The sequence below is a fragment of the Saccostrea echinata genome, unplaced genomic scaffold, assembly GCF_033153115.1.
Source record: "Saccostrea echinata isolate AGI-Se365-2 ecotype Australia unplaced genomic scaffold, CSIRO_AGI_Sech_v1 ptg000029l, whole genome shotgun sequence".
Lineage (NCBI taxonomy): Eukaryota > Metazoa > Mollusca > Bivalvia > Ostreida > Ostreidae > Saccostrea > Saccostrea echinata.
Genome location: NW_026889778.1, coordinates 14,611,021 through 14,683,109, shown reverse-complemented (window position 1 = coordinate 14,683,109; position 72,089 = coordinate 14,611,021). Strand labels below are relative to the sequence as shown.

General features: G+C 32.5%; 5 protein-coding genes across 5 annotated transcripts; 4 read left to right on the top strand and 1 right to left on the bottom strand.

The window, feature by feature from the left end:
- The first annotated feature begins 12,400 nt into the window (after positions 1–12,400).
- Positions 12,401–18,831, top strand: LOC133195636 (universal stress protein in QAH/OAS sulfhydrylase 3'region-like). The gene is made up of 4 exons (XM_061331531.1): positions 12,401–12,528; positions 16,244–16,324; positions 17,176–17,282; positions 18,073–18,831. Exons 1-4 carry the CDS (start codon positions 12,453–12,455, stop codon positions 18,295–18,297), a joined length of 489 nt encoding a protein of 162 aa, XP_061187515.1. The 5' UTR covers positions 12,401–12,452; the 3' UTR covers positions 18,298–18,831.
- A 376-nt stretch (positions 18,832–19,207) lies between these two features.
- Positions 19,208–20,114, top strand: LOC133194542 (colipase-like). The gene is made up of 3 exons (XM_061330489.1): positions 19,208–19,278; positions 19,538–19,735; positions 19,910–20,114. The coding sequence occupies exons 1-3, from the start codon at positions 19,234–19,236 to the stop codon at positions 20,072–20,074; spliced, it is 408 nt and encodes a 135-aa protein (XP_061186473.1). The 5' UTR covers positions 19,208–19,233; the 3' UTR covers positions 20,075–20,114.
- Positions 20,115–21,520: 1,406 nt separating this feature from the next.
- On the bottom strand, positions 21,521–33,178 carry LOC133194231 (proton-coupled folate transporter-like). The gene is made up of 4 exons (XM_061330231.1): positions 32,068–33,178; positions 30,740–30,823; positions 30,096–30,252; positions 21,521–21,638 (listed from the first exon to the last, which is right to left on the bottom strand). The coding sequence occupies exons 1-4, from the start codon at positions 33,176–33,178 to the stop codon at positions 21,521–21,523; spliced, it is 1,470 nt and encodes a 489-aa protein (XP_061186215.1).
- Positions 33,179–36,727: 3,549 nt separating this feature from the next.
- Positions 36,728–37,661, top strand: LOC133194541 (uncharacterized). Its single transcript, XM_061330488.1, has 2 exons — positions 36,728–36,806; positions 37,278–37,661. The coding sequence occupies exons 1-2, from the start codon at positions 36,762–36,764 to the stop codon at positions 37,632–37,634; spliced, it is 402 nt and encodes a 133-aa protein (XP_061186472.1). The 5' UTR covers positions 36,728–36,761; the 3' UTR covers positions 37,635–37,661.
- A 996-nt stretch (positions 37,662–38,657) lies between these two features.
- On the top strand, positions 38,658–56,338 carry LOC133194539 (uncharacterized). The gene is made up of 13 exons (XM_061330487.1): positions 38,658–38,741; positions 40,983–41,198; positions 42,034–42,137; positions 43,575–43,713; positions 44,430–44,533; positions 44,672–44,728; positions 47,313–47,480; positions 47,985–48,115; positions 53,262–53,404; positions 54,655–54,739; positions 55,058–55,116; positions 55,394–55,498; positions 55,828–56,338. Exons 2-13 carry the CDS (start codon positions 40,998–41,000, stop codon positions 55,912–55,914), a joined length of 1,383 nt encoding a protein of 460 aa, XP_061186471.1. The 5' UTR covers positions 38,658–38,741; positions 40,983–40,997; the 3' UTR covers positions 55,915–56,338.
- The last annotated feature ends 15,751 nt before the right edge of the window (positions 56,339–72,089 follow it).

The following is a 72,089-nucleotide window of genomic DNA, read 5'->3' as shown; positions in this document are numbered from 1 at the left end:
GTTACGATCGACACTTTGGTAAAAAAAAAAATCAGACAGTTCTGAAGAGGATCATAAAACTCAAACGTGGATTAACGCAACGGAGATCCTTTGTACAGTTCTAAACAATGATGATTTGTTCTTTGTTATTTTTCTCGTTTTTCGCTAGCAGCTGTAAAATTGAATTTGCAATGGGTCACAATGTTTTTAAAAATGTAGCATATGGAAAGTATGTAACACAGAGCACAACTTATAATCACTATGTTCCGGCGTCTCATGCTGTTAGTGGTGTCTTTAAGGACTATACCCACACAGAAATTGAAAAAAATCCATGGATTAGAATCGATCTTGGGAGCAACTTCACTGTTCACGAAGTAGAAGTATTTAATAGGAAAGGCTGTTGCCGTACGTATATTAGGCTTTCTTTTACCCTTAGCCATAGCAATTAAGATGTACATGTGACCTCTTATACTTTATCGCTTAATTAATCATCTCTCAGGTACATTTATTTTCGATTTCAGGGGACTTTTGAATAAATATGTAATAAGTGTCAATTCATGTACATGTAGTACAGTATATTTTTTAAAATAAAGGAGATGGGTGAACATAGCGTGCAGAAAGCCTATAGCTTCAGATATATAAAAATCATTTCAATTTGTGAATTTAACATTTAGAGTAACGTTCTCATTATTGAAATTTACGAAATTATAATAAACAAAACTTTTCTGAGGAAAATTTTCTCGGCAAAATTTATTCTTCTATTAAAAAAAATAATGTGGTATTCGTGGGGTTCGAACACTAGCAATAAAAATCCCGAGTATCATATTCTTTCGAGACTAGCACGCTAACCACTAGACTACACAAGTCCTGATGATAGTGGCATTTAAATCATGTTTGTGATATGACCCTTGACTTAATGGACTTCAAGTATTTCTGGAAAAGATGCGAATGCTATGTCATAAAAGTATATTTTTAAGGTATAGTGGGTCTTTGCTCCATGTTTTTGGAAACCAAAAAATGTATATTTTTATGCAAACTTTGAGGATTAAGTTTAAACAAAATGAAGCGAAGACCCACTCATAACGAAAAATAGTGTTATAGTGTGAGAAAATAACTCTTTTTGCCCTCTTTAGTGTGTGTATAATATTTCATAAGCAAATAATTTCAATCTTTGTGAGATTTTTGAAAATTGTAGAGAATTCACATAAAGTATATTTTAATGTTAGATGAAATATCAAGAAAAATTTTGATATAATTGAGATTTAATTTTTCACCTTCATGTTTGTCCCACTATAGGCTTTTCGCTCGTTAAGTTCACCCACCTTCTTTGTCAAATATATCATACAAAACTCATGTGCTTAAATAATACATGATTATAAAACAATAGTCATTTGTTAACATTATATATAGTCGAAATGATAAGAGCGCCTGCTTTAGAGTCGCGAAGTACGGAGTTGATCCTTACGTCGCGGGTTCGAATTCCACTGTGGAACGTGGAGATCGGTCCTTTGGATGAGACCGGGGTTCCGTGTCGCAGTACTTGCTGGCACGAAAAAGATCCCTCACTGCTCAAAAGCTCTCGGTGCCGAGCATAGATCAAAATTTGCAGCTCTCCACCATCAACTAGTGACGTCTCCATATGAGTGAAAATTCTCGAGAGGGACGTTAAACAACAAACAAACAAACTTTATATATTATATAAATATTGCATGTACATTGTACTTGAGTGTAACATTAAAAAAATCACCTCAAGAAAACCATTGTCAACCGAGGCGCAGTATTTATTATATTATACTGAATGTTTTATACAAATACACATTACAGTGGACCTTGCGCACATAAATTCTGCGCAGTCAATATTTTTTGAAATAACACCCGTCGTCAAGCAATGTTGACTGTTGCTACGCTGAAGGGTGATAGTGTTTTTTAACAAATGTTTCTCGACGAATCAGATTCAACATAAAAGTATAATATATACTTTTAATAGCTGATTATTTGCCAATACAAGCATAAATAGCTAACTTCTTAACCTTTTTAAGTATCTCTGAATTCTTTATAGATCTTTACCTTGGATTTCAGGTATAAGTTAATCATTTGTTATTACATGTACAAGGAGCAAACGAAGGGGGATGATTACTCCTCCATGGCACCTGATCCCACAGCTGATGTTTTAGGGGTCCGCTTTGGTTCTGCTTCAGAATTGAATTGTTTCAGTTGACTTTTGAGCTTGGTTACTGTTCGTTATTTCCATATTGCATTATGTGAATATCTATTATTTCAGCCGAACGACTTCATGACGTTGATATAAGAGTTGGCAATGATTTACATGCTTTGCATCTATGCGGTCATTTTACTGGACCTTCCACCCGAGATGGGGAGCGGATAGCTGTGTTCTGTCCTTTCAAAATATTTGGTCGATATGTTCAGATACAGATTTTGGAGGGATGGAACAACTATCTCTCTGTGGCAGAGGTTGTTGTCTGGGGGCATTTGTAAATGTAGTCTGAAAAAGAAAAAAATGAAGAGAAACTTGAATACACTTGCCTTTTTATGTTTGATTTTCATCATTCAAAAGTATAATTCATAGCATTTCACGCTTCCAGTTTCAATATGCAAGCTCTTCTTGCTCAGAAAGGAGACGAAAGACCTATTCAAATGACACTCTGAATTACTGTTGGTATGTTTCTATTGAATTTTTTATTTGATAATTGTAGCATTTTATTATGCTGCGATATAGTGAAGATTTTCTTTTATATCGAAAGTGAAAATAAATAAAAAAAGAAGAAGAAGAAATGACTTGCATTCCGATCTTAAGTCAATCAACATACTTTTTCTTTGGCATGCGTGTTTGTTGAAATAAGATTAAGATTTTGCGCTAAAATTAGATCACTTGAAATCTTTTTTTTAAAAAGTGTTAGAATAAAACTCTACCCCAATTTAATTTCTTCTGATTGTATATTTCATCGATGAACACATGGGGTTGAAAAAAACTTCAATGCAAGAAAGAAGAATGACTTCAAAATTTATTTGACACCAGTTTCAATTTAAACAGATATTGCTCATATGTAAAAATTCATCATATACGTTTTGACCCCACGGCTGAAGCACGGAAATAGTACAACCCCATGTTTTGTTTATTACCTAAACCATTATATATTTTCTTGTTTTCTTAAAAAAGAAAAAAACAAGATGTGTTTGTGAAACACTGATGCCCCCGTATGGCAGCTTATGGCGAAGGTTAAAGTTTCTTCAAATGCAAGTCAAATTCCAGGCAAAAAGATAAAAAATGTTGATACCCAAAGAAAGGTCTTGTCTCGAGGAATACACCTGTGAAATTTGAAAGACCTAGATACAACTGTTCAACGCAGGTGAGTTAAGGCTAGGTATAGGTAATTCTATGCAAATAAACTAATTTTAAAATTGTCTTAGGACTATATCTATTATATAGAGAAAGTTAAAACTTATTGTCTAATACCTACTTGGTACCCACGACATGAGATAGCCAGTACACATTATGACGTCATATTATGAGGTCATTGTTCTTTACTACATAAGATTATAATGGACATCAACAAAAATGTTTCGGCGCAAGGGCATGTTCTATTTTATTTAACTGAAATAAGGTATATTTAGAAGCAAAATATTCCAAAGATTGCTGCTATTGCTGCACAAATGTCAACAGCTCAGTTGTATAATTTCTATTTGTAAAGTTTTAAGTTGAATCAGGGTAAAAATGTACAGTCCGGTATACGTTTCAAATGAAAAAATGCCTAGGATTTGTGCAGCAGTTTTATTAGTCTATAGAATATTCTACTTAGCATTATACAGTATTTATGCAAAATTAAATAGGGTAATCCCTTGCGCCGAAGCCATTTTGTTGATGTGTTTTATTACCTCCAGTAGGTAAGAACAATGACGTCAAAATATGACGTCATAATGTGTACTGGCTATAACATACAGTGGGTACTAAGTATGCATTAGAAAATGAATCAAAACCTTCTATGAATAATAAATATACCTATTATGCGTTTTTACTAGCTCATTTGCATAGAAACGCCTATACCTAGCCTTAACTTACATGCTAAAAGTTATGGCCATTGTTAAAGTTTTTTTTTAAATGAAAGTCAAATGTCAAGGTCAAGGTAAAATTGGTTGGTATCCTAAAGAAGATTTTGTCAAAAGAATTACATATCTGAAGTATGAAAGCCCTAGCACCAACCATTCAAAAGTTATGGCCAAGGTTAAAGTTTTTCAAAAGTAGGTCAAACTCCTAGGTCAAGGTCAAAAGGTCAAAGTGGTGGTTGGTATCCAGAGGAAGGTCTTGTCACAAGGATTACATATGTGAAGTATGAAAGCCCTAGCTCCAACCATTCAAAAGTTATGGCCAAGGTTAAAGTTTTTCAAAAGTAGGTCAAACTCCAAGGTCAAGGTCAAAAGGTCAAATATGATGGTACCCAAAGAAAGGTCTTGTCACAAGGAATACACATGTGAAATATGAAAGTCATAGCTCCAACCAATCAAAAGTTATGGGCAAGGTTAAAGTTGACAACAGACAGACAGACAAACAGACAAACAGACAAACGGACAAACAGACATACAGACAAACGGACAAACAGACAAACAGATATACAGACAAACAGACAAACAGACAGACAGGACAAAAACAATATACCCCCGGGATCTTTCGATCCGGGGGCATAAAAATTAAGAAAGAAAATCTCTATTTACAGGAGAGGTACCCAACAGTTTATTAGAATTACAAAAGAAAAAAAATTCGAAGAAAGTTTACATTTTTAAATTAAAGATATTTTGTAAAGATATTTTGGCTAGAGAACTATATACCAACACGTAGAGATAGGGCGTTTAAATAAATTACAGTCTACACCCATTTGTTTCCATAATTGGTATAAAAATAAAAGACTTGTATATGTAGTCTATTCAGCATAAGAATTTAACTATCGTATATGTACATGTATCCCTCAATTTTTACATCATTCGAGGAAACTTTTGTACTTCCTTCCATACTCCACCATACGTGTCACTGTTCATCATTCTGTTGCATGTTTCTCATACAAAAACTAGAATTTTGTTAAGCCATGAAGTATATAAACAGCAAAAATTTATGTCAACAAAATGGCAAACCGAAATTACCCAAATTTATACGTTTATTGTTTATTCCTTACTCTATTGAATATTACCTATAAAATTTAAATGTGCTGAACGTACTAGCCCTTAGTACATCATACACGTTTTAGTAACAGATGTCACACTGTATAGTTTTTAAGTCAATATTCAAAAGCACTGGTAATTTGAACAGTGTCACAATTTATTGTTTATAAATAAATGGGATTGCATGATTGATTGAAACGCAGAATGATGTACTGTTTATTGTTGAAATCAAATATGCCGTAAGTCACAATGACCAGGCCTACAAAATCTGGCATATGTAAAGTCCTCTATCCAAAAGTCACACCCGACATTACTAAGCATCTAACGCTGTCGAAGGTCTGCTTAATGGTTACTCCAACACGAAGTCAGACTTGATTGATCTTCGAAGGAACTCTGAATTCATGAGATTAAAATCTTTCATAAAAATGACTATAATGGTGTGTAATCCTTAATTAAAGTCTAAATTGAAATACATGATTTTTTTTTTCTTTCCATGACATTTTTCTAAATACATGTACTTATTTCACATTTGAAATGGACAAAATCATCCCCTTAAACATTCATCATTACCAATAATAGGCAATTTTAATTTTACATCCCTTTCTACATAGTCATCAAATGTTAGAAATCCATCAAGCTAAAACTTTAATGATCTGTATCAATTATTGATTCAGAAGGTACAAATCTCGCTTGTGTTTATGTTAGATTTCTAGATCAGATCTTCTCCATTTTATCCTTCCTCCTCAGAAAAATTGTATTGTTTTAAAGTCAATGAGATTTTCTTTCGATCATAAAATTAATTATTGCTTAGAATAGAAAAGAAATCATCAAAACTCACCCATTTTCTTCTATAACTACATGTACATTATCTTTGCTAGTAATTATAACTTATAGCTAGCCAACTTAACGATCTTGACATTAAAGTGGGCAAAAGCGTACTCAAGCTCGGCATACGTCTTTGTGGGCATTTCGAGGGGATTTATAAAACTCGGGGGATGATTGCTGTCTGCTTTCCTTCAATCACGGTAGTCAGATACATGTATGTATTGATACTGATCGTCATGGACAAATGCTCTTTCACTATTCTAGCACTCTCTTTCACTTTTCTAACAAAGGTAGTTTTTATCGTACGAGCACATTCGTTATGAACATAAAAATTTTTATATTATTTACATAAAGTGGCTTAGAATGACCATATTCAGATTATCTGTACATGGAAAATTAAAATTAATATTTTTTATATATAGTCAATAAGACGGTATGTATGTGCATATGGTCTTACATGTATATATTGATAGTTAATGTTTTGATACAAACAATTTCAAACGTTTAACAAAATTAATGCTTTAAGGATTTATACTGTGCATATAGCGATGATATTTAATGCTATCTCTTGTGGACCATGATCTTGACTCCAATTTCAACGCTTCATTTTCGAATGATTCTATAAATATTATCGTGCAAAAATAGGAAAGGATTATCTATTAAATGAAAACAATCTACTTTCTATGAAAAAAAAAATCACGTTTAAGCTAGAGTCTAATACTTCTAACATTCCAGACAACCAAGGTGAGCTCGATGTATTCTACCTATTTTGGTTTCCCAGCCTTCATAAAAATCCTTACAAATAAAGATACATTGTCGGGTCCAACAAATGCTGTTTGTTGCTCCTTTCGTGCTCCTTATAAAAATATTAATCACTTTAAAGGAGAAACTTCAGGCGTACTGTGCTACAGGATATTCTAGAAGTGGTATAAATCAAAGCAACTATTTCTTCAATAAAAATGGAACTCGGAATCTTGTATCTTGTATCGGAATCGGTGTGATTGGTCATAAACAAAATTACTTTTTTAAAAAAATACCATGATCGATTCTACAAAGATGTTCTCTGAAGTTGATAGTTAAAGGATTCTGGAGTTCCTCATTCACAACATTTATGTAGTCTTCGGAGACCAGGTCTTCCAACAAACTGTAATTCCGATGGGCTCTATTTGTACTCGTTTATTACCAAAGCTGTTTTTATAATCCTATGAAGCAGAATTTATTCAAAAACTTTTACATCAGAAGAAGAAAACATTTGTTGTGGCCCTCAACTCGACATTCAGAGATATCGATGACGTTCTATTCTTAGTTACCCCCATTCACATTACGACCATATATATTCCAGTGAACTTGAAATAAAAAAACTGTTTCATGTTTGGATGTTTTACAGACTATAGACGATGAGGGCCAATGTCCAAATAAAATTGTATAACAAAAATTAAAGAGATGACTTCTATTAGCTTTTCCATCGTCAATTTTACTTATTTATGAAGTAATATTCTGTTATTACCTGCATATGGTGTTTATGTCTCCAACTTACATTGTATTTGATACTTAGGAGCATGCTGCAGGTATGATCAATTTTCAAACCGAGGCAAGCTACTGACAGATAAGTTTATGTTACAGGGATTTCAACAACCTCGTTTAAAGTGAGCATTTCATAAATTTTATGATGTTATGATGACCTTTTTAACAAATATAATCTACTATTGGGTCGTAGATGTATTTTGGCTGACGAGTGTCAAATTAATTATTAGACCTCTGTAATTAAACTAAATTTGAATACGGAATGTTCCGTCTACCTGATCAATAAATAGGGCTCAAGGCGGGTATGACCGGTCAACAGGGGATGCTTACTCCGCCTAGGCACCTGCTCCCACCTCTAGAACTTCCAGGGTTCGTGTTTTATGCCTTGTTCACAGACTTGTATTGTTTGTATAATTTTGCGATCGATCATATTTTAGATTATTCCTTAGCTCACATCCCATCAAAAAATCATAATTCTATTTAGGGACAGCCTGCCCAAAAGGACCTGTATGCAAAAACTCATGCAAAAATGGCCGCTATAACGGGGAAAATTTGGGGTTTTTTCCCCACTTTTAGAGTTAATTTTAAATTACAAACAATAAATTGTAGGTTCAAAATGCAAATTTGAAGAATGTAGATATATATACATTAGAAAATAGATAACAGACATTGATTTTGAAATAGGACTTGTTCCGGGAAATTGTTTTGTATTATCGGTCAATTCTTTTGAAATTCATAATACATCCTTCCTTTTATTCCAGATTCCTTAATTTTAATTATGTATTGCAGGATAAATGACGGCAAATTGGTTGTATAATCCGAAAAAAATAAGAAAATGTAATCAATTTTTTTTTTTATAATAATAAAGCCTTTATTTTTCAACTATTAAGTATCAGGTTGTGTATATCTTTATCCCCTTTTAAAGATCTGGATGTTAATATTATCTCGTGTCTTTGAAATTGAGATGAATGTTACAATAACTGTGATTGATCTGGGAATCCTGTTCTGTTACCAGTATTTTTTTTTCTCCATCAATAAGCTCCTTTGAAGATATTTTAAATGGAATTATTTTTTCAAACACACTGGTGGGTTCTAAATAAATACATTTTGATAAAATAAAAGAACATATAATGCATAATTATGCTTGGCTAGAAACTAAATATTTTCCTGAATAACTAAAAAGCTAGTTGTTATTGATATTTTGAAATAATTTACATGCTTGAGTTTCTGATTGACAATATCTTTGTGGTTTTTGGAGACCAGGACTTCCAACAATCTATTGGTATTACCATGTGTACCAATTGCGCCCCGTTATTAGCAGACCTATTTTTGTATTCATACATGTATGAAGCAGATTTGTTCAAAATCTTGTATGTGAAAAGAAGAAAACACTTGCTGTGGCCTTCAACTTGACGTTTAGATACATCGACGACGTATTGTCAGTTAACAATGGTTATATGTATTTCCATTCGTACGTCGATACGATATATCCCAGTGAGCTTGAAATAAAAGATATCACAGAGTCTGACACATCTGTTTCATATGACTTGTGGAATCTTTACTAGAAAAAGGTGTTAATGGTAATCAAACAACTAGAAATGAGCGGGGATTATGCAATGACAAACAACCTCCTAATGTTGGGAACATTTCTCTTATTGCTGGGTTTCCCTTGGTTTTACCAGTGAGATACTTGGGTGTACAAACTTTTAGATTGTTCCTAAAAAAAACTCTTGTATCAGCCCATTCATGCAAAGCGCAAAAGATCTTTATCCATAATGAAATGACTGCAACATCTACATGTTACTGCATCCACGTAGTTCTAAGGCAAGATTGTTTTCATCTAACGTGCTAAAGTTGAAAACTGAAAGACTGTCAATCAAGGTAAATTCTTGGCTTTCTGAGTGGAGTGCAGAGTGCCATCCTTCGCTGTTATTTCCAAACTTTATGCTACTGGCGATACTCGGTTTGTAAATGCATGGGGGGTCTCTCTTTTATCTTCGTAAGTTTTTGAAGGTTTGTAGTGCTATAAATTTTGGTTCAATGATGGATAGATCTACATCGGTAGAGGTACTAGTAAGTGCAGCCAAGCAGGGCATACATCACAGAGAGGATGGATAAAGCACAACGTCTCATAATTCTTCGACATCTTCTAAAGTCTGTTGGCGGGGGATCCTGTGCTGATCACCATGTCACGTCAATTTACAACTGCATTTTCGAGATTTGTCATTATATGCCCAGACACGTCTCTGTCTCCTTCCATTGATATTGTTTTGCTGCTCAATAGTTCTCCAGTCTCTCTCATCTAATTCAAAATGACCTCCAGGATCGTACTGAACTACATGTACATGTATTTAATAGTAATATCAGAAGTGATCAGTTAGCGACTCATGGGAGTGGACTTAAAAAGTCTTTGACACAACAAGCTGCAGTCCATTAATGCAGTGTAAATGCAAAATCTATTGATTAACTATCCTGTTTACACAACTGCATTTCTCTTCCCTGCCATTGCTGCAAGCCCACCACTCGCAAAGGATGTCATCTTTTGCAGGGGATTTTCCAGAATGCTTAAATACTAGTATTTTTTCTTGGTTGTTAAGATGGTCTCTGATTCCCAATAAAATTGAAAGTTGTACATCCTGCAGGATGCCAGTTTGAATGCTCCATCTCCAACATATCTGCACATACAATGGCCAAATGTATCTGGCATTAATTGACAGCAGTATACTCGTCCACTATAACGCTGTAGGATTCACTTTTTTTATAGCTTCATTTACTTTTGACTCGGTAACCTCTCCCTGGCAGTCAAGGAATTATTCTGTGGCTTGAAATACTTACATATAAGGCAAAATACAACCTATTTCCACTTCATCTCTTTCTAATCTTTTCGAAAGCCGCAGTGTTAGTTAAATTACAAGTCACTCTACAACCTTTGTTTTTTGTTTTATTTTGTTTTGTTTTGTTTTGTTTTGTTTTGTTTTTTTTTTTCATTGGTATTCTTAAATCATTCAATTTTACACAAATAGGTAAGAAGATGGCTCATTTTTGGCTTAAATTAAGCTGCAATTTTATTTTTTTTTAAGTGTTGTGGAAGACTGAGAATAAATATGCTGATGGTGTGTTACATGTATTATAATTTAGATGAGACATTTTAAGGAATGAATTTAACAGCTACCCATTTTATACGGTATGAACTGGGTTGGGGCAGTTTACGCTTTATACACCGCGAAGCGGTTTATAAAAAAGCGTAAACTGTTCCAACCCAGTTTATACCGTATAAATTGGGTAGCAATTAAATTCATTCCTTATAATTTAATTTTCATTCATTTGGTGTAAGAAAAAAAGATGATTGTCCTTAAAAATTGACTTCAATTTGTACAAAATTTGAATGCAACGTCAGGCGGATCGATACGTTTTTGACGCAAGTCATTGTGACGTAAGCAACCCATTTTATACGATATAAAGTAAATTTTTTATCCGATCAAATACAGCGTTACAACCAGAATTAAATTATTGATATATAAACAACTGTTTACAACAAAATAGAATGTTCGTCTCAAATAAAATATAGTTGTGTAGAGAACAAGGAATCTAAAAACATGCATAAGACGTCAAGAATTCATACAAACAGATGACATTGTGTTTATGTTTGTAAACAGAACTGTAACTCTGAGGAATATAATTACTTGTTAAACTATTGCTGTGGACTACAGTAGATTATTCTACAAAAAATTCGAACTTGTTAAACGATTGGTGTGGACTACAACTGATCTGATGAAATACCTGTAGCTGGGGATTAAAATGTTAATTAGAGAAGCTACACGGTGACAGGACTAGTGCATGTGGCTTTTTAACCTGTCAAACTACGATTGCAGAAAACGTGTTATAAAGTAAATCACAAACCTTTAGATCGCTTTAATCCAACTCACAAAACCGGGGGTATGAAAAATGTTTTTATATACCCCCAGTTTTGTCAGTCGAATAAAAGGGATCTAAAGGCCTGTGAAGTAACTGAGAAACAATAAGTGATATATAGATAAAATATATTGATATATCGAAGTCTGAAACCAGTATGCAAGTATGCATGTGAAAACCACACACGTAAAAAATTATCAACATTTGTCTATCAAATATCACAAATAGATTTCCGCAGGGAATGGACACTTCTATAGATAATGTTTGTATACAATTAATGCCATCGCAGCTGACAAAAATAAAGTCATTCATGCATTCCTTTTTTTTTTTAATTTTAAAAACAAATTGAACTTCAGTGTACAGGAATAGAGGAATAGTTATCTTTCTCTTTTATCACGATAAAAGCACTTAGGTTCTCTAGACTTAAAATCAATTTCTACTCGTATCTCTTATCAAGAAATAAAATCCGTACTTTTAAAAGACATTAATGGTTCTGTAACATTATTCTAAGAAATTAACTGATCGTGACATTATACTCGTCATCTTGTATAAATTCAACAGTGAATTTCAGAATGAAAATGAACAAGTATAATCGTTTGCTCTTTCTTAAATATTATGATATAAAGTAACATTTTTATTTAAACTGAAGTATTTCAAAAATGAATTATCTTTTTCACATTACCCTTTTTTGAGAAAAAAAAATCTATTTGTTTATTATGCATGTTAGGAAAGTAATAAATGCAGTGATTAATTACATTGCTTTGTTAGGCTACATTATTTTTTAAAAAGTCTGGCTGTTAATTTTACAAGCAAACTGTTCTTTGTGAGAACAATTCAGAGGAAAAAAACATAGATCTCTGAAAATGATAATTGTGTTGCCTTGATTTGCTATTTATGAAGTTCGTTACATAGAATGACTGAAGGAAGACAACTCTTGCTAAAATAGCTGATTGCGCCATTTCACGGTTGACCTGATGTAACCTTATTTACCTCCTAGAGAAACAGAAGCACGGCCCGGTGAGGTTGTAAACTCGGATAGAATCATGGATGTAGATTCCACAAAACGTCGTGTGGTCCTGGCAATGGACGGGAGTGAATATGCGGACTATGCTTTTAACTGTAAGTGTGTCATAAAGTTAGTTAATTTAAGGCAAAGCTGAAGGTTTATATTGTCAATCGACTTGTTTACGATTTGCACTCCGCCATGCAGTATGGTGTATATAACATGTATCGTATGTTTTATTTATCTCGTGCTGTTAATTTCATTCATAATTTTAAGTGTGTGTGTTTGTGGGTTTTTTTTCATTTTGGGTTAAAGTTATGTGCAATTTTATGACTTATTTCATATTTGACGTGACCCCCTTGATCGCCTCGGGTCGTCCCTTGGCTAAGTATACACAAATTATGTCACTGCGGTCAGAAGTGTCATGACCGTTGGCCTATGATAATTTTATGAGATACAGAGGAATGCTGCTCGAGAAATGGACTTAGAACGACTAAAACACATTTGAGTTCCTGTACACGTGTTTTGTATACATACGGCATATAGGCCTCAATGCTTTATTGTTGTTCATTTTTCGTCTTCGAATTTTGAGAGTTTCCTTTAATTAACCTAATCTATCTTTCCTTTTTTTTTTTTTTGGTTGTATTTTTTTTTTTCAGCCACTTTTTATAATTAAGTTCATGAGCATATATACTAGTAGAAGTACAATATACTTATAGCTTTGCTTTAAAGTGTCTTTTAAAACTACTTAGTGTAACTTTTTTCTCATTTGACGGAAATTTCATAGGGCTAGAATATATTTTCCATGCTTGTCTTTTTCAATATTGAGATATAATGAATTTTTTTAAAGATAAAATTTTGTCTAATCTATACATGTACTTCTTGGTAAAAATCTAGATTGCAGTAACATGCCGTGTAAGCAAGTGTATTTAAAAGATTACCATATGCATGCATACTAGGCGATAAGATATTTAGATTATGTATGTGACTAATCCTAATTTGCGTACTTGTAGCCTCTATGCAAACATAAAATATGAAAAACAGCATAAAGATACTATGCCAGAGGGACAAACATGCCACAAGGAGTCCACTTATCATGTGTGGGCTCCAGGCTTTCCTGGCCAATTTCCTAATACATTCCACTCTATTTTATTTCGCCAGTGTCTAACACCACTCCTCCCCTCCCCCCCCCCCCCCCCCCCCGCCGGATTTTAATTCTGCAAGTCGCCCAAGTTTGCAAGTTGAACATTTAATTGTTAAAGTTTTGGATTTTAAAAAAAAAATCAAAAGAATGCGACAACAGTCAATCTGTTGTGATTTTCAGGTCAGATAAGATCGGTTTACACAAACCACAGCAAAACAGAACAGACTGAAAGAATGTATATAATGTCAGGTGTGCATTATCAGACTATTTCGTTTTATATTTTCTCATGACAGTTGAAAACGGTATGAGTAAAAGATTTGTCCTTTTATAGATAAAACTTTATTTGAATTTAATGTTGCACAATTTCTTATGTTTAAGAAATATATATATTCATAATAATGCCTGATCCATACAATTTAGAATTCATTGTATTTGGTTATGTACTAAATTTGACTACGGAATGTTCCGTCTACTTGATCAATACTTAGGGCTCACGGCGAATGTGACCGGTCGACAGGGTTGCTTACTCCTCCTAGGCACCTGATCCTACCTCTGGAATTTCCAGCGGTCCGTACGCGTGTTTATGCCCTATTCACAGATTTGTATTGTTTGTAGTTTTTACGAGATCGATCGCTGTTTCGTTATCTTCACCCTTTTTCATTTATTTGTCACAATGAAATTTATAAGTTTGAATTTTTTTGTCGAATATATTAGAATATTTCAAATTTAACCATAAATGTCAGAAAACATATACTTGATGCACTAGAAAAGAAGCGTTTAGTATTTATAAATACCAGTCCTCCCTGCTATAAATCGTACTTACATTTATAAAGGACAATATTCACGTCATTATATATGATAGCAGTGATATGATGCTTGCATGTTGGCCCCTGCAGTTTGAAATGAGTTTTTTTTTTTTTTTTTTTTTTTTTTAACTAAACATGATCGTATCACTGTGAGCTCGTAGGATTTTTTTTCTTCAGAGCAGCAATAATATTCAGTATCATAAATCTGATTTTTTTTTTCACACTTTCAGGTGGGTTTTCCTCTTTTTCCTTTTATATGAATTTTTAAGTGATTTTTTTTCTCCCCTTAATCTCTAACGCTCTACCAAGTACAACAGCTGATTCAGCAAACTTAGCATTTGTACAAGTATGGAAAAAAAGTTATATAATCATATAATGTAAATATACTGTCATCCTTACATAAAACCGACTTTTGAGAGATACCTATATGGTTCAAGTGATGATAAAACAATATCAAATTGACCAGAAATCAAATGAAAAAAAGATGATTGCGCAGATTAAATAAAATTTTAATAGCATTTGAAATGCGTTCGTTATACACATTGTACGTGCTCATGGCCTTAAGAAGAGTGTTAAGAACTTAATAGAAAATACTTCCCAGCTCATAAACAGGGAGTTATGGTCGAGATAATGAAAAATACTTCAATAATATAAGCCGAAAGGTCATAAAATTGTCGTCTGTACATAGGATTACCATATATATCATTGGGAAACTCTCTGAGCCAGGGATTAGACCCGTATATTGAATGGACTATTAAAGTAATGGGCTAAATTTGCTGATATGTAAAATATCTATAAATTATATTATTTTATCTCGATCATTCAAACGATGTAAAACTGTAAAATGTGCAGTAATATGTGTGTATGTATATGTGATATACATGTACACTATGCTTTATTTTATTTCTGTCTATAAAGAGTACAGAAAGTCACATGTAGGTCTTGTGTCTACCTATCAAGACACACATAGGTATTTACCGAAACTTACTGCAGGTGGTTGTGTATATTTTAAATTTTCTCGGGTTACAGTTGACTCTATAATGAATACTGCAGGTCAAGTGAAAAATTCAATGTGCATATTTGCAGAAAAGACATTTTGTGTAACTAAGAACAGCGAACTTGAGGTTATCAATGCTATTCGTCTCTCTCTCTCTCTCTCTCTCTCTCTCTCTCTCTCTCGATCGAGGAAACGATCAGCCGTATATTTCAGAGCTGTTAGTGTAATAGAAAATAGATACTGTAAGTTCTTGCCTTGGATAATGCAGGGTAACATCCTCGGTCGCGAAATGTTTTGTTTTTTTTTAATATAGCTCGGCTCAACATTTTTTTTTTATTTCTTGCATTTTTTTTATCCTGCAACATTCATGAAAACACATAATTTACATGTTTAAATTAATACTACGACTGTCGACAATATACGTTTATTTGTAAAGCAAGTTAAGCTAACGAGGTGTTTGAATGAAATGATGAGAAGGTCGGAATGACGGGCATTAAATATATACTTTTGTATATACTTTTGTACTATTAAGATTGTAAAATCAGTCTTATTTTCGGATGTTAGACCTATGACCCATTGTCGTCTGCTGTCGTCCTTTACCAAATAATACTGAACAATGCATTTTGAGTTTCACCAATTTTAATTGTTAATAAGTGCGATAAGTACTAACTTCCGAAGGTAACTGACATATACGTAATTTGCAAATTAAAAGAAATTCATTTATATTCTACCAGCTGCTAGAATTGTCAGCATTTAATGAAATGTTTATTACACATGCTTATAAAACTTCCTCATATACGGAGATTGCCGCTTTAGTAGTACTCTGTTTATTAAAATTCAACCTGACTGAATTAAATTAATTATGATTTTTTTTTTTTTCACAGGGTATGTGGAGAACTTTAAGATGGATGGAGACATTGTAACGATTGTCCACAGCTTCGAAGCTAAAAGTATTGCGCACGCAGGTAATACTTTATAGGACATATTAACTATTGACAGGCTTTCTTGACAGATTGCTGATATAATGTGATATTCTTCTATCTTCCAGTTTATTTATTCAATTCAATGTAAACCTCACATTTATGAAACGTCTCCCCGCAAACTGTTTATATTCTAAAATTACGGAAAGAACCTTGAAATAGATACGTATATTTGAACATATGGAAGTCGTCAATTCACCTAGATGTAAGAGTTTATTGATTGTATTGTAAATTTAAGATATCGTACAAGTATTGATTATCTACATGTGGTCCTATTATTAATTAAGCTGTACGTTTTTAGGACTAGCTAGCCAGATATACAACAACTCGATGACTTCATTAGATTGCAAAAAGCCATGCTTTGAGATCTCTAATCAATATAACGCGGACGGATAATCATCTCGAAAAATGAGTCAAATTTAGCCATTTAATGAAATTCATATCAAATAAATCAGGATACATGTGTCAAATTATAAAATTATAAGAGGCTTATAACTGGTTAAGAAAGAAGGATGTATAATTTTGTAGTCATAATGGCCATTAGAAGCTCAAAATTTCCATTAGAAAAATCCCTTTCAGTGTTTGAGTTCCCTCTGTTATCATCACTTGTGTGCGTGAAGATATTATTTAATGGTTTGTAAAACCTAGCTAAAAACCACGCGGTTTATCGTAAAATGAAGATAGGATTATCTTACTATCGGTGTAGACATATAGAAAAAAATTAAATGAAGTGATCGTTTATATATTTTTTTTTTATCTTTACGTTGATTTTTTATTTATTGATTTTTTTAAAATTACTTTAATTTGTATGATGATAGTTTCTTTTCTTTAAACAGCTTTAGGGTCAGATGTCAAGGCTTTAGGAAACGTTCTAGAAGAGGAGGCAAAAGAAAGTAAAGCTCTGATGCAAAAGTTACAGGCCAAGTTAGCTTCAGTATCTGGTGTAAGTATGTACAAACAGGCCAAGTTAGCTTCAGTATCTGGTGTAAGTATTAACAACGGTCTGATTTGTGAAAAAGGGAGAGGGTCCAGCGAAAAAAGAAACTGGAGCCATTACACAAAAGTTATTTTCCTCTCAAATATGTATTTACTTCGTTGTCCATTATGTTTCTTAAAAAGGGGGGGAGGGTCAAAACACAAAACTTTAAAACACTCTCAAATCTAATTGTCATTAGAATTTACGAATGTCTCAGGAGACAGTTCAGTTATCACAAACACCTGACGAATGGATGGTGTAACCCCCCCCCCCTTTTCAGAGAATTTTTTTAGACACGAAACTTGTCAAAAATACACGAATTCCTAGCCTATCATACGTATGTTCCGATATCTGATATCCTTTTCCGTTTAATCTTTTGCCAAGTTTTGAATATTGACCGTCCATGGTTTGTAAAAGTACTAAAAGTAAGAAAGGAAATCTTATCCCTGCTTCGAGGGAGATTTATAAACCGAAATACATCATTGTCAGTGGAATTTGTAAGGGGGTCAGAGAGTTGATGTTTTACAAGTCTCTATCCATTCCCAGTTAAAATATATTTTTCTTAAATTCGATATGATAGTCTAGAAAATTTTCATGTTTAATATAAAATCGGGGGGGGGGGGGGGTTAACGCCATCCATTCGTCAGGTACCTGTGTCATTTATCAATTCTATAATAACCCTACTTTGTTGCTTGAATATGTATTTTATCTAAATAAACAGTTTGAAAATACGCTAGTTTTCTTTTATTTTGAATAGTTGAATGGAGAAGTTAAATCCGTCCATGGAAAACCCGGTGAAGCAGTAGTCCATGAAGCGCATGCGCAAGGTGCTGATGTTATAATCTGCGGAACACGTGGCCACGGAAAATTACGAAGAACCTTTATGGGTAGTGTCAGTGATTACATCGTCCATCATTCCCATGTACCCGTTGTCGTCTGCCGCCACAAGGACCATCACCATGGTAAAGGTCACGGTCATTGAGTGACGTCATTTCCTTTTGTCCGAAGAAGTCCACAGAAACTGATTCTTCATTGGCCAAACTACAACAATATACTGGTTGTGTGTTCTACAAGCGAGAGATATTTTTATTTCTATATTTGGGCATATTAATATTTTACTTTGTATGTGATTTGAGTGTTTGTTGAATTAATTTGTTGAAGTTTATAGTTCACAATGTACTTTATACATGTAATAACATCTACATGTACACGTACCTTTAGGCAACGATAAAATTAGAGTTTTTATATTACTGACTGCTAGTTATTAAGGATTACGTTATATAACTATGTAACATGTATAACTCTGGGAATCAAAGTATTCTTTAATTCTGCATGATAATTAATTACGTTAGGTCAGTACGAGATATGTATTCAGCATATAACAACGTATATACATGTCCATTTATGTAGGCTATATTATGTAGACTATATATGTGTGAAACAAATTTAATTTGGTCACTAGCTATAGTATCTAAAATATTAGATTTTGTTTCCAAATAAAGTGCCATTTATTTATTGTTTCATTTGTGCAACACTATTAAAAATGAACTGAGAGAGATATATTTTACAGTCATTATATGTAGGTATTAAAGTCAAAAATGAAAAGATCTGTAAGCAAATAGCGTGGGTCCACATGCATTTTCTCTGACCGTTACGTTAACACGAAAATGTAGTACATGGAATGAAGTTTGAGCGATGTCCAGTATGAAATAAATATATGTACAGTTATAGAATATATGAAAAATAGACTAAATACACCTATATGTATTAATAAACATGAGGATTAATCAACCTGCAATTTGCACTGCGACTTTTTTCCTGATTTTCTATTTCGCCAGAGAAGGTAAATTGTACCGTATTCTGTCCTTATCTTCTGTAGACAGGTGCGCCCTCTCTCATTCACAGTCTAACAGTAAACATGAAGACATTACAAATTCTCCTACTAGTTATAGCACTGGTTGCTGTGAGTATTATTGAACTGTGAAAACATCTATAATTACATTTTTCATTTAAAGTTAATAGTAATATGGTGCAAAGACTACAGACATTGAAGTGTTAAGAAACATGTACTATTCGGAATGATCATCCAAAATTTAGGGGGAGGGTATTTCGGAATGGTAAAAGCTGCAAGATGAGCAATTACGGTGAAAGGTAATAAACGAAATATTTGTTTATACACCATGACTAGTGGAATTAGCACTGAAAAGACAATTTTTATTTAGTCACAATCGCCTGACCCTTCTGTAACCGTTCGCCCATCCGGAAGTGTGACGTTGGGAGGAATTTGTTCCCACCAATCGGATTGCGATGCCTCGCTCTGTTGTGTTCACAGTGGGTTTATGGGAAAGAGAAGAAAGCGCCTCTTCTTTGATGGACTTTTTAATCACGATACCGGAAAATGTCAACCACATAGAAGACTTGTATGTAAAACTAGTATAGAATTATATTGGAAAAAATCACTGTTAAAATTCTTTAAAAAGTACCGAGTTTAATGAAAGGTTCACCAACTGAAGTTTTTTGACTATTTTACTTGCGTCAATATCAATAATAATTTAATGACTGAATTAATAATATCAATTTATCTTATTTTCTAGAACGAGACCTGTATGCCTTTTATGACCCACGACATCTTTAACCATGAGTTGTACGAGAGTTACTGCCCTTGCGAAAAAGGATTGGAGTGTAGAGGACAAACAGTTGATGAGGCGGAGCACTCAGTGGTTCATCACAATCCGCGCTGTCAAGCTCCAGAATCTTAAATAGTCCCTTCTGTGAATGAAATAAATAGACGTGACTTTGTTTTGTTTATTGTCCATGTCTTATGTACAAAAACTATACATACATTACGAACTTCAATTATTGCATATGAACTTACATGTACGCTGCATGAAGTATGAATTATTTTAGATTATTAAGAAGGGAAAAAAAACATTTTACACTTTCATATACTAAGTATAGAATTTTGTCCTCAGAAAAAAGGGGTTAATTTTTGGAATTGCTTTGGAGCAGTAATGTATCTGTAGCAGCCAAAGTTAATCTTTCTTAGATTCCACAAATTTATAGAGCGGGCTTTGATATTGAAACAACTCTAAGCGCCCCCTAGATCCGACAACCAATCTGAAACGTCACATTCACTCTGAGAAAAATAAGCTCATTACATCTTGACATATAAATTTAATATAAAGGTTTTCGTCGTAGGAACCCACGGTTTTTCTGTAACGGAGAGAAAACCTGTGGGTTCCAACGATGAAAGGTTTTATCCTTTCGATCGAATCGATTTAATTACGTTACATGATGTATGTAATTTTCGTTCATCGAATAGATTTCTTTGGAAAGGGAGTGGGGGGGGGGGGGGTCTTGCGATTCAATTGTAATATTATGTTACAATTGAATCGCAAGACCTCCCCCCCCCCCTTAGTCCTCTTCATGCCAGGTGGCACATAAGGCAGCCACATAGTACCCAACCCAGTCCGATCTTTTGCTCCCGTTTCCACTTTTCTCCACGACAACCCTATCTGTTTTAGCTCACCCTCTTCTGTTTTTCGCCATGTTATTTTGACCTGTCCCCTTTTCTTTTGCTATCGGCTGTCCAGAAGATGCTTTCTCTGGTGATATCATGCTGATCTTTCCTGAGCACAAGGCCGACCCACGCGCATTTCCACTTCCTTCTCACAATCTCCGCAACGATGTCTTTCTGTCCTGACATATCTATGAGGGCGTTGTTGGACACGCACTACATTTGTTTCCTTGTGAGGTCTTTCCAGAGCTTCCAGCATTCTGATCCATATACATGTAGTAATACTGATTTTACAGTACTTATGAAGATCCTGAGCTTTGTCCTAATAGTCACATAGGAGGAGGTCCAAAAACTGGTTTCAAGATGGCGAACACATGACGGGCTTTGTTGATTCTTGATGCAATGTCCTTGTCAGTACCTCCTGATGTTGTTACAATGCTGCCCAGGTATGTGAAGGTGTCTAACAGCTTCCGAACGCTTTCCATTTACTTGTGCGGGGTTGTTGTTCCTTGCGTTAATTCTCAGGATTTTGGTCTTCTTTAAGTTGATGTTTAGGCCTAAATGTTTAGATGTTTTATGGAGTTTGGTTGTTTTCTCCTGAATGTGTTGATGGGTGGATGAAATGAGATATAGGTCGTGGGCATAATCCAGGTCATCCAACTTCTTTTACATTCTCCATCTAATGCCGTTATTCTGATCTCTGGTGAATTCCCTCGATGACCCAGTCTATGGCCACTAAAAGAGCAGAGGAGACAATAGACATCCCTGTTTCGGTCCTGATGTTACTGGGAACCACTCTGTTTGGCCTTAAAGTTTATCAACCATCAGACTACATTACAATCCTCCAAGCAGTAGCCTTATGATGTCAATAATCCTCGATGTAGGCCAAACAGTCTTATTAAGCGCTTCTATAAACTTTCCCGGTGTACATTATCGAAGGCCTTTTCAAGGTGTACAAAGTTGAGGTTTAGAGAAAAATGCCAATCTATTGACTGGTTTATGATGTTTTGCAATATAAAAATTTGGTCGCAACATGATTATCCTATAATAGTCTAAACCCTTCCTGCTCCGTTCTCAGTCGTGCATCAACCTGTTGTTTCACTCTCTCCAAATGCACTCTGGTAAATACTTTACTTATTATAGGTAAAAGTGTGATACTACGCCAGTTGTTGCACTCTATTTTATCTCTCTTTTTCTGTAGTTTTATAAGAAGACCACTTTTTTCACTCTTTTGGTACACTATACCACGTTGGTTCTCCAAATGTTTGGAACAGTTTATGTATAACATTTGATGTTGCTTCAATGTCTGGTTTTAGTAATTTTGATTGGATGCCATTTACTCCTGCAGCTTTGTTGTCCTTCATCTTTCAGATGGCCGTCTGTATTTCTTATACACTTATTTCTTCTACATGGATGTCAAGTTCTGCTATGTTGTTATCAATATCCGGTGGTTGAGTTGGATTTCCTCTATTTTGAACTGATCATGATTTAAAATGTTCCGCCCATCTTTCCATGATGTCACTGTCCTTCGAAAGGATGCTACCGTACTGGTCTTTCACAACAGGCGCAGACCCGTTAGTCGGTGTAAAGACGAATAATGACCCTCATAGAAAAATGACTGGGAGTCATTTTTCGTCGTCGAAAAATGACCCCCGGTCATTATTCTACGCGGGTCATTATAATAATTGTTCTTTACACCGGCATAACCCGTTTCCACCTCATATTAAAGGGACGTGGGGCTTAGACCTTGGGAGGCGTAATATAATGGAGAGATTCCATAATTCTGTTGGTTGTCACTTTATCTTTTGTTATACATCCGCTAAATATTCAAAATATTTTAAATGTGAATAATGACACTGAGCTCTTTGAATTATTTAAGAGTCGTACAAGTCTGTCTATAGTTTTCTTAAGAGATAAACCAAATGTTCACAATGTCGACACTTCAATATTAAATACATCTGACAATCCCATTATTGTGTACTGACTTGAAGGTAACTAGTACACTAATAAAACCTTAAAATCTATTAAAGCTTGATTTACGGTAGAAATGCGAAAGGATTCTTTGAATGTTTTAAACATGTGCCTGACTAGTTGTTACAATGACATATAAATTTGAAATCATGGAAATGGCCTGAATCTGATTCCTTTATCAGCAAATATTGAATCCTGAAACTTCAGTTAATTTGTGTCTGATGATTTCAAAGGATGTGGTCAGATTACAAGTGGATGTGGTATCTAATTACAGTGAGTGCAAACATCTCATTGATTAAAATAATCTACATGTAGTAAATTGTATACTAATAGTACAACACAACGTTACTTATTCTAGAATTCATATTAATTTTACTTGTTTGAATAGTTATCTTGTGGCATCACTTGATTTGATTCTTGAGAAAAAGGATACCTAGATTTCAAATAAAGAGAGTTTCGTGTGAAATGTAGAATATACGATGGGATTGTAGTGGAGTTCTCAAAAATTCATTAAATATTTATTTTCAGGGATGCCTTGGCTCAGTAATATTATTGGCCTACTTCCAGGAAAAGTTTCATGTTGTGTTTTGGAAAACGAGCCCTCCGTGTGGGGGTAAGTTCTTGTATGTATAGCGCATATGTACATCTTGCCTTTGTGGTCAGCCTGGGAAGTTGAGAACAAATGAATTTAAATGTTTCACGATAAACTTACACGTATTTCCCAGTAATCCTATTCTTTCTTATTTTAAAAAGACAAATCCATCATTGCCATAAACTTATACTGTGCTAAATTGCATAATCTTTTTTTTTGGGTCAACGTCTTGTTTAGGCCGACCGGTATATTGAGGATATTAAACGGACACGATGAGATTCTGCTTCCAAGGCTGTAAGAAATATTGTTATATGTGATGATTATATTTTCAGATAAAATCAATGGTCAGCCATTTTATTTCGGCAGTACAGACATAGCTTGCATGAGAATGACAAAACTCCGCCAAAAGAGGTCGCTCGACTCAGCCTCTTTGTCATACCGGAAGTTCTGGTCACTCAGTCATAGATGGATTTACTATGATGGCTGGTACTTTGAATTGTTCTACAGACCCCATACCCGCCGAGCGGCGAAGTCAGAAACTTGCCAAATTCGACGGGAACCTTTTCCCGCAGGGTACACACTTTTGGATATTGATTGTGTACGCAGATGCGCCGTTTATTACAATGAACGGTTTGAGAAACGTTACAGTGCCTTCACACAAAATTGCCATCACTATGCCAATAAGCTTGCCGAGATTCTTTGTATGAACAAATCTTGTCCAGACTGGTGTCTCGATGTGAGTCTCTCCAATTCAACTGCTGCTTTACTGCAATAAAAGGACTTTGTCATACCACGTGTCTACTTTTCCCTTTTACATACAATCACGCAGAATTTTCCCTTAAAATATACATGACTTTGTACATGTAGCAACTATACTTCATTCTCTATGTTTTATTCTTTCGAAAGGAAAAAAAAAACCAATATATTCTTCAGTTCTATCAAGTATAATGGGACACAAGATCTTTCTTTTAGTATACGTCTTCGTAGGATTATCACTCTTTTGTATCAATAGTTACATGTAAATTATTTTGTCTATTTGTACATGTATATACATGTGTATAATCAAGTTGTGACGGTATTTCCCTTATAACACAACCATACTTACAAGTAGCTGCAATTTTCATCTTTTTTTTTTCTTTTTTGCATGCATTAATATTTTGGTAGCTCAGTTTCTATGTAATCATGCTATTAAGTTGTTGTTAATAAAACAAACACCATTCAGCTGATCGAATGAGCCTTATTACGTATTCTGGCTTTCTTAGAATTCTTTAAGATATTCCACACACATTTCCTAGTTTATATTCTTTGGATATTTACCAATAAAACATTATTTTCCAAAGTTGTTTTGAATGACTCACTTGTTATGTTTATTATTTAGTTTAACAATGGATTTGAATTCAAATGCCAAACAGCCAAAAAATATAAAATGGATAGATTACGTAAAAAGTAAAATTATTGTATAGAATAAATTAGGCATTACAAGATCAAGGACATCGTATTGAAACTCACAAGAAAATCCCGATTATATCGTTGAACTTCAGAAAATGTCAATCTCTGTTTGATATCGCAATATATTTGATAATTCTAATGCTACAATTCTAGACCAAGTGATAGTACAGCTCGAGAAAAGTGGAATAAAGTTTAAAAAAATGAAAATTATTTCTCCCCGAAAATTATAAATAGAAAAATATCTGTGTATTAAGATGGTACGATTTAGAATACATGTAGTTTCATGTGGATCTACATGATTGTGTTGAAATGTTCAATGAATATAATGATGTATATAAACTGAATATTGCAAAGGGCATATGCATGATTGTCAAAAATCATAATCATATGTTGTTTGTCGTAGCTTTTTGGGGCCTAAATTTGAATTTAAAAAAAGATTCCTCTTTTACCGTTACATACAATATAGAGTACAGGAGCAGAACAAAGTACATAGTACTACTGTTGTTGGTATTTGTGAAATCCCAAATGAATGGTATTTGTAGCTACTGTAAATTAACATTACTGCTGGGATTAATCATCCTGGATTGTAGACTGATATTGTATGGACATGTAGACAATGTATTATCAAAAAATGAGGAATAAAATTTAGAGGGGGAAATATAGGCAAATTAATTATTAATTAACTACGAGTATATTCTATAAGTGAACATGAATAAATACTTACACCGTCAACACGGAATGGTTCATTGAATAAGAATTTCAAATTTCAATAATGTCTTTCTCTTCATATTAAAAAAGTCAATGTTTAACGAATACTTGTATGCGTCATCATTAGAAAGATTCGTGTGTAAATTTCCTTACCAAAATACTTTCAATTCTAATGTAATACTTAATCTAAATTGTTTAAAATACTTAAGGATTTAACTAACAAATTAAAGGGGTTAAAGACACAGTGACCTTTGAACTACATTCAAATTTAATCCGACATTGCAGTCTGAAAGCAATGTATTGTTGTTCGTTTACATTGAGGATCTCTTCTGTACGGTTTACCTTGCACGATGTATTCATAAGGGTTCTTTATGAAATGAACACGACCATGAAGCAATGGTCAGAAAGACATGCGTGTTTTGGACAATTTTGGTAATAATTAATTACTTATTTTACTTATGATATACCTACAGAATTGTAGATGAAATACATGTATCGTTACTAATAGTAATTTTACACTTTTCATTAACCTTTTCAATTGCTGATATGTTCGATGTGAATTTTCATGTATGTTGTAATGGTGGTCTGATTATTGAATTAAATCTCACCCAGTCATTTCAAAACTTTCAAAATATGTACGTATTTGTTTTGATTCTAGGTTCTATTAATTTGCTGGGTAATATTGGCATACTTTCACGAATCATACCAAATTGACCTATGGACAAAGAGTTCAACATGTGGTAGTAAGTAAAACTCTCTCTCTCTCTCTCTCTCTCTCTCTCTCTCTCTCTCTCTCTCTCTCTGTGGGGGTGGGGTTGGTGTTGTGCATTTATTATTCTCTGGTTCTTCTTTTAAATTTGGTAAATTTTACTCTGTAAATTAATCTTTTTATTATCATGCAAAAGAATTAAAGTATAATTTAATTTAGGGTAATGTTTATTATAATAAGTAAACAAGGTTTTAATGGTTGTTATAAATACATGTACATTATTATTTTTCCGATTAGGTAAAAGGAAAGGTCGCCCATTTTATTTCGGCACCACAAATGTTGAATGTATGCAAAGAATACGTCGCCGTCACAAGAGGGCGCTGGTACGTTACCCACTTCCGGAGCGAAAGTACTGGTCTTTGAATCATAGATGGATCTATTATGATGGCTGGTACTTTGAATTATTTTACAAACCCCATACACGACGACCGGCGAAATCCAAATTTTGTCGCATTAAACGAGAGCCGCTTCCGGCGGGGTACAGCACATTAGATATCGACTGCATCCGGAAATGCGCAGTGTACTACAATAAGCGCTTCGTGCAGCGATACAACTCTTTTACGCACAATTGTCATCACTACGCCAATAAGATTGCTGAAGTTTTGTGTACATACTCCATGTGTCCGGGTTGGTGTGAGGAATTATACCTTGAACAAGGGAACAAAAATCTAGTGACAAAGTTTGTAACATTTACCCCATCTAATCACAACGTAACGGCAAGCACTAAAACCTATAATTAGATGACATTTATGTGTAAATCGTTGCCACATTAAACAGGAAAATTTTGTTATGAACATAGGCAAGTGTTCATTGTATTTTTCTGTATGTTTTCTTGAAAAGGTTTGTTGTTTTTTGGATGACTTGGTGCTCACTCGGAATCCAGAATCAATCGGGCGTGGATATTATGTGAATACAGTTATTGTGGTATTTTATTGCTAAAATAAATAAATTATTAATGAAGACATTCTGGGAACCTTAGACGAATCGTCAAATTAAGGACTGAATAGAAAGCAAGAGAAATGCTTTAATGAAACCTTGTATATCTTGAAATTAGTTTTGCAAAGAGAAATGAAATTGATTTTACATAATCTGTTAATGTTTACATCAGATTACATGTACAATAATATTTTATAAAAATTCCCGTGCAGGAAATATTAACATTCTTTGATTGAAAATTTAATATGAATAACTCAATCAACAATGATGGCATGTTTAAAATACTTTCTTCGTGAAAGAAGACATCAGGTCAAATTGGGAATGGGAGAAAAATACCTTATGTCCACTAGTTGATTACTTCACGAGACATTTGTGAAAATACTGATAAAAGTGTTTGTTGATCTTTTTTTAAGTTTTCTTAATTTTTTTTTTTTTAAATCTCGTTTAAACAATTTGTAAAATGTAAATATTCAAATTCACTTGAAATTCATTGCCGTTTAGGAGTACATGTACACACTCGGGATTTATTCGTCTTTATGAATGTAAGGTTAAATCAGCATTGTGTGCTAATTTAAATGACCTTTCAGGTCATTATTCAGGCCATTTCTAATCTATAATCCTGCTTAAAAGATCAAATACGTTCTTTCTGTCTGTCCGAAGCCGTCTGCGAATTTCTGTCAATCGACAATATTATTTTCATATAAAAATTAATATTGTTCTTCATTTTTTTAAGGCTTCCGGTAAGAATAAGGTATAATGTGAATTTGTGGTCACTTTGAATGTTTTCTTTGCGAATAATTCAATTTAAATTATATCTCTATAGGTGTCTTTTCCAAGACATTTCTCAATTTTTCATAAAATATTCGTTTAATAGATATATTTCGAGGTTGGCTTCTTATTCCAGATAATCATAAAATACATACGGTGAAAACTTACATGTAATTACAGCATCATATAACATACACTCAATGGATCATAATAAGTTTTTTTACACATGAACTCTAGAGATATTAAGCTACCTGAAAAGTGCTGCGATCCTGGTGAAATCTTGAAAATGAATTATTTTTATATCTAACTATGATGCAATTGACCAGCAAAAAAAAATCAGCATGAAACCATACAAAAATTTAATATAATTTTAACAATGAAATACTATAATCTGTATAGGATCGCAGCACTTTTCACAAACTACAATGGGTGTTGAAAATATTTATAAACTTAACTTTGAATTTTAACTCGGTTATGCCCTTGCACTACTGAAATTTATAAGTACATGTAACCCCAATAATGTAAGTATATGTGCTAAAATCGCGTGACTGCCACATCACGTGACAAGTCTATCGTCCTTTATATAGTTAATAATCATATTTACATTTGTCCGATATTAGTAAAGTACTAAAAACAAAAGAATCGCCATCCTGATTTAGAATGTATTTTTTATCACAGAAAATCCCCGATATTTCTATTGGGCACCTTAACTGCACTGCGAAATATTTTATGAGAATTGAAATGTACTAACAACCATTTAGACTAAGTATTAAGCAATTTTTTAAAAAAATATTCTTATTCATAACTTTTTGCATGTTATAAATTAGGAATTATTCCATCGAAGCAATGAAAAACGTCTCATTTCCCATGTGCACATTTTAACACAACCACAAATAGAATCATCCACTGCTGCGGCCGCTAATAAATTCATCTTCCAAACCTGGCCATTTACGTCGTTCATCCTCCAAACCTGGCCATTTTAACGTCGTTCATATACCCCAAACCTGGCCATTTAAACGTCGTTCATTTTCCATGAAATGTTGCATAAAGCTTTCATTGATGTTTTTTTTATGTACTTTTTATCAAAACAAATTCCATTTTTTAGTTTTTCATTGTATATACATATACGATATTTATGTAAATAGAGTATAGTATCTTTCTAATCTGTAGTCATTTAAATTGCAGATTTTTATTCGTTAATTGAAAATATTCAGAAATTTGTTGAACAGACCTGCAGTGAAAATAACGAATATACATGTATTATCTATAACATGGAAAGATTTCAGACCTTTATTATACCCTGAAGAACAAAAAAGAGTTCAAATGAAATGAAGTGAAAAATCAAAATATATATATATATATTCTCTGTGTCCGATGCGGCCAAATTGATATTCACTATTTTTAATAATATTTTCACTAAAGATTGATATGTAAACACGACGTTCGCATGCATATGATGCTAAAATAAATAAACATGTGCCTGTGTATCACTTTCCTTTCACTTTTAAAATACAACTTAATTGTTTACAATAAAAATGTGTCGTCTTTCATTGATCCAAAAATAGAACGATTCTTATTCTATGTATGTGGATACACGATAAACTGTAGGTGTAACGGAAAGTCTCAGACCAATATAAAATGAAACACCAGTATTTTAAATTGTTGATTTTACAAATCTGCAAATAAAAAATTCAAAATCTTTTCTTGGTATTCATTCCTGCCTGTTAACACTTTGCTGGTAACTTTGGAATTTGCAGCATACAACAATGAAGATCTCTCAGGTCTGTATAGAAATTTCTGTCATTTTCTTTGAATCTTTGTGAGAAGATATCAGTACAGGTCTAAAACAAAATAAAATAAAACAAAATATTAGAATTGGTGTTACGTTTATCTATAAATGTAGATAAATCTAAGACATGAACGTAAATCTCTACATATTTTTGAGGTATATGTTCTCTCGGCTTTATTTCCACAGATTTTTCATTTACCAGATTCGGTCCTAGGACTAATAAAAGAGTATTACTTGTACATCACGACAATGAAAGATATTTAAACTACTATAGTACTCACATCATTGAAATTCCTCCCATAGCAATAAATCCGGCATATACAAAATACACAAACCCTCTCATAAAGTACTGGGTTTCAGCGTATATATTGAAGAAAATAGTGGATCCAAACAAACGACAGAGTGTCTCCAAAACATATACATTAGCGAAAAGGGCACCTGAAGAGAGAGATTTAACAATAAAGATGAATTCATGATTTCAACTGAACAATTAAATATATGCACATGTATATTGTGCATGTAAGTAAACTACACTGTACAGTACATTGTGTACATTAAAATTACATAATGCTTTTATTTATTTTTTAGGTTAAAAAGTAATTCAATACACGTGTACCACAAAGTGCCCAATGGCATGTACACGTTAGCTCACTAAAATGATTAAATGATTATTTCAAAAATGAAAGTAGGTTCTGCCACTCTAGGTATTCCAGTGGCGGATCCAGGAACCTTGAAAAGAAGGGGGCGACCAGTTTGAGATCGGGGTAGGGGCCCACGGCCACTCAAAAAAAAAAATGATTTATTAAAACTTATGTTTATTTTGGACACAAAAAGGGGGGGGGGGGGGGCTGGACCCTCTTCTAAATCCGCCAGTGTATTCCATCTATCATTCATAAAATGATGCCCTAGCTGCAGTCCCTTATACCTTGTTCCGTTTCATTGACCAATCGGGACATGATGCCTTTGATGACAGGAAGCGAATTAAGGGCGATCATTCCACATCCGATGGCTGAAAACAATTAATCAAACAAATAATTTACAAATGTTGCTTATTGTTTTGAGAAGAATGGTTTATATGTTAACAAAAAAACCACATAACAATGGTCTTTGAAACAATGATTGCATCATGTAAAGTGTCCAAAACATGATTTCATTGCAAATATTCACCATGCAGAAACTGACAATGTACATTATTTCTTTGGTATGATAATTTTATATCCTTTTATTCTTAAAGTTTAAAAATGTCCCCGAATGTATTGCAAGGTTTTAAACAAGAGGTCCATGGGCCATATCGCTCACCTGAGCACTGTGGCTAGGAAAATAGCAAACATCAGTTCAGTATTAAAAAGCTTAAATGCATATATGGTCCTGACCTACCCCTAAAGGGGGGGGGGGGTATGATTTGAAAATAAAATTGAATCTACACTAACTAAGGATGCTTACATATTTCTTTGACTAACTGTGTTTTTTTCCCTACAAGTTAAAACTTTCATTGTGGCCCCACCCTACCCCCGGGGGTCATGATTTGAAAGAACTTGAATCTACACTATCTGAGGATGCTTCCATATAAATATGACCAATCATGGCTTTGCTGTTCTTGAGAAGAAGATTTTTAAGTATTTTTCCTATAAACTCCTATGTTAAACTTTGATCGCTGTGGCCCCACCCTACCCCCAGGAGCCATGATTTGAACAAACTTGAATCTATACCACCTGAGGTTGCTTTCACATAAATATGACCAATCATGGCTTTGCTGTCCTTGAGAAGAAGATTTTTAAAGATGTTTCTTATATATTCGTATGTAAAACTTTGATCGTAATTGTGGCCACACCCTACCCCCTGGGGTCATGATTTGAACAAAATTAAATCTACACTACCTGAAGATGATTCCACATGAGTTTCATCTTTCCTGGCCCATTGGTTCTTGAGAAGAAGATTTTTAAAAGATACCAATAATTTTTCACTATTTTTTAATTATCTCCCCTTGGAAGAGGGCGTGACCCTTCATTTGAACAAAGGTGAATCCTCTTTACCCAAGGATAGTCTGTGCCAAGTTTAATTGAAATTGGCCCAGTGGTTCTGGAGAAGAAGATTAAATTGTGAAAAGTTAACGACGACGACAGCCTTCGGCTCAGGTGAGCTAAAACTCAGAACATCGATTGTATGTTCAAAAACTTTTGCAGGCCCTGGGTCTCTGCACACAATGAATCTTAAATCTGTTGATGAGATTTTGGAGTAATATGTATGACCCACCAACGCCTAGCATCCACCAACCAGAAGCCAAACCTTCCACGCAGAAGCAAGCAATTCCAGAGAGACAACTTAGAATAGCAATTATTTCGTCATTTAAGCAAAAGTGGAGCAATTTCAAAAGAAAGACGGACACAATAATAGTTAAGCCGTTCAAGGAATTATACCAGCCAATTTCTTCCGATGTAAAACAGAATGGCTGACCCAGAAAATACAATATATCCATACTTGATTTCGTTGTATAGGGGGAGATGATGACAAATAAGGCAAGCAGACACAGCACGAATTGCCAAACCTTGCCGTCTCGGAGATTCGAAGAACTGGTGTAAAAAGCGAAAAATCGGCCAAGCTTTTGATAAAAACTATCCTTACTGGGTTTTTGCTTAGATTTTTCTAAGGTTTCGGGTATGTAAAGTCCCACTAGAAGATTAAGAAAAGCAAATGCTACTGCCACTAAACAAGGCATGGTAAAACCAAGGTACTTTATCATGTACCCTGTAGACAATTGTGACACTACTGATCCAAGTCCTGCATAAAGATGTAACAACGCTATCTTAAACGTCCTAGAATTGTCATAATTCGAAACGTCTGCAATGGTACCACAGAGCGCCACATTTAATGTGTAATGTGTCCCTGTGATTCCGGCTATCACGCAGCCGACAAAGAAATATTTAATGTGGAGATTGTATTGTAAAACAACGAGGGTGGCAAAATATTGGAGAAAGGTTCCGAAGACGGGAAGTACAATGAACAGTTTTCTTCCATAGTAGTCCGACATGACTCCTCCGAAAATAACGACAAGAAGTGCGGGAACGTATTCAACATACTCATAGTATGCGTTCCATTGAGCAGACTTATGTTGAGCCTCATTTTGGTGGGAAGAACAATTCTCACCGGAACTCGCGTGACGGGAATTCAACTGGCTTGATTCTCCTTCTTGGTCACTGATATACTGGAAAGTGTATTCCGACATCACTAAACTTCCGATTATCGTGGTGACGTAGTGAAGAATCGTGATGAAACACAAGCAGTAGTGCACTCTCCTCGTTCTGCTTTTTCGGCTGACATCCTCTGTGGTTGGAATTAAGGGAGTTTTCTCATTAATGGAATCCATACTTCAAATAAGAATTTTAGTTATTTAGGCATAAAAAAAATTGCTGAACAGCATCCTTTCTCGATTCACAGACTTGAAAGAATGCATCTAAATATATATGCAACAGATTTTATTTTTATAAACTGATGACCATAAGCCTTCAAGTCAGGTGAATAAATTGACTCGTGAATACAGGAGCAAAAGTTATCATGTTAAACAAACTGTAAGTTATTAGGTCACTAAGATTGGTTCACACGTACTTAACGTACATTTGAACTATTGGAATATACGGAAGCGTATTAGTGCCAAGTGGACACTTTTTTATTTTTCATTTTCCACACTTTAATCTGTAAATTTTACACTTTAATCTGTAAATTTTACACATTAATCTGTAAAATTTACACTTTAATGTGTAAAATTTACACTTTAATCTGTAAAATTTACACTTTAATGTGTAAAATTTACACTTTAATCTATAAAATTTACACTTTAATTTATAAAATTTACACTTTAATCTGTAAAATTTACACTTTAATGTCTAAAATTTACAATTTAATCTGTAAATTTTACACTTTAATCTGTAAATTTTAAACTTTAATCTGTAAAATTTACACTTTATTCTGTAAATTTTACACTTTATTCTGTAAATTTTACACTTTAATCTGTAAATTTTACACTTTAATCTGTATAATTTACACTTTTATTTGTTTAATTCACATAATCAAATTGGCAGCCTCATACATCTTTTAAAATAACACGCCTTAAAGCCAACAGACCATGAATCCTGCTTGATAAAATTTAATTTTGATTTCTTATTTAACAATAAACGTGGAAAATAATTACTTTTCAGAAGTTATATATATTGATATAATACAAATAATAAGCAATCTAGTATCACTGATATTAGTGATACTTTCATAGAATATTTGAATGAATTATGAATTCAGTGGAACTGAAGAGCAAAGCACACAAACGTATCTCAATGAATATGATACTGACATCTTTATAGGCAAATTCATTTGATGCGCTCGGCAGTTTAATTATTGATAGCATTAATTGAATTACATTCAACATTTATTACGGTCAACAATTGAATTACTTTCTGAATTGAAAATTTTTAAATAACCAATCAATATATTAATTATTAAAGTATATACATGTAAATAATTAAACTATATGATTTTATATTAATTTTGGAACAACATAGAAATTAATATCCTTTGATTCAATGAGGTTTCTTTATTGTTACGTTCTAAAATCACCGTAATTTTCAATGTTATATTTTACATCATGATCATAAACCCATAAACTTGCAATAGCAATCTGAACTGCACATGAGAAGACAAACATATTTGAGATATATATTTTTTACTGTTCGTCGATCTTTATTATAGGTACTAAAGAAATGTACTGGATTGAAAACAGATTCCCGATATTTTCCTGTAGACAGTTACGAGGCCAATGAGCAAATCGCCCATCCTTACTTATCATATATACATGTGTAAACTTTTGATGCAAACACTTGTGAACATCTCAGATTTATACTATTTTTCAAATGTCATAGGTATAACACCATAAAAAACGACCGTTTGATTATAACAAATTACAGTATATTAAGGTTTTCAGATTAAAGTGTAAATTTTACACTTTAATGTGTAAAATTTACAGATTAAAGTGTAAATTTTACAGATTAAAGTGTAAAATTTACAGATTTAAGTGTGAATTTTACACTTTAAAGTGTAAATTTTACAGATTAAAGTGTAAAATTTACAGATTAAAGTGTAAAATTTACAGATTAAAGTGTAAAATTTACAGATTAAAGTGTAGAAATTAAAAAATAAAAAGTGTCAAAATGGCACTAATACGCTTCCGTAGGAATAGATTTTTGTTATCGCTTGATGTGGAGTACTGGTTATTGCTGGTTATTGTTTATTGATAGGGACTTGTACACTGTCCATGCGGAGGATTTGTTTACCAAATCAGTATAAAAGAAATAGTGGCCATGTATAACCTTCATGTTTTCTTTCATCATGAAGATCATTGCAAAGTTTGTAACATTCAACAAAGCAATTCTAAACTCAAAATGTCCTCCTTTCAGGTACCATTGGTTTTGTTTTCCTGTATGTAATCCAGCTTGAAAGGAACTTCACATAATGTTCTTGCATGCAACATGCGCGGATCTAGAGGGGGGAGGTGGGGTGGGAGTTCATCCCCTACCCTGGAATTTGCAGAGTTAATAGAAGTTTAAACTGAAGCAAATAAAATATGACATTGCACCCCTCTAGAAAACGTGGAACCCCCCTCCCCCAACCACCACCACCACCATGAAATGGGTTTTTTCACGTTTGGGAATGGACTTCACGTTTTTTGTTTGTTTGTTTTGTTTTTGTTTTGTTTTGTTTTGTTTTCTTTTTTTTTTTGCTTCAAGAAATTTCTGGATTAAATTTTTCTTGACTCGGGTGGACCCCCCCTCCCCCCCCCCCCCCCCCGAAAGATCCCTGGATCGGCGCCTGATGTACTGTCAGTTTCTTTCTTTAAATTCTAAATAAGAAAAAAAGAGTAAAGTTTACGTATGGAACATTTCCTTACTTCTGTAACGGTTTTCATATGATGTGATGAACAAATCCTTGCCTTGTAAATTGTTTTTTCCTTTGAAAAAAAATTACGATGATTTTCAAAATACGGAAATTTCAATAATCAGGTTAAAACAGTAAGCACAAAAAGGTTATCAAAAATGAAGAAATCAATACTAAATAAATGAAAGAAAGAACAAAACAAAACAAATTGCAGTGGAACATGATTTGGGTAATCGGTACCGGTTTCACGTTTTGTCTTTAGATTTCATTTGATAACAAATGTAAATGTAAATATATATAATCATGTGTTTTCATTACATTTGATTTGATTTGATGATATATAATTATACATAAATTATACAAAGAACGTTCATGTTCTTAATTTGAATTTACTGGATGGGAGTGAATACAAAAATGTTCTAAATTTTGTATTCAAATTATCAAATTCAAAATTTAGAACATGACAGATGATATATTTATCAGCAAGATATGTAATAAGCACGAAGTCTTGAAGTGTAAGATGAATTAAGCTAAATTATAAAATAACTTTAGTAGTAAACTTTCTTGGATTTATTGAAGAAAAATACATTTTTTTTTCAAATATTACTGAAGTCACTTCGACTTGTATCAAAAGTTATGTATAATGTCACAATATATCGTTTGTATCTTTACAGTAATATTCTTATATTGTTAAATTTACCTGAGTGCATGGGTGGAATATTAGAGTTCTGACAAGTTCTTTGTTTACCATTTACACCCCCGTTTCATTGAAAAAGAAAAGAACATGACAGCTAGTTAAAAAGAAAGCCAACAACAATAACAACGACTGGAAAAAGTAGTTTTAATTGTTACAGTGCATATCATATTAACCTTAACTGTAATATTTACATCACTTAATTTTGTTCAATTTTTTTAATAGCTTTTAACTACGGTGCTTAATTTTCGGAAATTTTCCTTCACCTTTGTTTTGTTTCGTCAGTTTAGTACACATCCACCTGGTGTTTCCCATTATACTGATATAAGAAAACATGAAATTCTCGCTGTTCTGTTTGGTGATTGTGGACATTTTGGTGGTAAGTGTCAGAAAATCAATCCTATTCAAGAAAATAATAAATGAACGTCCATTAACTTCAAAGTGCAAAATAAATTCCATACTAGATAGACAGAAATAAACGCCTGGATATACAATAATATTTTACTTGATTATGGCGTTAGTGGTAGACGGTCGGTGTGTGAATAAAGAGTACAATTTTCATTTCTTATTTAAGTCGTACGTATCTGCACTGTATCTTCCATCGTGTATAGTTTGAACAACAATTGTTTCCGTTACTTATAGCCTATTGTAATTATTTATATATATATATTTAATAATCAATATCATTACGAAAAGCTAATTCACGTTATCATGAAATTGACTATAGAATTATACTGTAACTACAAAAATTTGCATACAGTTTTATACAATCATGAGACTATTACCTGATTTTTTCCCTTACACAAACAAACGCCATCTTTGATTATAATACTGAAATATTTCTTCGCAGACAGTTCATTCTCTGGGAGAGTCTTGCACATCCTCCACGGACTGTGGAGACACGGAATGTTGTGTTGCTGAAGACAGGCGCATGCGCCGTTTCATTTTCGGGGCATCGAAAGGTACTTGTCATGCACGCCGTTACCAAGGACAGACTTGCCATGTGTTTCTAGTCCACGACTTTGGTAATCCAAATATGTTCATGAACTATTGCCCATGTAAAGAGGGTTTGGCATGCCGAGGGGAGACAGTGGAAGTCCACGGTAGTCAGCACGTGCATCACAATCCGAAATGTATACCCTCAGCGGAAGTCTCAACTACGCAGGGTCCGGATCCGACTTCTCCCCAGTTTACAGTTATTGGTTGATTTTTGATGTTACGAGTACTAGGTTAAAGCTATCTTTTGCTCAATGATTTTGAACGTTGTCTGTTATTAAAATTCATACAGCTGAAAAATTCTGTAGATTATCTTTTATTTATCATTTTGCGGATAAAAAAAAAAAGAATAAGAATCTGAATTCATGTACACGTATTGCATGAAAATTATTAAAACTCATAAATGAATGTAGATTGATAAGTTAAGAAAGAAATTCATTAATAAAACATTTCAAATAAATTTAATAAAACAAAAATTAAAAAAAAAGATTTACTTTAATAATCTTTTTTATTCCCCTAATCCCCGCTATGAACAGAGATATGCTATTCTTACAATGAAGATTATCCAATCATGTAGGTCTCTGTTTTGACATATTAAGTACATGTAAGCCGTACAGATTTGGCAAATAAACGAAGAAATTCTTTACTTTAGTGAACGATATCAAATTATATTCAGCTCGAGTTAGTGATTTTTTTAGTGTGCTTACGGGCCTATGTTTTCTCAGATTTCTGTAAAAGTAGGTAGAAGTTGAAAATTTTTTTTTTTTAATGCACGCGTGATGCCTACTTTTGGTTTTACTGAGAATTGTTACAAACATGTAGATATCGCTGAGTTTCAGAGGGAGAATTAAAAAAAAAAAATGATGTGATGTAATTGTCCAAGAAAAAAAATCAAAATGGCAGCGGTGTGTACCTTGTGATTCATGAAGAAGGGGTTATTTATTTTGTGAAAAGAAAAATACGTGTATTAATTCTTAATTGATATTTATGCTTTCGCAACCTTTTAGCAAGCTATTTTGCACAATTACAATATTTTGAAAGTGGCTGATAGAACTTCATTTCCCCATTACAAAAGAAAAATCAAAATAAAATGAATTAATATGTTAGTTACGTAAAGAAAGCTCGTGTACAATATTTATAAAATTTATTGTTCTTATCTGTACCTTTCAGTATTTTTAGTACTTTGATTTTTATTTCGTTCGGGCTCGGCGTTCATTTAAAAAAGGTAAACATGTCTGCGACCAGGGTGAGAAGTTTGCTTTGAGTCAACAAATTGAAGAATATTTCGAAATTTACGAGTAACATAAGTCAAACAGAGGTAACTAACCGTAATTTAATGAATCAAATGCTGAATTACTTGTTTTTTCCCCTCATTTTCTCTATTCATCTGACTGATTTTTAATGTTGACGCTGATTTCGATCGACTTTATGGATTGTACGAACTGATGAATGAGATCAATGCAACGATCATTCAAGGTATACAGAGTGTCTTGTCGTGCATCCTATAAAGAAAAGATTTTAAAAGCCCACGTATTGTAACAAGGTATTGATGGTAAATTAAAAACTACAATAGGCCAATGTAGACTGAAAAGACTCACCCTTGTCCTTTTCTCCCTTGCTCTAGCTCTATTCGGCAATACTGCAACGTTGTTATTTCATTTCAAATCAATGCTGGTACAATGTGTATACGTGAATCAACCATATGTATTTAGTTGCTTCCCACATAAATGCGAACAAAATTTTTACAGAGCTCCAGATAATTTTTCAGCAACATTTTTTTCACCACTGCTGGAAACGTCACTGTCATTCAATCACTTTATGTCATGTATGAAAATTCAAGCACTTGGCTATAACTTTAATTCACATTATTAGATATGTTGTACTTGTATTAATCAATCTGTCTTTCACATTACTATCAAAGAGTAATGCTGAATATGTATGATTATCAATGCATAATTTTTTAAAATATTTAATGGATAATAATAATTGTCACATTCAAAGCATATTTCTGGAAATACAGTGACTGTAAATGCACCTTATCTGGAGGTCTGTTTTCATGCTTCTCTTTTGTTATCAACTCAGGGGCTTGCTCCCAGTGTGAAAAAAAAATCTTTAAAAAATACTAATTACCATCTACTGTTTTTTTTCCTTCATATGCTGAATATCTCTTGCACATCAACAGCAAGCCTCTGTGTGTCAAATAAGAAAAACTCACCAAGAAATAAAATATACATGTACATGTGTCAAATACAATGTATGAGTGGATATGTTTGATCACCAAAGTACCAGTAATAGGTTTCTATGTACCCAGTCGAGAGGATGTCTCAAGACACAGTTAGATTATCATCAAAAAGAGATCATTAAGATTACAGTTCAAAGTCAGCTTTAAAGCATTTTACTATATCTTCTAAATTTAAATCCCAGGTTGAGTTTTTCTTATCAATCATTATGAATTTTGATTAGATATTAGATAGATAAAATTTTGTTTTCTCTTTTAAAAGAAATACTCTTATTGAATCGACGTGTCATAAAATCAAAGTGTTGTCATCAACAAAATTATAAGAAACATATATGAGGCAGATTTCATGAATATTTGACATTGACTGGGACTCAAGTTTGGTAAGGACACCAATGTGGCTTTATTTATACTAAGTTTTTATTTGAAAAAACAAAATTGGATTTCCCACCAGATTAATTTGACATCTAAACAGTTAATGCATTAAATTTCATTGTTATTTTTGTTGTAAACTTTATTTGATGTTGGAAATGCTCAAGAAATATGTGAATATGTAACCACAACATTTTTTCAAAAGTAGTTAGAGAAGAAAGAGCTGCACAGTAAAACGTAGTGACAGCAGTTTAGGTTTATGCATTACAGGGTTTGACACTAAGGCACGTCCGACCGACCCAGTCTAGTAAATGAGTGGTCCGGTCATGTAAAATGTACCTGAACTAGACCGATTGGTCGTGTTGATAAAATAATTCTGGGTTGTTAAAACCCATTTCAGTCTTTCAAATTAATGTTCCAAAAACTTTTAAAGAATTTTTCTTAATTTGTCCGATTGTAAACACAGCCAAGAATGTAATAGAAAAGTTGTGGTAGAAACTAGCGTCGTTCAGTATCAATATGGTATAAATAGTTACTGAAAAAATATATTCTGCAATTTATTTATTATTATTCAGGATAACAAAAAATTATTAAAGTTCGTTGAATGATCTTTAAAGCTTACAATATTCGCATGTCTTGATGAACCCGACTCAATTGGCTATTCGGTAAAAATCTTTTTTAAATACGCAAGAGAAACGATTTCAAATTATTTACCTCATTAAAATTAGTGATTTTAAGAAATAAATAAAATTTAAAGTTTGGTCAGGGCTAGTGATTTTATGGTCAGGGCTAGTAAAAATTATGGGAAGTAGCCCGACTGGTCTAGTACTCTTAAAAGTTAATGTCAAACCCTGCATTACCTCTCTCCAGATTTAATACTAGTAAATAATGTATATTTTGCTTTTGCCTCTTCCCTTTTTAATCATTAAATAATGAATATATTGCTTTCAGGATAAAAGCCATGTTATGAACCAGAACGGTGAAATGTCAAAGGTTATTAGCTTTAAGAAATGGCAGTTGCTGATTCTACTGGTCTCCATAGTAATTCTGTTGTATTTGATGACCTCCTTTCTACGACCTTCAAACAAAACTCGATACACGATTACCAAACATAGGAATAATCAGTACACAGAGTGGCCAGCACTACAAGTAGCAGGGGATTCAGAGGTCAGTATGTCAATGCTGTAATTTCAGTGGATCCTCCACCCACTTTTCTAAAAAAAAAAAGTAGAACATAGTCATGGGTCGGTTACTTGAAAAATAACTAAGACCAAAAAAATTGATGGTTTTTCAGGGCAAAAATTTCAAAATTCAATGAGGCAGGCATTTTTTTTTTTTTTTTTGAATCAGGTGTTATATCTTATTTATTCTTGTCAGTCGTTCAACTTACTTTTTTTTGTTCTCTTACATTATTTATAATATGTATTCAACTTTAAATAATGTTATTCCAAAGAGTTGTTTAAAACTTCATTCCTAAAATACTGTATTAACAAGAAATATAAAGTTTATCTAATTAAAGTATTTGTGAAAAGGGGTATAACTCGAATTTCCTTTTCAACTTGGTAAAAAAAGAAAATTGAGTCATTTCCAGTTTTAATGTGTCAATAAAATTGATCGATGTGACAGTTTTTGATCTGATACGGCAGTGCCTAAGAAACTATTGAATAATTTTTTTTGGCCTAACTCTCATTGTAACATTGTAGCGCTGGAAAATGGCTGTGTTTAGGGAAAAAAACGCTTAAGTATCATTAGATAAATGATTTAAGGCTTGTACATTTTTTTTTTCAAGCAAGATCTTATTACATGTACATGTAATGTACTTATTAATCCAATACAAAAACTCAAGAGAAAAGTTTTAAAATGATTCAAGTAATGATCATATTATTATCTTCATTTGGTTTCTTATCAAAACTTTAGATTGTGAAATAATTATGCATGGACAAAGTAATTTGCACACTAAGTGAATGTTTGTCTTGCATCATATGTATAAACCGCTTTTTAGGCATGGTTCAAGAAATACTGTATGAAATCAGAGGAAGCACTCTCCTTGGAGGACTATCCCAAGATTCTGGATAAATGGAAAAAATCGACAGCATTTGAATGCCAGTAAGTCTACTAATATAATTAAAGGGACCAGAGAATATTAGTAGACAGGGTTATGGTCCATAGTAAAGTTAGATGATTGGATTATGAACTCTTTTATCCCATAATGAAAGTTGGTACATGTGTATAAGTCAAAAGTATGTCTGTACAAGTACAAGTACACTGCGAGCACTTATGTACCTTCACAATTATTCGTATTCAGATTCATAGATATACAGCACATGTAACCGGTATATCATATATGCATATAAAATGAAAAGTAGAAGTGTATGATGATATTTTTACTTTAGATTACATTTTAGCTAATTTGACAATATACATGTATAAGAATGCTAAAATTTGAAAGACGTGCAGTAAGCTACATGTTTCCTGCTTTTTACAATGTTATTTTTTTAACTGGCATTTTAAAAAATCCTTACTTTAAATTATAATGATCTTGCATAAAAAATTATTGATTTGATTCACCTTGAAAGCTGTTTTTAACCAACTGTTTAGAAACTGTACCAAAAAGGGAAGAAAAAAAAACATCCACAAACATACATTCATATTAATTTTCCTTGATTTAAATGTACACTGTACCCTTGAAATACACCCACACTGTACCCTGGATATACACATACACTGTACCCTTGATATACACATACACTGTACCCTTGATATACACATATACTGTACCCTTGATATACACATACACTGTACCCTTGATATACATATACACTGTATACTTGATGTACACATACACTGTACCCTTGATATACATGTATACTGTACCCTTGATATACACATATACTGTACCCTTGATAAACACATACACTGTACCCTTGATATACACATACATTGTACCATGGAACCATCCTTGTAAATGTACTCACTGGTTAGCTTGTAAAGCATTTTGGGGCATTAAACTTTTATTCATTTTCTATAATGACTTATTGGGCATTCTTACAAATTTTAACTTTAGGCCAAACAAAAAAATATGTGTGGTTCCGGTTATATCTCCAAAAATATTATGGTAGGTAGGTAGGGAATTTTTTTTTTTTTTTTTTTTTTTTTTTTTTTACAAAATGATTTTCTTAATTTTTCTAAATAATACCTATCACTGCTTTGCAAGTGGCATTTAGATGTGGTGTGATAATATACTAGTCAACATTGGTAGGGGACACCTACATGCTAGCTTGATTTGGATTTAACACTATCAAAAACTTGCACTATGTGTTGAAATGATGTTTTGCAAGGAGACCGCCATCGCTGAAACTAAAACTAATACTGGAGCCGATGATGGAAGTTGGGGAAAATTCTGGAAAAAATATGAAAATTGCCGGAAAAAAGTTTAGGGTCGGGGGTATAAAATAGGGACGGTCGGGTAACCGGAACCACACATATTTTTTTATTTGGCCTTATTGTCAAATTAATTGCTTTATTACATCATTACACTTGCAGAGATATGTATAAAAGATTTTCTTCAATTTTCACAATAACTGAGCACCCTGCCAAGGTAGTGATCCCAGAAACCTTTGCAGCAAAGGTCAAAGGTTGGCTGGGAGGAAATGAGGAACTTTTCAACAATGTCAAAGAGCAGGTTTGTATATATATATATATATATATATATATATATATATATATATATATATATATATATATATATATAATATGTATATATGTATCTCTCTCTTAATTCTCAAATTCTTTATGATTTTATGAATGAGCTCTGTTTGTAAATGCACCATATCATAGGTTTGTATTTTGTCTGAAATGTTTCATACCATTTGGTAGGTAATTGCTTTTATACTAAATTTGACTATGGAGTAAATCTACCTGATCAATACCTAGGGCTCACAGGGAGTGTGACTGGTTGACAGGGGATGCTTACTCCTCCTTGGCACCTGATCCCAATTCTGGTGTTTCCAGGGGGTCCTTGTTTTTGCCCTGTTCATGATTGGTTTTGTTTACTGGATTTATGAGTTTGATCACTGTTGGTTATATTCACCTTTCACCTTTTGACAACATGCTACATGTATTCATTATTTTATTGAGTTACTAGTAGAGGTGTAAAAGTAATTTTTCCATTTACATGTTGAAATATAGAACTCCATATTTGAAAACCATCTTCTCATTTAACATATAACATTTTTAACATTTTAAAGGACAAAATGTCCAAGGTTTATATTTAAAAGTAATGATAGGATTTGTGTTACTGGTCTCCTATCTGACATTATTTAAAAAAAAAATGCATTTGAATTATATATTCAGTGTTTCCATTGTTATTGGTATACTCTAGTGAATTTTTTTTGACAGAGAATCCTATTTATATACAATGAATATACAAGGGAGGAAAATGTATACAACCCTCTGAGAGAAAAAAGACCCATGTCTAAACCCCCAAGACCAGAACGAGAATAGTGAGTATAAATATATAGTAATACATGTATTGGGGATTTTATTTTTTAATTAAAAAAAAATCTTCTTAATTTTGTCTTTAGTTAACATATTGAAACTCATACATGTATGTCAGACCAAATGTGAAATATTCTTTCCAGTGTGGAGGAAATATCAAAGAAAACTGCTGAGACGTGTGATTTTTGCCGATACAAAACGTGAGTCAGTATATACATGAACATGTATATTGTGTACACAGAATAAGGGATTTACAGTCCCTGAAACATTCTACTTTCCCACTTGAACGGTGAGCGAACGCTGAACGAACGGTGAACGAACGCTGAACGAACACAGAGCGAACGGTGAGTGAACGATGTGTGAACGCTGAACGCAACTTGGTGAACGATGTGTGAACGGTGAGCAAACTCAGAACGCGAACGGAGCGCAATTGCAAACGCAAAGTGAATGGTGAATGAACGGTGAATGCAAGATGAACGATTTATTCGGAATGCTTCTGATCTTTTCCTTACATTGAAACCATTCTATTGTATTCTAATGTCAGGTGCCAAAAAATAAATAAATGATAGATAAATAAACAAATCATTGATTAAATAAATAAATGCTACAAAATTTTCTTAAGAAAGATGATATGCACATTAAGTATCTCTCTTGTATGATGTTTAAACTCAACTTTTACATGTAATCACGCGATTTTTATCGCTGTAAAAGATTGTACGTGTAATTGTTACCGAACGCTGTAGTATAAAAGATAAAATTATTTTAGTTGGAAAATAGGTATGTCCATTCTTATTTGATATTAATAACCATAACAAATAAGAGAAAACTTCTGAATTATAGAATGAATTACAACGGTTGTAACATCCATTCATATATTTCCGTGTCAAGGCGATTCCGTGTAAAATAATGAAAAAAAAAAATAACAAAGGTCCGTGGACGTATTTGCATAAATACACTCGTATTTTAAATTCTTAATGCAATAATATATTGATGTGTCAATTCTATTTTTTATGATGATTTATTGAGCAGACTTGTACATCTACCTGTGGACATTTTCCCGTGATTTTACTCAGACAAGATAATACAAAGACTCTGAGGCATATTCATATGAAATTGAAACATACTCTCTGCCAATTTAAAATACCACCACAGACACGTGTATATTTTGAACTGCTATTGTTTAATGACTTTTTTAGATGCATGTTGTTTTGAGACTGCAGTTTTTGTGCTACAAAACACATTAACTTCTTTTTAAATATTAATTAAAATATACTGGAAATACTAACTAAGTAACCAATTTGGGGGGGGGGGGGGGGGGGCTCTTAATCATATCAAATGTCAAACATATAAAGTTACAGTGAAGGAAGAATTTTTCTTTCTAACTATAGACTTATAGACTTTATTTATTATAGTAGAGAAAATCCTGTAGTGTATTACATTTTAAATAAATATTTTTTTTTAAAACCACACTCAGTTCAATTCGCTCCAAAGAAATTTAATTAACAGGATATCCGCAGTACTATGTATAATTCTCAGAACTAGTTTTATCATGTATTTCTGTAGTAATTGAAAAAAAAAACGTGTTAGAAATAAGTATTTTCGTAATTTTACTACAGTTTGTCAATTAATTGACTTGGATAATTATCTATGCATTAACAATTTGTCGTCTTTAACATAACAACAAAATGTTGCAGTGCTTGAAGCATCTTAATATTGCCTGTATTTAAATTTAATTTTTCAGCATCGTTCTGCATAGGTACATACTTATAACAACATTTATTTTCCAGAGTAAATTACCTTACAGCTAAGTTAGATGATAATAATAAGTTGAATATTGTGAATATTTTTTCCCCTTGAGATAATGATTCTTTAAACACGATATGTTAATTATTAAATCAAAATAAGCTGTAAATCCTTACTAACAAAAAGATAATATAAGTCCTTTCACTTTGGAGTTCCGAATGACACTGAAGACTGAATGATACTAGTAAGTGAACGCTGAACGCAGGGTGAACGCAAAGTGAACGAACGAAGAGTGAACACTGAACGCAGGATGAACGCAAAGTGAACGAACGGAGAGTGAACACTGAACGCAGGGTGAACGCAAAGTGAACGAAAGAAGAGTGAACGCTGAACGCTTTGTGAACGGTGAACGCGAGCGCACGGTGAATGCAGAACGCAAATCTGTGAATGGAGAGCGAACGCTGAATGCACGGTGAACGAACGGTGAGCGAACGGAAAAATGGGAAAGTAGAATGTTTCACGGACTGTACCAGTTCCAATGAAGTCACTGAAGGTCTCACTCCTAAGAATGATTTAAACATACACTGAATAATGCAACACTTATAGAGCATATAGTGTTTAATTTGAATTAATAATTAAAATTACATCAGTTTTATTGAAAAGTGTGCAGATATGGTATACAGTAAAACACACTTATAGTGAGTACGCATATAATGATATCATGCTTATGTGTACTGCAAAGTGATTTTCATTCCCAGATTTTTAAATTTTAAAATTAATGAATCACATTTATAATGAACTTCAAGGCAAAATTCTTGGTCCCTAATACTTTGCTATAAAAATATTACCATACATTGTATTTATGTCTATATAATGTACATTGTATATCATGATGGTTGACACTCACTATATATATAGCAAGTAGTGCACACACAACAAATCTTGGTATAATTCAGAAATGGTTCTTTACTGTGTTTCAATTCGATCAGTAATTCAGTATTGAGACAGTAAGTACTGGTAATTCCAGATTCTTTTGAACAGGCACACTTCTGAGGACGTGTTTGGTCGCGTTGAGTCAGAGTATTCTTTTACGGCAGCCAACACTTTTAAGCTGGACACGTGGCACACACTGGCCCTATTCAAGAAGCATCATCCCCTGAACTGGACCTATACACAGTTCATGGACCTCATGCAGACTTCCCATAACTGGTAATTATTTAATGTAAAGCTTCACAGTCATGTTTCAGGTTCAACCTTTGGAGTGTGATAAATACATGAAATAGTGGGTGTGGCTGTGTTTTAGTGAAAAGAGAAGAAAATAGTTTATGAATATTTACTTGTTTTTAAAAAAAAAAGATGAAAAACTCAGTTTGGAAGTATTGGACTCACAGGCATTTTTTTTTCTCTTAATAAAAGTTTACCCCCATAGTAATATTAACAATAATACTGTGGGGGTAAAATATTTTTCATGAAAGTGTTTGTGATTGGATTTATATTCTTTAACTTCTAGATAGCTATCTAAAATAATTAAAAAAGATTGAGTACTTATCTTCTTCATTAGATTTGTACATGTAGGTTCTCTCAAAACAAAGTACCTTAATAGAAAAGTTGTCACAAATTTATTTTGTTGCGCACACCATCAGCAACATGTTTATACAAGTACATATATGTGATACATTGTAGATACAGGTGAAATATTATTGATATTTAAAGGTTACTGAAAGCACATGCAGTGGACAAGAGCTATAAGTACCCCATGTTTATCTGGGACATGTTACCTCACGGTGGGGCGAGTCAGGTCCACCCTCACCTACACAACTTCCTGGATCAAACCAGGTACCAAGGTAAATTGACCGCTTTCCATCTTCATGTGATGAAAAAAACCCAATGTTTGGCATGTACATGCCATTAAAAATTGTTTTTGAATGTATCATTTAATTGATCTTAAGAATATGTATATACAGAGGCGCCGTGTTTATCCGGACGCTTCACCTTCCGGACGATATTTTTTGGGAACCGATTTTTTCCACGTTATTCTGTCTCATTAATCCGGAAATTCGCGTTTCGCATCTGGACAGTTGATTTCTACTACAAAACGTAATAGTTCAGTGAAAAATGACTCGTTTATCCAGACGATAATTTTTTAAGAAACGTCTTTTTCACACTTATCTTGCAGTAGTGTTAATTGTTGTAAAAGCATAGGCCATGCAGTGACCTACAAACAATAGCGTCTAAAATTAGCTGTGTTTACCACAATTACATGTGTATTATGAAGCTCGAAGAATTTAGCTTACACTTTTCATTAATTAAATAAGGAACCGTTCAAAGTCATATTGCTAATTGTATATACATCTGTAAATTCATAAAAAATTTGGAGAGTTACATATAAAAATGAACAATAATACGAGCGATTTCGTAATGACCTTGATCATGTTGACTACATAAGTTTAAAATATGATTTTCCATTTCTATAAAAACGTAAATGTATTTGAAACGCTTTTTTTCACAGGACAGTTTAAAAAGGTACATAATTGAAGAAATGTCTTTCTATTTAATCTGATAGTCCGCCTATAAACGTACGTAACTTTAGAAGAGAAATATAAAAGTGGCATTGGGTATAAAAGTTTATTACGTTTTTCAAGGTATTTTATTTTTAAATTGAAATTTAAACTTAAAGTCTGTAGAAAAAAAATATTGATAATCTGACATTAAGATGGCTTGTGTTTGTGTTGAATTTTTACAATACTTTCACTGATTGCGCGTGTTTGAGTCAGTTTTCAGTGTCCAGTTACTATAGCAGCCCTGTGTAACATGTAATGAATTTACGGGGGTATTTTATATTTTAACATTTTCACAATGATGCTCTCATATTTTATGAGCTTCAATAATTATAAAGTACGGTGAAATAAAACTGTTATGGATCAAAATTTGCTCAGCCCATGAAGTCACATGCCAAAGAGAAGGCGAATAAAATTCCCTGTGTTAAAAAGGGAGGTCTTGGCATAAAATTGCCAATAGATCCATTTTTTTATCGTCTAAATTACATTTTAATATATTCTTCTTTAATTAATTTATTTCTTTTAAACTATAAAATAAAAACAATAAACCAAAATATTAATATTTTCCCTTTGTCTTCACATCTGATACCTGTATATGCATATAATATTATACATGCTTTGAGAGGGTTTTTAAGAGGTGATTCACTTATCCGGACGATTAATTTATCCGGACAATTTCGTTGGGGACGGAGGCGTCCGGATAAATGAGGCGCCACTGTACACAAACAGTACGCAACTCTGATTGTTCACACAAGCTTAAAGGTACAATGTATATATGGTGTATTGTTGATAAATTCAGATAAACAAAATTAAAAAGGTCTTTCTATTTGATTCATTACTTTATATAAAGATAGGACTTTTCTGTAAATTACATAATTTAAATCAATCACATTTCAAAGAAATAAAAAATTTAAAACAATAACCGATTTATTTACCGACTCCACAAAAATAATAGGGATTCGAATAGCAATGTTAAAGTCAATTTTACTATAGAGACGTGAGGATATCTGAGTTCAAAATTTTCATTTGAATGTACGTAACATATATAATCGTGTATCTAAACTCAATTTCGAATTATTATTTTTTAGTTCAAATATGCCATATATTTCTTTAAAATAGACAAATCTGAAAACTTCTGTTTATAATAAATTTTAATCAAAGAAGGCAATTCGTATACATGTAGAATAGCTTCTCTTTTCCTTGAATGTAAGAATGGATTTCTTCATATCATTATCATCTGAAATACATGTACATTGTACATTTTATGTTTAAACATGAAAAAAATTTGTCTTTTTTCTGAAAGTTCTCCTTCAGATATATACATACATATGTACTGTCAAACTCTAAGATGGTTTTGATTGCACTAGCTTAGTATACACTTGCAAAGTTAACTACAGTTAGGCCATCATTAAAAATAAGTTTGTTTCCCCTAACCCGACCCTAAAATCTCAAGTTGGGTAGGTAGGTAGGTACATGTAAATTATTTTTTTTTCTCACAGAAGTTTTGAAAATACATTCTGAAAAATTGAATAATTTCTTTATAAATAAGAAAGAACAAAAGAAACCAATTTTTAAATTTCATACAAATGAAGCAATATGTATGGTACATTAAATCAAAAATATTATTCAATTGAACTTGTGAAATGTCTCAGGCCAGCGTAAATTTATTGAAATCGAACATTTACAACAAAACAAGATTCGCAAATACTCAACCATCGGACATCCGAGTATATTTTTCAAACTTCTATCATATTCGAGTTCTTACACAGACAAAATGTCAAGGGACTCGCGTGACGCAGTGATTCTAGTGTATCGTTTTGGAGTCACGACGTAATTCAGGAGCTTATTCTAAGTCACAGGTCCCGAGGAGGTGGAGACTGGTCAGTCGAATGAGACCATAAAAAAAAAAACGTAGGTCCAGTGTTGCAGTATACATGTAGATGTTGGCATGAAAAAGATCCCTTACTGATGCTGAATGATCAATGGCCATAAGTGCCGAGTAAAAGTCTAAATTAGGAGCCCTCCACCAGGCAGGTGTTCAAATGTTGTCGCCCCATCAGTTTTTAAAGGTATTTTAAAGGAAAGAAACAACCTCTTTTCAAGGGCCTTACTATAGAAAAATACACTGTATGTCTCAGGAAGCCATACCATAAGTCAATTTTAAAGATTTCAACACTATCTAGAAAGAGTGTACATGTACATGTATTTACAAACAATATTTAATCTAACCAAATCATATCTAAAATGATTAAAGTTTCATATACATGTATCTAATGTTATAGTCACGAAGTGTACCCCAGAAATAAAAGGAATGAAGAAACGACATCTGAATTATATTTATCAAGATGGAATATTTATACAAAGACATATTTACAACTCCCATGGTCCTATATAGTAAAAATAGGACCATACATGAATTGTTTATTAGATCCAAACGAATGAAATGCAGTGAAATTTATTGATATGCATACACAAGGTGGGCCCCTCATCTGCTCATGAGGAAGGCTTTGCCATGCTTACTTAATTTTAGAACACACATTCGTAAATACCATTTTAACACTCCTTAGTCATGGTATATTTTACAAAATGTTTCAAGAGTGTAGGATTCTTATAGGTTAAAGATATATAATAAGATTGATACGTCGTCGTTGTTTTATAACATGAACTAACCCTCTGTGGCCACATGTTGTGGGCGCCAAATGAGAGTAAAACAAAAGCCACTGTTCTGATAAAAAACGGATTTTGATGAAATTGTATTTTATAAAGTTAATAAACAATAAAAAAAAATAAATAGTTGACTAATCTTATTTAAAAAAAACTTTCAGTCGGCATGATTTAAGTGGGTCGGTCGCGTTAGGGGAAACAAAGGTATTTTTTATTTTGGCCTTAAAGTTGTCTAATCCGGATGTTGGGTAATCTGAAATCTTGCTTAATACGATGTTAACTTTAAGTCCATTTCAGTAAATTCACTTGTATAAAATGTTGTCTAATCCGGAATGTTGACTAATCTGGCCAATTTCATTAGAACCAGTGGTATCCGGTTAGACAAGTTTTACTGTAGTAAGTTCTTAGTTCTTATTCTAGATTGGTTAAATCAGATGTTCTATAATCTTTTTGAGCTTTCCACCCAACATGGCTTACTCTTTTGGTGCTACTACTTGGTTACGTAACAAAAGAGTAGGAAAATACAACAGACTAGATCAGGATTTGAACTGGGCCCCAAGAATCACTAGTCAGATGCTCTATCCACTGAGCTACCCAGGCCAATATTCCCTGTCTAGCCATATATTTTCTTTATTCATTCCTTCTTTCCTTATACATTTGATGGCCCATGTGTAGGGGGTCCTTGTTCAGGTTTTATATAAATTAGCAATTTCTGACATGGTGAACTTGTGTTGTTTTATGTCTCCAAGGTCAAAGACTGTTTAAGGATGGAGGAATGTGGTAGTTTAGGCTATATGGACTGTGGATATTGCCTGGGTGGCTCAGCGGGTAGAGCATTTAACTACACTGTATATAGCTAGTGATTCAGGACATTGTCCACATTCAAATTTTGGTTGGGTCCCTTGCATTTTTTCCTTGCCTGTTACTGTAACAGTTGAAATATTCTACCTGATTTTTATGCCCCGCCATGAAATGACCGGGGCATATAGTGTTTGTCATGTCCGTCTTCCATCCTTCCGTCTGTTCTTCCATCACACTTTGCTGTTCAAAGCTCAGTTTCAAAGAAACTATCCAAGATATTTTTGTCAAACTTCATATGCTGATAGATATTGATGAGAGCTATGCAACTGCATCAACATTTCTTGACCTTGATCTTTCATTTGACCTTGACCTCACTTTTCTTAAATTAGTGTTTAGCTCAGTTTTAAAGATACCATTCAAGATAGTGTAATCAAACTTCATATGTTGATATATACTGATGAGAGCTTTTCAGTTGCATCAACATTTTTTGACCTTGACCATTCCTTTTACCTTGACCTCACTTCTTATAATCACTAATAATCATAAATATATCTTAAATGGTTTCTTTAAAATTAAGCAAAATGCAAATCAAATATGTATTTGTGAGAAGTATTCAACTGCATCAAAAACATTTGACCTTGAACTTTCCTGTGACAACCTCACTTTTCTTAGATTTGCATTTTGCTTAATTTTAAAGAAATCATTTAAGATATATTTATGTAAGTTTATGCACTTGTACATAATTTGGCGAGAATTTATCATCATTCTATATCCAACTTTTTAGATTTCAATTTCAATTTTAAAGAAACTATTCAAGATATTCTCATCAAATTTCATACACTAATACAAATTTTCATGTTGCATTTTTAATATACCCTCGGTGGGGCATTCATGTCCTATGTACATATTTCTAGTCTTTTCTCAAGCACCTATATACACTGTACTAACATATGACTGTTTTGTGTAGGTGCTGTTGAGAACTGGAGAATGGCTGCTAACCTTTACACGGGAGACTTTCCTAAACATAATTACTTCTCTGACCTCATAATGATCCACATGTCTTTGGGACTGGGAGTGAAATATGGAAAGGCTGCAGCTCTAGCTTCATTGGTGGGTACCAAGGGTCAAGAGTTCATAGATCAGCTGAGTTTTTAAAAGTAGAGAAAATGACTGATTGTAGTCTTAAGGATATCCGATCCTCAGCCAGGAAGGATAACTCTTAAATTTATTATTTTATTTAAAAAAGCTCAAAATGAAGCTTGAAATTGAGATCTTTTCGTGCAACAATTTTCATTTTATGCATCTTCATATGATTTAAGGTTCTTTGAAGTCTTAGAAACGGTCTTGTAAAAAGTTGACATTTGTACCCCATAAAAGAATAAAAAATGAATTCATTTTTACAGAAATCGAATTTCCTTTAGTCTAGCATTAGATACCACTGCTTATTAGCATGATATGAAATAAGATGTGATATGTGATGTCTAGCAATGATAGCACAAGCTTTGTACACTATGTATTATATGGCAATTGAAGTAGAAAGAAGAACTAAAATACTGTACAAGCATAAAAAAGATGCAATTCTCTCCAAATGCCTGGATACCTATATTTTTCTCACCTAAATTATATTTGTTGATCAGTTTTTAATTAGAAAATGCATAACAGGTGTTTTTATTCGCATTTCCTGAATTCAAAATATATTTGAGATTTGATAATTTTCCCTATATAATATGATTAAATATAATGATGAACTTTGAAGAAATTCCATGGGTAAATTCACGTTACTATGTGAAATCAGAGACATTTTTGTGAGCATTTTCAATTACTGAAAAGCTTATTTTCAGAACCTGAGGATCGGACTACCTTAAGGACAATTTACATGTATGTCTAAATATCCAAACAAGTCAATGTGGATCATATATCATTCATTTTTTAAACACTTTTCTTTTTCTGAACTGGCACCAGGATCATGAAACAGACTTGACTGAATTCAAAACTTGATTTTTTTTTAATAGAATATTTATCAATTGTGAGCTGAATCTCTTAATTTGCCTATCAGTTGTTTAATGATGTAACGTTAAATAATTTATACTTGGACTGTTTTACTTCAACATCATTTCAGAGTAAAATGTAGATTTTGACTTATGCTAATTATAATTTGAAATGTTTCATGAACCTGGGGGCCTGAAATGCTTTTTGGCTTTCTTTAAAAATCAGATAATCAGTTCTTGTAGCTGGTGATTTCTTTGTCTGTGTTAGATACATGTAGCTTTGGTGATTACACTTTGTGAATATATTCTACAGATTATAGAGGTTTGTATACTTTGATAAGGCAAATTGGTTTGTCTCTAATCTATATATAGCTACCAAAGAAGGACAATGAAGTCATCATTATTAGCGAAGAGGCAGACCAGGATTTTTATGATTTGCTGTATTTTACATATAGAGGTATGTGAATGAATTTCAAATTTGTACTGTACATGTACTTAAAAAGTGGGCTTCATATTTTAGCGGATTAGGCGTGGACAATGATGCACTAATTTATGAATACCGCTAAGAAATCATTTATAAATGAAATACACAGCAGGGATATAAGTAGCACTTAAAATCATGATTACGCCAACAACTCCATACCCAGTGATTGCGCTAAATTTTGAATAAGCCATTTTATGTACACGTACAGTAATCTAGAAGAGAAAATAAATATTACAGTCTGTTTAAACAATATTTATTTATTCAAATATGAATTATATCTTTCTATTTCAGCTTTCATTGATGATATGGAGAAATTGTGTTATAGTTCAGGAGTGGGTCTTCCAAGTTTTGTAAGCTTAATTTCAATTTACAATATACATGTATCTTATAATAAAGTATTTGTATCATATATAAACTAACATTTATTTTGTAACACAGGAAGTGAAATAAATAGAAAAATCATTTAAATCAATAATATGATCATGAAAAGTGGGAGGGGGCAGAGTAAGTGACCTATTCCTTTGCAATGGTTGATCAGAAAAAAAATTCTTGATTATTAGTGATTTCAATTCTGATATAACCTTCACATACATGATTAATCATGTCCCCAGTTTGATTCTTTTCTAGGACAGGGAAGATAAACTAGGCAGAATTCCGGCCTTTGCTCGCCTTATTACGAGAGGTCCAGTAGAGGATATACGTGCAGATATGAGCTCTTTAGAACTCTTTACTGTGAGTTACATGTAATTGATTAGAATTGAAAAGATTGGAATGAAATATTCTCAGTTTATCAATGATAATTGTTATTTAATAAAATAAGTTTCAGCATCAATTTACTTATTTAGTAATGTGTAATGCAAAAAAAAAAAATGATTTAAGGAAAAATATAACTGTTTCATTATGAAAATCATTAGTTATTTGCATGCATCTGACATTTTCTTTTAAAAAATTTTCTAGCTTATTGACATTTGTTTAATAAAGAATAATACTTATAAATTAGAGTAAATGATATTAAATATTAATTGTGTCTAAAGCAGAGAATGATTTGTTTTTTTATTCAGGCTCAAAATGCCAATACAGACCCATACAAAGTCATACAATTCATCAGGAAATCCATAAAGAAAAGAGACAGGAAGAGGAAAACATAGCTGTGGTGCTCAATAGGACTTTTATTTATTATAATGGTGAAACTGAGATTAATCAGTGTTTGGGTGTGTGTGGCAGTATGTATCCAGAGTGAAAGATATCAACTCACTTTGTGCTTTTAATTTTATGGCCTTATAATGTAACATTCCAAAAACAAATATTGGACACATAAATAACAGATTCACAACTGCCTTTAACAGGAGCAATTGCGAAATATATGATGAACACAGCATTTTTTTTCAAATTTATTATCAGTTGGTTTAACTGGTATATTTTGATCTCAGGCTAAATTAATATTAATTCTATTATATATAGGTGTACAGTTAGTAAAATCTTAAAATTATTAATAAATTAATAAAGATGTCTGTAATCCATAATTGCCGAAATCTCACCACTAGTTGCCAGTTGCTGTCTTCAGTTTCTATCTTTTTTTATTGCACTAAAGAAATACATTAAATATTAAATATATTAAATATTCTGAATAATTTGTTGATTTAAATAAAAAAGGTTTAGTTCATTAAACCTGATAATTTGAAAGATTTATGTGATTTAAACAAGATTTGGAAAAAGTAAACAAAAAGGCACACAGGATTTTGAACAGTTAGGAATATCTGTTATTTACGTCATTGCTGTAAGGTAGATGTATGAGAGAATTTTAGAGGAATTTCTTTTACAAGATAACAGGGTTTTTAGCTTGTAGTAGGGTAATGATTGTTGCAATAGATTAGTGAACACAGATGTATAAATTTTGCTGGGTACTACTAGAGATATACATGTACACCTGTAATTTCAGTGCTGGCTTTAGAATACTGTAGATCGCTAAATTTTCCTGACACCTTATTTTCACGAGATAGTCAATGTCTCTTTAGAAGCGAGACAAAATTTTCACAAATTGTGGTTATTGTTCCATATAATCATAAGGAATGCTATTATACACGAGAATGAAATTTTCGCAAGCAAATTGTCTCGTGTAATTACGCGAAAATAAAGTTCCTGTGAATAAAAGGTGGTTTACAGTAAACAATGAACTTAGAAACAATGGTTAAGAATTCGAAGTTTGTATTTTCTAAATTGTGGATTATATTTGTTAAAATTTACAATATCCATTTTGAAATATCTGTCGATGTAGAAGTTGTACAATATTGTACAAGGCCATGACAGTGTGATTGTACATTTAATATGTATGAATACATTGTAATAGTAAATGCAACAAAAAAAAAGTTGTTGAGAAATGTACATGTATGTTTGCGTGTAATCTCTGACTGAATTCAGTTCTGTTGTTTAGTTTATACTTTTCTGTGAGGATAGGTCTTTCTGAAAATTCCTTATCTCTACCAGAAACCTGCAGCTCAATCTTTCTACAGTATTGCTTCACATTTTTTACACACTCATACATCTTTTATAAAAGTCTGTGGGTTATACATGTATGTGATAAGATTTTTTTTGATTAATTTTGTAGGATTTCATTAATTCATATGCATATTTCATGCAAACATTTTAACATATCATTTCAAGAAAATGAAATTTTAGTCCAGTGTGAAATATCAAAATGTCAGTAATTTTAAAAAACATTAGAACTATGTGGATAATAGGACTCCTTCTTTTTCATGCTGGTATATGTAATGAAAGATATTTTTTTGGAGAAAAATAATGCATTTGATGCGACAGATCAGGGATGGTAAATAGTGATATAAATTTGAAAATAATTGATTCCTTTCATATTTTGTTGTGAAATTGATGTATTTATTTACTCATGTGGGATATAAAACCTTTCCAAAAGGTCCTTTTGAATAAGATTTTCTATATATATTTTTATATAGCCTTGTACATATCTGCATAAAGTTCTAAATGCTCATGTATTTATTATAGAGATGTATACCATTGTACGTTTTGAGTTATGATATGGAAAAGGAACAAAACACAGTGTAGAAATCTAGCATTTGTGCATTACAAATAAACAAGAACTTTTTAAAAAATATCATGTATTTAATGATGTTATAAGCAGGGTTCGACACTAATGGTGGACCGGCGGCCCAAGTCCACCAAAAAATTGGAAGGTCCACCAAATGTTCTGGACTAGGTGGACCGTCGGTCCACTTGAAATTTAAACACCATCTAAAAAAGCACAGTAAAATTCCGGGTTTTTTTTTCTATAAATCGACATCCATAAATCAAATGATTAATTCATCAATACTTGTATTTTACAAGTCTTTTAGAAATGAATATGGTAAAATTTGTTTTAGGTAATGAGGGGAACCTAGTGACTAAATATACAATTCACATGTGATATTAATGACTAAATAACAATAACATTGAGACGCAATAACAATCAACACGAACCTTGAAAAGAAGCATGTAAATTTCGTAGTCTGTCCTTCGTTTATTTAATGCACAGAAAGGTGTGAAAATGTACACTGGGTAACGGGAAATCACTTCACGCCTGAACGCATACTGATGGCCAGGTTTGGAGATAATTAGAATTGATTGACAGCTGCATTTATACATTGTTTATTTTTTAGATCTTCAATCAGGAATGATTAATATTTTGTGAACAAGTTATCTGTAGTTTCTGGTTTTTTTTCTGCTATACATTAAATCACATTAAAGAATCAAATGATCGCAGTTTATTTGAATAAATAATAATTTTAAAAAAAAAAATAAATAAATACATATACTTTTGTCAGTTTTGCATCGTAGTAAAAAATTGTTTTAGTCATAGATGAATGAAAAATTCACTTGATTATATTTTATAGCTTAGTTATTGGGATTTTAAATTTTATGCACCGTTGGAAACGAAATAAATGCAGGTTTTTACCGTTGTAAATAAATGATATTAAAATAACAAATTGTTTGAAGATGTATATTGTGTTCTTTTTTAAAATATTGAAAATATGTTTAACAATATTGCTGAAAAACTCCTGACTATATATAAGTGATTTGTTTCTGTTGACTGGTTAAACTTGTACTTTATAAGACTTAGTCTGACTGGACTGTGTACATAAGTTAGTTTCAAGCCTTGTGTAATAAATTCATTCATTAATTCAAACATTTATGAAGAACCACCAGAATTTGAGAAGGTCTACCAATAATTTTTGACAAGTGGACCTGCGGTCCACCAAGCTAAAAAAAGGGTCGAACCCTGATAAGTTTAAAAATTTTAATACATTAAAAAAAATGTAGTGTTAATTTTGTTTGTATAAATGTTACTATAAATCAGTAATTTATCTATAGACAACAATCTTTATCTGTTTCTCAGTAATGAAATGTTTCAGTGGCTTTCATGTTAATCCTGCATCAGTCATATACTGTCTTCATCGTAATTACGATTTCTGAAATATGAGGGATATAGAAAACATATTAAAAACAAACAAGCATAATGGCATCTATTTGTTATTTTTTAAGTACTAGGTACTTGAAATTAATGTACAAAAACTTAGTAATTGGAAAACAAGACAAAGCTGAAATAGCTAGAAGAGATAAGTGCATCATATAGTTCACTATTTCTAAGGAAACTATTTATGCCATATAGTAGATGATCTTTGCTCTGATTTACTTTTCGCAGATTGTGAACAATAATTGCTTTTTTGCAAGACAAAGAAACTTCTCTAGTGTCGTAAGTGTCGTAAGAGGAATTTGCTTTATGTACTTTTAATACTTTTAATTTCAGATATTATGGATCTTATTGTAAGATTATTATTGTTATATTACACGACGGATGTGACAGGTCGGTAGGGGATGCTCACTCCTCCATGGCACCTGATCCCACCTCTAATGTTTTAGAGGTCCGTGTTTGCTCTGGTCCTCATTTGTATTGTTTAATGGACTTTTGAGCTTGAATGAAATATGAAGATAAAGAACAGTATTCAATCTCGAATTCGAAGTCCAATGAAACGATAAAAAATTGGAGCAGAGCAAACACGGACCTCAAAATTTAGAGGTGGGATCAGGTGCCATGGAGGAGTGAGCATCCCCTTTTGACCGGTCAAACTCGCCGTGTGCTCCTTGTCATGATAAAAAAAAAAACAACAACCAAAAAAAAAAAAAAAAAAAAAAAAAAAAAAAAAAAAAAAAAAAAACGGAAATATCCTAGACAGTTCAGTGTATAAATAATGGTCTAACAATTAGTATGAAAAAACGTCAGTCAGCATTTGACTCAATGATAGGTTGTATGTGCTAACAAGGACATTGTATCGATCATAAAACTTGTGAAATGATGACATCAAACGAGACTGTTGATATCCTTGTTTCATTAACTTGTTTGTCAGTAGCTTGTTTCGTTTTAGAAATTGTTCATACGTAGAGCATGCTCTTGCGTATCAAATCATCTGAGAGATATAAACCCCATATGCAGGCGATAAGGATATATTGCTACGTAAGTAAGGAAAGTTGACGATAGAAAAGTTGAAGTCATCACAGTTATCATAAAGCTTTGTTGTTAGGTTACCATTAACGTCTTTTTCTAGCAAGATATCTAAATATGAAACAGATGTGTCAGACTCTGTGGTATCTTTTATTTCAAGCTCACTGGGATATATCGAGTCGACATATGAATGGAAGTAACCATTGTGTATTGATAATACGTCGTCGATATATCGAAATAACGAGTTGAGTTGAAAGGCCACAGCAAGTGTTTTCTTCTCATGTAGATGTTTTTGAATAAATTCTACTTCATATGAATACAAAATAGGTCTGCTAATATATGCGCGTAATTGGTACCCATGGGAATACCTACAAATTGTTGAAAGAGCTGATCTCCAAAAACTACATCGATATTATCAATCAGAAACTCTAGCATCTTTTTAATATCAACTTCAGAGTACTTGTGCTTACAATCAGAATGCTTTTTAACAAAATATTTTTGCACATGACCAATGACAAGATGCGTATATATACAAATGCTATTTTTATTGAAAAAGCAGCTGTCTATGATGTCAAAAAGCCTGGACTTCATTTTATCGTGGGGAATGGTTGCATAAAGTGTAGAAAAGTCGTACGTTTTGATGTAATTGATTTTAATAAAATGTTATGATTTCAATTTTTCTAAAAGTTCCTTGGAATTTTTAAGTATCCACATCTGATTTACACCACTTCTCGAATATACTGTTGTACAGTACTCCTGAGGTTTCTCCTTCAATACTACTAGTATTAGTATTTCAGTGAGGAGCAAACAAGAGGCTTGGCAGAACATTTGCTGGAACCCGCTATATATCTATGTTTGTAAGAATTTTTATGAAGTTTAGGAATCCAGTAAAGGTATGGTAGTTCAGATTCATTTTGATTGTTTGGAATATGAATAATAAAAACATTTAAAACGGACATATGATTTTGAAGGATTTCCTCTGTAGAAAGGGAGCTATTGATGTAAGTTGGATTACACCTGCAGAGTTAAATCCTACGGTAGTTCCTCTAAAATAGAATTAAAATAGTGAGCCTTATAAACAAAGACTATGTTGTTACCAGCTATGTCATATGGTACCAGTACATACTGATCGTGTAATCTATCTAATTCCTTTTTCACTTCTGAATTATTAAAGACAGAAGAATAAATAGTTTTCATACAGCCCCTCAATCACTTAATGCGAGATTTCAACATCCATCTGATGCTCTTAATCCATTCTGACAAAGTGTCTAGGTCTTATTTCTCGTGTTTGACCCATCACCTTGCGTAATCTGCCACATAATTCATAATATTTTTAAAATTATGACACAAGTTGAAAGAACGGGGTTCCATAAATTTTGGCTCTTTTAAAATAAGGGTTGAAGGTCCTCATGTGTACATGTACATCACCAGTAATCACGTGTCCAGCAGGACAATAGTTGTGGAAAGAAGAACATGAACACGTAGGAGGATTATGTATCAGATGTTCGATATCAAGGCACTGTAGAGTTTTTTTTATGTAGTTAAAAAGTATAGAAGCAATGGTCGAGGTATATCTATAAGATATACAAGGTGTGGACTTCAACTTGAAATATGGTGAAATATAAGACTCAGGACCCTTTTTGTGATTCAGAATATTACTAATACTAAATGCATCGATTCCTTTGTTTGCAAATTGTTTAAGGAACAAACGGGCTGTTTAAGCAGTATTATCTTCCGTAAAACGTGGCGGTTTAAAAAGCCTATGATTTGCAATATCCATAATCACAGATCCACGCCTGTATTCTGGTGCCGAAGAAACCAAATATCCAACACTTTCATATCCAACACTTTCAATGTTGTACATGCAGTTTTGTTCAGTCTCTTATGTTAGTTCTTATGGGTTTTTTTCCAAACAAATGTTAAACATTTAATACTAATGTTTTTATGTAAAGTGATATTTAATTAACTGATAATGCTTTAAATGTAAAATGAGAATGTATTAATAATTTAATGAATATGCACTTGTAATAAGCAGGGCAGGCAAAAACAATCAAGATATATATATATATATATATATATATATATATATATATATATATATATATATATATATATATTTACACAATCAAAGGTGGTAATAAAAGGGGAACTTAGATATATGAGTTTTAAAGTTAGAGCTGACTCTCAAACTACCAAAAATGAATGATGGACAATATCAATATTAGTTACATTTGGCCTTTGTTTCCCTTTGTGTCTTCAAGTAGATCACCGCCGAAACATGGCTGAAATATTGCCGACTCGGCGTTAAACAATAAACAATCAATCAATCAATCAAGTAGATCATACTGATCTTTTATCTTGCTCACCAACTCCATTTCACCGGAATGAACTTTGTAAAAATAAAATAAAATTAGTTTGTATCTTATTTGATAGTCACAGTACACATGTATTTATGTCACTTGTTTTGTGGCAATCTTTGAAACCTAATGATTTCTTCAAATTTTTTTCCTGTTCTCCTCAATCGATTTTATAACTGTTTTGTCAAGACGATTTTAAAACATTTATTTGGTAAGTCTTTCAATCAGCATTGAATAGACATTTTTTTTTAAAATGTGAGGTATAAGATTGTAATTTTAAGACTTAACACTATAAATAAAAAAGTATCTTCTCAGTGACCTTGATTTGTTTCAGATTCAATAATAAAAAGAGATTAAAATACAAATGTAATTGAAATGTAATTGAAAAGTAATGGTCATTATTGATATTGTTTTTGAAAATAATGCAATACATAACAATTACTTGTAATTGAAAGATGGATCCATTACACGTTACATCCCATTACTTTAAAAAATGTAATGATTACAATGCATTACCATTACACATTACCATTACCCCAGGTCTGGTCCGATGATTTTTGACAGAGTTATCCCTCTTGAACTTAGAAAAAATAAGAAATTTTCAGTATTCGCTCTCTAACTTTTGTTAGTATTTAACTAGAAAATACAGGTCAAGTATGAATTTGGTCGAGATCCGATGATTTTTGACAGAGTTATCTCTCTTGAACTTAGAAAAAAATTAAGAAATTTTCAGCTTCAACATACTTACTTTTGTAGGGATGTATAATGTATAAGGTTGGAATTGCATATGCAGATATTTTGCCAGAAAGTACAGGTCAAGTTTGAATTTAGTCGTGGTTCAATGATTTTTGACCAAGTTATTCCTCTTGAACTTTAAAAAGAAGTATTTTTGAGTTTCCGCTCTCTAATTTTTGTAGGGATAAATGTTTAAGGTTGAAATTCCATATGCAGGTATTTTACCAGAAAATACAGGTCAAGTTCGAATTTGGTCTGGTCCGATGATTTTTAACAGTTATTTCCCTCGAAATTGAAAAGATTTAAAAATTCACAATTTCTAATCATTATCTCGGCTATAAATTTGCAATTTGAAATTTTAGCTGCCTATGGGGGCATTCGTCGCGTAACAACACATTTAGTCTAAACTTGCATTTTGCTCAGTTCCAAAGAAACTATGCAAGATATTTTGATGTTAGATATCAATAATGTTCATTTATTTTTTCCATTCTTGACCTTCCAAATAACCTTTGAAATTTCCTTTTAGTGTGTATTAAACTCACTTTCAAGGAAACCATTGAAGATATTTTCTTCAAACTTCATACACTAATTCAAATGTTCATGTTGCATTACTAATGAACCCTGGACAGGCATTCATGCCTTATGGAGTAATTTCTAATTTCCCATGTATCTAAATGACTTACATGATTTCCTGAATGCTTCAACAGTGAAGGTTTATCAACTATATCAGAGATTTTTGAGAACAAATTAAATATTTTTTTAAGAATAATACTATAATTCTATTTGAAGATGAGCTTTCACTGGTGGCAGAATCTTCTGAAGAGTTACAAAAACAACAGATAACTTCTATGATTATTGTAAAAGTAGAATTTAAAGATGAAACTGATAAATCGACGATATTAATTTTTCGTAGAGGTGCATGTAGATTTACAGAAAATTTACAGATGCGATATGAGGATAAGTTAAGTGAAGTAGTAACAGAATTGAACTTATCTATATATCTTTGTTGAACCGAAAGGACTATCTAAAATTTTATTAACTTTTATTTCATTTAAAAGATGCAATTCCAGATTTCATAATATACGGTAAACCTACATCTACTTAGTACCCAAAGGAAATTAAAATAAGTAAACACGCATAATATATTACTGGTCAAAATGAATTACTAGAAAGGAAACAGAAATTGCAAATTCATGCTATAAATTAGGGTTTACTGTAAATCAAAAACCAATCTGTTGGTTTCACTGAAAGTATTAGAAATAGTTTAAATAATTGTGGACTATCTAATATTTGGCTTGAACAAAGCTTAAGTAATATAAATAAGCTAAAGGCGAAAATTAAACCTCACATTAATTTATCAATTCAAACAAAGTTGGCATTAATTTATCAAACTTCAACTCAATAGTTAAACTTTAGAATAATATAAAAAGAAATTTAAAGTTTAAAAACTATTTTCATATTTTATCAAAAAAGTACGTAACCATACCATGGTATTTTGTAGATCTCGAATTTTTGAACCGCTTTATTTACCATTTGAAAGTGTGCATTTACATGTAGTTGATATACCAAGACAAGTCAGATTTTGTTTTCATTAATTGCAATTTAAGAGAAATGGGATATGAATTTCATTATATCCTGATGTATTATTCACTACAGAAGAAAGAACTCTGTTTAACAGATAAACAAATGCAATTTAAGAATAAAATTAGTTTAAAACACATCAGGAATAGTACAAAAACACTTCCTTCTGAGAAAAGTGTGTTCATTTATAAAGAAAATATGTAAAAGGTGCCTCCCAGCCTAGAATTCCCATAGTTCAACTTGAAAATTATAATTATAAACGTACTATTTTTTGCATTTTTTCACGATGCCATATTTATCTTGTATTTTGCATAGTGCATATATTTAAGAAATAAATAACAAGTTTAAAAACTTCTCTGGGAAGTGAAGTGGGTCGGTCACGTGATCAAATTCTGTGAAGGCCGAAGGCCTTCTCAGAAGATTTGATCACATACCGACCCACTTCATTTCCCAGTGAAGTTTTTAAACTTGTTATTTATTACTTATATATACATTTGAGACGGATAATCGAATATAATCGAATATAAATATTGCACTAACTGCTCGCCGTAGATTTTGACAAATTACGCAAGGTGTAAATCGGCTTGAAAAGCGGTTATGCTTTAAATTCATCCGGCAAAGGATTCTGTTTTGAAGGGTATATTCTGTGAAAAGCTACATGTGATCAATTATAGTGAGCATATTGGTGTCTAGGAATTTTTGTGTTCATGAGAACCCATATTCGATGTTAAAAAACACAAGAAACACATCTGATGTTTGATAATAAAAAGTTGGAGGAATTTCGGTCTGAAAGGGAAGGATGGAGACACTTGTTCGGACCAGTTAACTTGAAATCAAGTATAAAATTTGATCAGAAACATAAAATCTACGATTTTAGTAAGGCATATCCATTATGATGTTGACACGGATCGAGACCCTGGCGACAGCTTACATTGTTACATGTAAGACAACGATCTCGATGATAGAGGTGTGCCTACCGAACTTCCGAAGTGTTTGTCTTCTGTTTGTGGCGTGATTGCATTACATTGATATTTTCCAACATATTTTCAAATTTATTGTGAGTAAAGTTTAATGGAAAAAAATATAGCATTCAGAGGTCTACAAGAAAAATAAGGGTAAACGTTGAGACTATGCAGCTCAGAGACGAAATTTATAACACGTAGTTTTCTATACTCTATGTAAAATCGATCAAGAACTGTATTAATTACTCGTTTACATTGTAAATAAAATGATTATTATTTTTCTTGGGTATTTTGTACATTTTTATGCATGAAAAACATGCTACATTGTATATTGTTAAGTAGAGAAGTCTTTTTATTTAGATATTACTGCGCTGTGTGATTAGGTCATGTAATGACCTATGACCTTCGAAAAACTTCATACAGGTATGAAGATATTTGCTCTCTGTATGTTTATATAATAGAGAGATACCACAAATGTATATATATGTTCTTGAATGTCTGTTTACTATTGTAAAATGCTGTAGTGATTTAAATAAATGAATGAATGAGTATCTTTAGTATCTGTACCAGCTAGAAACACGTGGTTGATTTTCAAAGAGGTATTAAAACAGGCATTTGCGGAAGTTCTGAATCCGAAACTTGGAAATACCATTTGATCTGAAGATGGTGGCGTTCATACAGATACTTTTATCATTTGGACTTCTTTTTCTTTTCACATCTTCGGAGAAGAACAATTTTAAGGTAAATTCATCCCTTGGAAATACATTTACGTACAGAATACGGAAATTTATACATTTATCATAAATACTAAATACTATTAATAATCCACATAAAATAACGGGATTAGTTGTCAGTGTGGTCCTCACGTGTATTTTGTTTAGAACAAACTTGCCCTTTAGTTTTTAAATCTTTTTTTTTCCGGCACAATAATCTTTAATAAAGCAAATTAAGTGCATGTTTTCTTAAAATTCTGATGTGTATGGTCTTATTGCTTCCAGAAGTAAACTTTGCTGTATTATACAAATGAATGTTGAATTCTCCGTAAATAATTCCAGACACAAGACGTATAATCAAACATTGTTTTCCTTGAAGAAAGACTTTATTATTCGATAATTCAACTTTCCAATTCTCTATAAAGTAACTCATTTAAAGCAGGTGGCAAAAAAAAAAAAAAAAAAAAAAAAAAAAAAAAAAATCTTATTACATTCACTGATTGTCATATATTGTAAATAGTCCTTAATAGACATTTAAAATATGTAAAATATTTTTCAAGCAAAGAAATAACACAGATGCCAAATTTTGATCCTAGTCTTAAGGTTTTTGTGAAAAGGTCTGCCGGAGAAGATAATTGGTACACACATAATAAAGTGTATATAGATAATACTTCATAAAATAACACTTTATTTTTTTCCGATGACGTGTGCTCTGAAGTAGGTCTCTGACTTTAACCATTGTGTAAATGATTGTCTTTTCAAGTGGGTATTTAAATACAGCACCCATGTCCAGACCAAACATGTAAACAGCTGATAAAGATGTCTATTGCACAAGTATTTATGGCGAAAAAACGCACCAGAGAACAATAAAATATGAAGATAACGAACAGTAATCAATCTCAAAAGTCCATTGAAACAATACAAACTTGGAGCAGAGAAAACACGGATCTCTAAAACCATCATAAGTGAGATCAGGTGTCAAGGAGGAATCCTTAAATTCTTATTACATTCACTGATTGTAATATATTGTAAATAATCCTTAGTAGACATTTAAAATATTTTTCAAACAAAGAAATAACACAGTTGCCATCAGAGGTGAGATCAGGTGCCAAGGAGGAGTAAGCATCCCCAGTCGACTGGTCACACCCGCCGTGTGCTCATTGTCACGATCGGGTAAACGGAAAAATCCGTTGACAATTCAGTGTTTAAATAATGGCCTAACGATTAGTATGAAAAACTTAAGTCTTGCATATCGAATCAACTGGGCGATATAAGCCCCACATGCGGGTGATAAGGGTTAATTGCCACATAAATAAGAGAAGCTGAAAACGGAAAAGTTGAAGTCATCACGTTTATCATAAAGTTTTATTGTTAGGTTACCATAAATTATATTTTATGGTCTTTTTCTACTAAAATATCTAAATATGAAACAGATGTGTCAGACTCTGTGGTATCTTTCATATTTGAAGCCCTTCACTGGTATATGGTGACGTCTCTATATGAGTGAAAAAATTTCGAACGGGATGTAAAGCAACATACAATTAATCAATCATTTTTGTACCAGTAAGCGAAACCCATCAAGTAATAGCTACAAAGTAACTTAAGGACATATGCAACATAGTTTGAACTTTATTGTCCTTTTCCCTGGAGTTGAAGAGTTCCAATACTTAAAGGAACAGTTTGCTACACTTTTATATCTATATGTTCTGTTGTTCACTTCTTCTTAAACAAGTTTGGATAAAGAAAACATCTAGAATATATGTTTGGTAATTTTTGTATTTATTTTTTTTAATTATACAAGAATTTTCATCAATTGATATCTTTTTAAAACCCCTGGTAATGCATGCTGATTTTTTGTCTATAAACATCTGATGGCACTATAATCTTAAATTAAGAATATCTTGAAAAATTATCAGTAGGTAAGGTACTTTGCGTATGTCCTTAAAGCGAATAAACAAATCTACGCACAATATTACCCATATTAACTTGCTATAATGTAGGAGTGAAAAATCTAAGCGATTCAATTATATGCACAGCATATACATGCACATGATTTTATCTAGTTATTATTTTGTTGCAAGATAGTTGAGACATTATGCAGCTTGTTTATGTCTTCAAAAAATAAGAATTAAGACAATTGCTGTAATTTCTAAATTAAGGTATGCAGTGTATGAATATTTCTGAATACGATAATTCATGATTGATAGTTATTTTTTTCAGGAAAAAGAAACAGGGATTACTGAATTACAGTTGGGAACAAATAGAACCAATAGTAAGTGAATGTGAATACCAAGAACACTTCTTCCCACAATTATTTTGTTTATTCTTTCTCCACATATTGTAGGTTTTCTGTATAAAATAAAAATAAAAAAAAGAACCATAGAAATTATACAAAAAAGTCTACTTTTTAAGAACAAAATTGTTATTTTATGATTACATTTTTGACATTTTCAATACATCAAGCTTTTTTTCCAGGAAACATAGGTAAGTATATGCTTTAATTAACACATTGTCTATTCACATTATTTTAAGCATTATTGTCAACCCCATATCAGATGGGTAACAAAATATGGTTCTGCATTGTTATAAAAAGTTTCTTCAATGTTATCCATTCTGGAGTACCGTAGCTTTGATATAAGAAATTACATTATAAACTGTTCAAGAAAGTGACTGTATATTGTATAAAATAGAATAAATAAGAGAGTTGATCCAAAGTAGTGTTAAAACTGCTATAAAACCTTTAGCTATCAAATTTTATGAACAAAAGTTTACATACTTATACCCATATCTTCTTTGTCTTAAAATTTCATTCAGTCATATAAAATACTTTTTAAATATTTAGAAAAACATAAAGTTCAAACCGTTAGGTTTCGTCTATCGTCGCACGGGCAAGTATGCTACTGACGTCATTATGGAGTTATTTTCGGCACTCATTTTTCAGTTCATCCGCTTATCTTTTTAATCTCTCACATGCTTCTTTTTAAATTATCTTTACTGTAATTTTGCTAAAAGCGTCTCGTTTTAAATTGTAGTTTTGAAATTATTTTTACTTTGTCCAAATGCTATTTCAAAAATCATTTTTTGCATAAATCTTATATATCGTCAAATTCGATAGTAAGTAACCTTAAAGTTTTACTGATCTTCTCCTCACTTCCTTCTTCCTCGGTTAAAATTAATGTTGAAAAAAATGATAACTTGACTTAACGCTGACTTGACTAAAAGAAAAATATTAACATTATAAAGATACAAAAGCTGAATAAAAAACCCAATATAAATGGAAGTCAAAAGATGGACAGATGCTAGGAAGATGAACGTGCATAGAGAATGAACCTTCACGTCGGTACATTCTTGCCGTGCGGCGAGAGACACAACATTACATTGTTTATTTTTAACAATTTAAAAACTATTCTACATATCTGAATAAATATTTAAGTCAAAAAAGATAAAATCATTGGTTCATAATTTTTGCTGATAACTTTCGATTATTTAAGATCTTATAGCAGTTGTAACATCAGTTGTGGATCAACCCTCGTGGCAATTAAGATGATAAGATTAAAGAAAATGTCATATCACAGCTGATGAAAAAACATAGTTGTTTTGATAGGGTCAAACATCTTTTCACAGAAAGAATTCAATTGACAAAGAGGAGTTCAAACGAAACTCCAGGAAAATACACTCACACTCAACCATTTTGTTCACTGATTTATGGATGGCTCTTGGAGGAGTTTGGTGTAGACATATGTGGCAAATGTACGATTAAATTGCTGAAATGAAGAAACAGTCATCTCTCTCTCTCTCTCCTCTCTCTCTCTCTCTCTAAATATATACAGCATGTACAATCACAGTGAATATTAGAAGCGTTTTTTTTTTAATTTGTATACCTATACAATGTATACTTGTATGCTTGTCTGCTGTTATTAAAAAAATAATCAAATTAGTAAAAATGAATGCTATTGTGATTGCATAGTGAACTATTATTTACTATATATATAATTTATAGGGCTCGACGTGTTTGAACTACGTCCGACCAAGAACATTAAATATATTAATCAATTACTTTCACCGGTATTAAAAGCAATTAAGCTACTCATATTACTGAAAATGTTCCCATGGCAATAAACCTGGCATATTCTAAGAACTCAAATTAAGAAGTGAGAAAAATCCACATCCTAACTAAAAATCCCTCTTTATAGGAATATACATGATATATGAAAAATATGCAGGGTAAAAATAAAACAAACTTATATATCAAAAGAAATGTTTTGATAGCAGAGAAAAAAAAATCAAACATATGATTTTTTAAAATTCTATTTCACTTACATAGATTATGTCGAGAAATCTGCCCCGGAATTTTCTTATTGCCCTACTGGAAGAATGATTCCGGCGGAATACGGGAAAACCTCTGCCACATATTCCTGGACAACACCAACGGCTTTTGATCACCAGGATGGATTCATAAGGTCAGTAGGAGTCTCATATTGCTGATAGACTTAATGGTCTTAACATTGATAAACTTCGATTTTTTTTGCATTTGTGAAGGAATTTCTTCATTTTTAAGCTTTGTAAATTTTTGAACGAGATAAATTTTTTCGTGTAAAGTAAGATATATATTAATATCACCAACGTTTTGCATATCCTTAACCGTGCCTCAAGTTCATTTGTAAAACTGTCTAAAAGTAACGCATTTTAACTTCTCTTTTGACTACACATATCAAGCACCAGATACACAAATCGCTGTTGACATTTTCTATTTCCTCCACCATTTTTAGAGTTTATCCAGGAGTTTTCCCGAATACAACACAAATTGAATCGTTAGTTGGTGCTCCTACTATGTAATATTTGTTGTTTTTTTTTTCCAGTGAAGACTACGTATCTTCTGAAATTGATTTCTTTTCAACGAAATCATAATTTGGAATATGAAAAGATGTAACACTTCTTTATTTTAAGGTCCAGACATTTTGTAGATTTTACTCCTTTTAACTAAGATGAGACTGCAGACATGATAAAGTTCATTTATTGTAAATTACTAAACTTTTACCCGCTCATACAGGATGTTTAAATATATCGTGATATTTTTGAAATGTTTAATACACATTATTATCAATTTTTTGGTTAAAATATTTCTACCAAATTTCAATCTAATTAAAATTAGATGTTCCGAATCCGCTACCGCTTCTCAAACATCTAACAACATCCCATTCGGGTCACGTCAGAGCGACCTTTCGATTATGAATAAACATAAAAATTTTGGCCAATCAGATTCAACCTTCTGTATACGATTCTAAAATTAGTTCCACGGCTACATCTTTACATTATAAGACTGTCTTAAGTTGAATTAAAGTAATTTTTGTATAAACTGAACCTATAGTCCGCCAATCTGGCATTCTTACCGAAATAATGCAAACGAAAATGCACAAACTACATGTATACGTCTATATATCCCGCACGTCACATTCATATATAGCACGG

Excerpts from the sequence above, each read along its gene's own strand:
- LOC133194231 (XM_061330231.1), bottom strand. The coding sequence starts at position 33,178 with ATGGATTCCATTAATGAGAAAACTCCCTTAATTCCAACCACAGAGGAT. Across the intron at positions 30,824-32,067 it reads TTGGTGGATGCTAGGCGTTG|CCATCGGATGTGGAATGATC; the intron begins GTGGGTCATACA and ends AATTGTTTTCAG. Across the intron at positions 21,639-30,095 it reads ATGGGAGGAATTTCAATGAT|GCCAAACAGAGTGGTTCCCA; the intron begins GTGAGTACTATA and ends ATAAACTTTAAG.
- LOC133194539 (XM_061330487.1), top strand. The coding sequence starts at position 40,998 with ATGAACCAGAACGGTGAAATGTCAAAGGTTATTAGCTTTAAGAAATGG. Across the intron at positions 42,138-43,574 it reads TCGACAGCATTTGAATGCCA|AGATATGTATAAAAGATTTT; the intron begins GTAAGTCTACTA and ends TTACACTTGCAG. Across the intron at positions 44,729-47,312 it reads GATTTTTGCCGATACAAAAC|GCACACTTCTGAGGACGTGT; the intron begins GTGAGTCAGTAT and ends TCTTTTGAACAG.
- LOC133195636 (XM_061331531.1), top strand. The coding sequence starts at position 12,453 with ATGGATGTAGATTCCACAAAACGTCGTGTGGTCCTGGCAATGGACGGG. Across the intron at positions 12,529-16,243 it reads TGCGGACTATGCTTTTAACT|GGTATGTGGAGAACTTTAAG; the intron begins GTAAGTGTGTCA and ends TTTTTTTCACAG. Across the intron at positions 17,283-18,072 it reads AGTTAGCTTCAGTATCTGGT|TTGAATGGAGAAGTTAAATC; the intron begins GTAAGTATGTAC and ends TATTTTGAATAG.
- LOC133194541 (XM_061330488.1), top strand. The coding sequence starts at position 36,762 with ATGAAATTCTCGCTGTTCTGTTTGGTGATTGTGGACATTTTGGTG. Across the intron at positions 36,807-37,277 it reads TGATTGTGGACATTTTGGTG|ACAGTTCATTCTCTGGGAGA; the intron begins GTAAGTGTCAGA and ends ATTTCTTCGCAG.
- LOC133194542 (XM_061330489.1), top strand. The coding sequence starts at position 19,234 with ATGAAGACATTACAAATTCTCCTACTAGTTATAGCACTGGTTGCT. Across the intron at positions 19,279-19,537 it reads TAGTTATAGCACTGGTTGCT|TCACAATCGCCTGACCCTTC; the intron begins GTGAGTATTATT and ends ATTTTTATTTAG. Across the intron at positions 19,736-19,909 it reads GTCAACCACATAGAAGACTT|AACGAGACCTGTATGCCTTT; the intron begins GTATGTAAAACT and ends CTTATTTTCTAG.